At 32.2% G+C, this 72,089-nt stretch overlaps 1 protein-coding gene across 1 annotated transcript; it reads right to left on the bottom strand.

Moving 5' to 3' along the window:
* Positions 1-31,652: 31,652 nt before the first annotated feature.
* On the bottom strand, positions 31,653-47,625 carry LOC118192142 (uncharacterized). Its single transcript, XM_035363043.2, has 3 exons — positions 47,426-47,625; positions 38,552-38,632; positions 31,653-35,610 (listed from the first exon to the last, which is right to left on the bottom strand). The coding sequence occupies exons 1-3, from the start codon at positions 47,501-47,503 to the stop codon at positions 31,795-31,797; spliced, it is 3,975 nt and encodes a 1,324-aa protein (XP_035218934.1). The 5' UTR covers positions 47,504-47,625; the 3' UTR covers positions 31,653-31,794.
* Between the last annotated feature and the right edge of the window lie 24,464 nt (positions 47,626-72,089).

The raw sequence follows: 72,089 nt of genomic DNA on the forward strand, positions 1-72,089 counted from the left end.
ATGCTTGAAAAGGGCTACCACAATTATAAAAAACGAAATAGTAAAAAGGGAAACTTTTAAAGCTTTCAGATTTTATATTACGCCCAATGGGGAGTTTTTTAATGCTTTGTGTATTACCTTTATTTAATAAATATCATGCTCTTAACCACTTAAATTATAAAATCGAATTCACCAGCAAAATCATGAAATTATTCAGAAAGAGCATATCTTTAGTATTTCCGATACACAGTCTCGCGCGCTGGAGATAAAAATGTTATTTTCCATACAGTGTTCCATTGCTCGCTTTGAAATCGTTGAATATATTAATCAAAAATTCGTTAAAGTTTTGCAAAATATTAAATAGATAATAAAACAAATTCCAAATTTGGGATTAGAGATGCCCATATTCTAATGATGGCCTACGGTATTCAAAATTTGTTGTCTGTAGGTACCGTTGTTTTTTGACAATGCGAGAAGCATACATACATTTATGCAGATTCTTCATTATTTAATTTCTTTAAATATAATGCAGGGCTCTAATATTTGGTGGCTACAATTTGAAAAGGGAAACACCGTGTATAGTGAACCAACGAAAAATGCCAAAACAAAATTAACAGCCTTCCTTTGTTAATTGCCCCTTTGGACTAAAATTCACTGCGTAACTGTCAAAGAGGGGAATGACGTTCCTGCTTCAATATTGCTAGAAACTCCAAATCATTGACGCTAAAATTTCACTTTCATTCTCAAGTTTCAATTCGTTTTCAATAGAAGCCAAATCAGTTATCGCCTTCAGAAACACTCGCGTGACATTGGTAAGTCTACTTAAGTTATACATTCTCAGATACATACTATAAATGGATTAAATATGACGATTTTAAATTTGACTTATACTCAGGTTTTTAATTTAAGCTAAATTTCTGCAGGAAAATTCGACACCTTAATTTATACATCTACCGGTTTATATCCGGAAATTTAGAAACGCGCGATTAAAACTTTTACAATACCAAAAAGTATAAACTGAGAGATGAGATGTTTAAGCTACAAATAACGAATTTTAGTGACCTGCAAAGAAATGACCCGAAAGCTGATTTTGTAGAGAATCCGAGCAGATGTGTAACTCACAGAAGGATGAAATGTAATGACGTGAAGGTTATTATGGTTTTTTTGCATAATGATGTCAAGACGTCAGGTTTATAAAGGCTGTTTCAATCAATGGTCGTGGGGAAAAATTCCCTACCAATAAAGTAACCAATTTCCAATAGCTGAGTTAATGAGAAACCAAATATTCGAAGTAAAAGTTTTGAAAAACACGTTATAGAAAGAGTAAAAGGAAGCCATTTTTGTATTTAACAGAGTGATATAATTTAACATGGAAAGTTAAAGAAAACGAAAATATTAACGGTAAGTGTGACCAATTTTTTTTTTTTTCATTTCATAAGAATTATTTGTTTCCATTTTTCAGTTCAAAATCTGTCATATGTATTTATACCCCTTCTCAACAATTTTAAAATTTGGTAATATGGATACATGCAATCATTATGCACTGAATAATTTATTAGACATATCAGATAATATAAAATACAAGGATTTTATGTAAAGGTAAGCTTGTAACATTCGAAGTAAAATCAGTTAAAAGAGCATTAAACATTTCTTCAAATTTGATCTGTAAGTTAAACTTTAGTAAAAGTATTAGAAGTTTTTAAGGCCAAACTATTTTAAACCAAATCACAAAGCAAAACTAATTATAATTATTAACCCAAAGGGACGTTAGCCTAGAAGAACTATTAGTCTCAAAACAGCATTTTGTGACGTTTCACAATCACTTGTATTGTTGCCATCAGCTATTATCGCCCTGTATTATATTTAAAGAAATTAAATAATGAAGGATCTGCATGGATTTATGTATATTTCAAGGTAATGTAAAAAATACTGCGGTACATAGTCATCAAATTTTGAATACGAAATCCTCCATCCGAACATAGGCATTTGGAATTTGAATTTTGTTTTGTTTCATATTCTCTAAAATTTTAAAGAAGTTTTGGATAACAGACTCAACGATTTCAAAGCGATCAATGGCAAAACTGTACTGGGGGAAAAAAATTCATCTTCAGCTCGCAAGACTTCGAAAGAAATTCTAAAGATATGTTGTTTTTAAATATATTACTGTGTATTTCAACTTTTGTAAAACTTTAACGAATTTTTAATTAACCAACTCAACGATTTCAAAGAGTGCAATGGCAACCCTGTACGGGTAAAAAATACTTTTTAACCCCAAGCTCGCTAGATTGTCTATCTCAAATTCTAAAGGTAGGCAGTTTTAAAATATTTTTAGCCTAAAGGAACATTAGCTCAAATGCTCTTGAAACGTGTACGTGTATGTAAATGGAAAAAATGCCCCTTTGGGCGTAATATAAGATATTAAAGCTTTCAGATTTAGAAACTTTTTTTAATTTATCTTATTTTAAAATAATGTTTTGAGATTAAATTTGCATGCAGTATTGTTTCCTTTATTCTCTCCAGGCCTAAATATTATGCTTTATCATTGAACTGTATCTGCAGGTATTATGGGTTATTTACTTACATCTATAAGCCTTGTGGTATGCGTCGTTAATCACAATGAGAAGTTTTGTGTTTGGTTTCTTAATTATTATTTCTTTTAACAACTAAAATGTTGTTTCCTTTTCACGTAAGTTAATTATCAAAACTGTTTAGTATAATTTCGAAAACGGATGTGAAGTGCCGTTAATTTTAACATTAGTCTCAAAACAGCATTTTGACAGCATTGACATTTGCAAGGACACTTAAAACAGCATAGACATTTGCAAGGACACTCAAAACAGCATTGACATTTGCAAGGACACTCAAAGCAGCATTGACATTTGCAAGGACACCTTCATAAATAATTTTAGATACTTTCAGTTAAATTCGTAACATCATTTATGCATGAGCTAAGATTTGCGAAATATAACATGCATTACACTAATGGTTCGATTAAAAATTAAAGATGATTTTCGTTTCGTAACTTTTTATAAATGACGTTACTAAGAAGCTCTAAGAATTTTATATTCTACGCAAGATGAGGTCGTTGAACTAATAAAAAATTCAGTTACATCTCTCTTCTGAGAGAATTCTAGAAAGAGCTGAAATAAACAAGCAAACTAAAGAAAAGAAACTTTAGTTAGAACAAAAAGCTCTCTGAAACTCCATAAAATATTCATACTCTGAAATGGAATATTTTTTATGTTTTGTTATCGAAATGGTATTTTATGGTTTAGTTTATATTTCTTATACTTTTTGATATAGCAAACATGGTAAACGGTGAAGTACCCTTTCGAAATCAACAAGTGGACCCCTTGTTCAAAACATAAATAAGTATTATAGTAAAGTTTTATTGAAACGAAGAAAATTTATGGGAGTTGTATCGAAACATGCTTTTATGTAAGGAAAAACTACATATGCCAATTTCGCTGGAATGATTTTCATATAGCAAAGAACTAAATTGAAGAACTAATAAACAAAGAACTAAATTAAGTTTTGTTTGTTAGCACCAGAGATCCTCTTAGACTCGAAACTCACACTTTGTTCTAAACACATTTTAAATTAGTGCCAGAAGTTATTACCGCCATGTATTATTTTTAAAGAATTTAAAAAATGAAGAATTTGTATGTATGTGTTATATACGCATGTTCCTCGCACTGTAAGAAGCAATGGCATTTAGATCCATAAAATTTTGAATACGCGTAGTCTTCCACCCGAATGTGGTTACCTCTTCGAATATAGGCGCTAACTGAAACTTTGAATTTTCGATTCGGTTTTCATTTATTTCATATTTCGTACAAATTTAATACATTTTTAGCTAATTTTCTGTTATTGATTAATTTGAACAGACACAAATGGTGGTTTTGTTTGTAGCACAAGTTGTGCCCTTCGGTTCATATCAGATTAGAATAAAAAAAATATATTTAAAACCTTCGGCCTGAATTTACGAGTTTCTAAGACTAAGCAATAACTTCCTTAACTAAGAGGGTCTGTAACTCTTAACTTCAGTTTCCAGATTAATAGTAATCCTACAAAGGGATTGTATATCTAAAAATAATTATATATAAAACTATGTAAACTATTGTATATAAAACTATAACTATTGTATATAAAACTATAACTATTGTATTACTATTGTATATAAAACTATGTAAGAGGAAGTACCCCAAACTAGCCGGAATTGTTCTTAAGCAATTATATTATTCTATTTTATGTTAATCTACTTTAGTCTCCTTTAGAATGTTCTCCATCAACATCGCTACACTTTTTTCACCGTTTTTCCCTGGAAACAGTTCTGGAGTTCTTGCTGCAGAATATTATGCAAGCAACGTAATTTTTTCACCTTATACACATCACTGTATTGTTTTTTCATCCCCTAAATTGCTTTTTTGAGGATATTCTTTACGCGTGGTAACAGAAAATAAAAAGGTACATTGTGCAAGCAGGTTTAGCGTGTGGAGTGAGCAAGAGTAAGTACCAAGTTGTTTAACAGAAAGCGTTTTTTAAGAAATATGCAGAATAGTCTTATATCGCTCTTCATTAACGGCCTTTTGCATTTTTTCATTGTTTTCTTCTTTTCCTTATTTCAGTTCTTCAATAGATACTTAGATAGTAGCAGTTGTAATTTGATAAACTGTCATTTTTGAATAGGAGAAACCATTTGTAACTTTTTGATTTACACAAAACGTCAGTTTTTTTAAATACTTGTCTCAATATATCAACAGCCTAATCTACAGCTTTCCTTAACAAATAAACAAAAAAATTCACAGTTTTACGCACACTTTTTGGTCTTCTAGTCAAATATAAAAAAAAAAGGCAAAATGCCATGCACATAAATCCACACCGCTATACTACTCAGTTTCAAATAGTCGCAGAAGTTTCAAGCTAACAGATCTAACAGCACGATCCGGTTATTACGAAATATTGTTCGGCTTCAATGTTGTCTACGCGGTTATTTTTGGATATTTTCCTGGATATCTAGCTATTTTCTCTATCTATATCAATCTAAAATGATCGTTTTTATCAAACTATTTCACTGCACCAGTTTAATAAAGCTGCTCAGTCAGCTAAATTAGTGAATGATTACAAGTAATCATGTTAACCTAGATATAACTTCTAATATACGCCGAAAGTTGGAAATAGCATGTATTCTCCCTTTTTCAATTCGATACAATCAGTTTAGAAACTCTTAACCAATTTAAAACCTGAAAATAAACTATTGCAGTTTCTAAGCATATTTTAAAAAATACAATGTGCATACCACATGACTACCACGGTGCATCTATATGAAATTATGCACATTTGTTTTTCCTGCACTTCATTTAAACTTATTTTTTTAAAATTATTAAGCTGACTGATTTCTTCAAGGCAAATTGGCAATGACATAAAAAATTGCAAACTTCGAATTTAAATAATACTCCCGTTCTTGTGTTTTTATTTTTTTTTCATAACGAGTATAAAAGTATCCCAAATATAAGAAAAGGCGAAAGGAGACCATATTAAAAGTTAGATTTCGTTATTTGTCCAAAACTAATTATTTCCCCCCCCCTTAAATCTGGAATCGATAAAACATGAATATTTTCGTCATTTAAAACACTTTGATTGGAAGTATATGTTTATGACCAACGATTGCGAAAATAAAGCACTGGTAAGGACTTTAAGCAAAGTAAGGGGGAGGTGGATAAATAAAATTTCAAAGTTCTATGGGTAATCGTTTTTGAGTTATGCGAGATACGTAACAGACGTCACTAGGAATCGATTTTAAAACCTTTTTACAATCCGTCTTGTAATTATAATAATAAAAAAAAACATTCTTCTACCCGTAAGTAACCGTCACACAAAAATAGTCAAAATCGATTTGGGAACGGTCAAAATGGATATTTCCACTGAAATCTAAAACAGGAAGTTTTTCCTTTTATTCATTAATTGAATGTTTTTAATTCTAATCAGGAAAAGTTTTGAAAAAAGAAGGGAGAACAAAATATAAGGAACTAAAATAATAATTATAAATAAAAATTTATTACTTTTTAAAATTACTTTTCTGCAGATCGTTTTTTAAAAACATGGAACAGAACAAGGTTATCCAGGCATCGATTGCAGAAGCAATCGATTTTCCGAACTCGTTAAAACTTCATTCCTTAAAATTTCGGATCGATGAAGATTATGGTAAAAGTTTTAAAATAAAAATATACATTTGGCGACAAAATTCTTAGAAATCTTTCTCTTTACTTGATACTTCATAATTTAGGTCTTGGCTCTTTTAAATTATCATTTTTCAATTCACGTGCCTTACACTCTTCCCAGCTATTTTACTTTCAAACACTTTTGTTTTATAAAGTCTCCTTCAGACTTCTACCTGGTTGAAAGATATGTATTTTATAAATGGATCATTATCGATTGCATCATCAAAAACCAGAAGATTATTTGTTCAAAAAGACTTATGTAGATTCAACGGCTTGGTGAAATAGCCATGTAGATTGTAAATTTCAGTCATAATTCAGAGCTGACTCACACTTGAATAACAGTCAACAATTTTCGCATTTCCTTGCGCATTTTCCTCCTAGCTTTTTAGGGCCAGCTTTTGAAAATTTTAAAAATATTCACGTAGGTTTTCCTTTCTTGGTACGTTTAAAAGTCTAGCTTCCCTAACTTTCAAAATTGATTTTTACACTCAATGATTATATCGTCTTACTAACAGATTCAGGTCCTTGCAAATTACATGCGAAGGTCATGCCGAACCTTTCCTTTTTAACTGTTGAACATTTTGCGAGCCTAATACAAGAATCGATCAGTGTTGCGCAACATTTTTCAACTAAAGTAGCAGAAAGATAGAAAAGTCGAAAAAAGAACCACATAACGTCAGAGATCACGTGCTTTTGTGATGTCATGTTCTCATGACCTCTGATGTCATCGCAAAATCAGTCTCCATTGGTTCCGAAAAGTATGCATTGTAATTCGATTCTTACTCATTTTAATTATTTATCTTAGTTTTCACGAAATTTTTAGAACTATATTGCTAATTATCCATTGTTTAAACATTCATTTTTTCTTTTAATTACTTGAGGTAATTTAAGTTTCGAGTTTTAAATAAAATTGTTTGTATCCATTGTTATGTTCTTTTTTAATGCTTTATTATTAGCGGGTTTGTACTAATTTATTTTAATTAACAGCTCATTTTCCTAATTCATTATATTTTGCTTTATTTTAGCTGTAAATGCTTTTCAGTTAATTTTCTTTCCTGCTTAGTTGACTTTATCAGATTATGATAACTAATAAAATCCCCCTTCTTTGTGTTGTTGTTTAAGAAACTGATTTTGCTTTGAGCTTTAAATCACCTCAATTGTTTTTTGTTAATTTCTTTGCTTAAGTAACCAATGTATGGCACTCAGATTAAAAATCGTTTTGTTGTCATCAGAGGATTGGAGGAAAAACTGGCTTAAAAATAATATTTGTAAAATATAAAATCACCATTATTAGTATTAAGGTGTGTAACTCTATTTTGCACATTTTGCAATATTTCCTCTTTCGGTAATAATGGCTTTACGGAATTCTCCTATCTGTCAATAATGACTCTTCGCAGCAAAAGTTCAAAGAAAAATTTAAAACATTTTTGAATTTCCCTTTACACAAAAGGCAAACAAGTAGAATACGCATTATATATTACGTATATGCTAAATAAATATATTATATTTGTAATGATAGCACAATTTTGGAAGCACTGATCTAAGAACACTGAGATGTAGATGCGTAGAAATGCTAATTGCAAAGATACTTGATACTCAAAACGTAGAATTCGTAAAAACTAAAAGCTTGAAATTCGAGGCTGTTTTAATTCCATTTTTTATTTAAATTTACATTTGCGGCCACAATTCACTTCGCACTCTAATCATGCCGGCAAAATTAACATTCTAGATTTGGTGCTCTTACCCTAAATTCATCTGTTCTCCCAAATTCGAGATCTTTCTATGTTACGTAACGTTACTGGAAAAGGGCAATTAAAACTAATATTAACCAATCATAGCTTGCCTCTTTACATTAAACTTAGTATGAATACTCTTGGCACAATAACGACGTCATTACTCTGCTGCATTCCTTCCCTAACTTCCGCCTTGCAAACATCTCTAGTTTGCTATGTTCTTATTCTGTAGAGGTTCATTAGGTTTTTTTTTCGGAGCAGGAGAGATAAAAAATAGTATATATGTAAGAAAAAGTAAGAATATGTAAGAGATTAAATTAGCAACGTAAAATAATTTCTCTTCTTTATTCTAAAAATAGTAACCTCTATTTGCCCCTCGTCATTTCGAGACTGATCCATAGCACACGACTCTTACATAATTCTGACGATGTAAATGAAACTAAAACTCAAACAGCCAATAGGAATTCTATAGAAATATTAATTATCCAATCAAAAAACTAACTCAGTCTCACTAAGATTTCGCCCTGAATTTTATGCATTTGCTTTCTGCGCTTTTTTTGCGCTTTGGCCTAGCTGGACTGCAGTCTGTCTGCTCCTTCTGTCTTACTGTAAATTTGTCTAAAATGTAAACTTTTTTGAATAGGAACATTAAATGTGCCAAATTGTTTGTGGCCGCAACATGTTTACTGAAATAACAAATGAAGATTTAATCTGGCTTCGTCTTGAATTTCCTATTCATTATGGATCAACACTTCTACGTCATCAAAATTCCTGCTGTTCTTAACTTCTGAGTTTGTTTTTATCAAATATATATATATATATATATATAATGTTATTATATATATTATAATATATATATATAACTTGTATATATATATATATAACTTGTATTCGCACTAAATGGATTAAGTTCATTATATATATATATATATATAATGAACTTATTTCCTAAACATTCATTATATATATATATATATAATGAACTTAAATCCATTTAGTGCGAATACAAGTTATTATTATTTAGTGCGAATACAAGTTATTAATAAGATGCACACTTTTAAAATAATTCTACTTTAATTAAACTTAGGAGATAATATAATCAATTAATTAATACTGTTTAGGAAATAAATTATTATATATATATATATATATATATATATATATATTAGCATATACATAATATATATATATATATATATATATATATATATATATTATGTATATGCTAAATAAATAAATAGAAGTTGTCTTTTGTATTTAATATTGATAATATTGAATTTTTTTATAGAAATTTATTAAGGAAAATTTCAATGTTCCAATGACATCTTCGCTCGAAGTATAAAATCTAAGTATTCCAAATACAATCCATTTCGATGTTTCTTTTTGGTGGAAATACGTTTTTTACAGCTGCATTGCTTATTGGCAAACTTAAAAGATTTAAAAATTAATCAGTTTAAGCGCGTGAAAACAACAATCACTCTTTCTAAAAACTTTTACACCTGCCCTATGCCATATGCGAACTTCTATTTAAGCTTGAACAACTTTATTTATATATTTATTATAAACTTATTTTATCAGATACATTATTTAAATATATAAGCGTTTTACAATCTATTAAAATGTTTTTAAGTCTCAAAAAGTAACACATTGAAGTAAGGCAAGTGTTCTTAAACGTAACAAATTTGCTAAAAAATGCGGCAACACTGGAACCGACTCATTACAGCGAAGCAAACACGAATTGATATTCAGGCTGTGATTTCGCTAAGTCAGCTGCATATTCAACTTCTCTAATCGTTTATGGATGATTTGAGACCTAATCAGTAGCAGATTTCTGATATTCAAATTACTGGGAGGCATAAGTGAAGATATCTTATTAGATATTCTAAGGCGAATAGTTACTTGTAGTTCATAGTGATAGTTACTTGTAGTTCATCCGAGAATACTTTTCATTTTCTACGTTCTTACTGTAGTCGCGTCCTTCGGAGTTTAAATTATTCACATAATTTTCCCCTCTCGTTTACGGACGATAAAATTAGTACAGAAAGAGGAGGGAAAATAAGAGGAGGAAATACATTACAGATAATGCAATGTTTTAGTTTCGTTCCACCGGAAATCATGATTTAATAATGAAAAAATAATTAACATTTGAAACTATAAATTTATGCCTAGTTAAACTAAATCGTGTAATACTTCAGGAAGAATGATTTATTTTAAGAAATTATTTTTCAAAATATAAAAATCGGTACTATTCCATTTCGCCAGCGGAAATCTCGCCAAGCAGACTTTATTAGCGACAGCATACAGTACACCATAAAACAAAATTAATAATGCTGCAAATGTCGCGAAGCAGACTTTATTGACGACAACACACAGCATACACATAAAAAACGTTAACAAATGTTAGTTCTACAAATTTTGTACGTTGGAGTCATAAGCATTTTAATATCGTTTAAAATTTTTTGAGATGGGTCTTTTGTTTGCCTTATGCATATAAAATACGCGAGATAACTTTCCAGATGATGACGTGCCGTTCCTCTGTGTTTCTTATTTTGCCATTTGACGCTACCCCACAAACTTTCTATTTTTTGTGTGCGTTCCAGTTTCCGGATCGAAAAATCGTATTTATGGTTCACTTTGAAATGTTCGAAACTTTTCTATTCCATTTTTCAGTGCAGTATGATTTCCTCGAATCGGAATATATTATAGTTCCTTTTTGGATATTTTCCATAACTGCTTCTAATATAATGCTCATGGATCGGTTTAGTACTTTCACAAGGAAACACTCGTTTGTTTCATGGCAAACTCCACGAAAGGTCCACTCTTCGAATAGAATCTGTCCCGCATTGTTTTTGCACTTCGTGAACATACTTTCATCCACTTAGGTCATCATAGCAGGTCTTCATATTTTCCGTTGTTGGCGTTTAAGCAAAGAATCCATGCAAACGTCGCGCATGTAGTTATTCCAGTCCACAACTGTTCCGTGACTCATTTCCAACTGCTTTTAACACCATTTAACTGAAGTTAATTCGTCGCTCCAACCACAAATAAATCTCACATACTTCAAGAAACTCAATTTAGATGACTCAAGCCATGTGCCTTTCCGAATATTTCTTTTATTACAACAAGCTGAAAGAGCCATTGAATTTCGTCCCCGAAGCACAATTTCATTTCATGATTATTATCACAAGTAGCAATTTTAGGCAAAATATCTTTCGCTTGAAAAACATCTGACGGATTCTTCCTCTGTTCTGGGCAAATCCCAAATTTTCATTGGTTTTTCGTCAATTTTTGACGTATTAGGAAAAAGACGTGACTGATAAGAAATGGCTGCGACTTGTCTTGAAAATGTGGCCAGTAAAAGGTTACCGACAGGGAATATTCCGTTTAGCGAAGGTTGTATTATTTTTTGCGAATTTGTCGCCTGCACCTGCGAAACGGAAAAGTACCTAAAAATTGATTATCCGAGGAAATTCATTAACCGAAAGCGTCCTGGCTGAACGTTAGACAATCAAGTCTGTATCTTGTTTGCATCTCTATCAGATGTTGATTAAAATCTAAGAAAACGACGAAGAAAAGGAAACAGAATTCGGCGGATGATATGTGTACAGAAGATTTTCTTAAGAAGTTTTTATAAACTTTGCGCTGTGGATTTATTCGCTTGTATACGGATTCTGTATTGATTTTTAACTTCGAAAATATTTCAATCATAGTAAAAAGGTAAAAATTTAGAACTCGTTTTAACTCTAGAAAATACTTTTCTTTTCAAACAGTAGAATTCAGTAAGCAGCGTTATTTCGCAACTCTTGTTTTCGACTTTAAAGTTCCCTTTTCTGTACGTTAAAAGGTAAAAATGAGTTCACTACAAACATCTTTCGCAATCAAATGTCATAAGAAAATGGATCTAGAAAATACGAAACGTCGGTTTATAAACAGTATGATGTTCTGACATCTTCAGTTCTCTTATAATCAGTTTCAAAACTTTCTTGTGAAAACTATGGGTAACTGATGTTAATATATTTTTTTTCTGTATTTAAAAGGCATTCTTTTAGTTGGCTCGGGCATAATATATAATAATTAGACACACACGTCTAATTATCATTTCACAAAATTTAACTCAAATACGTTTAGAGTTTCCGTAACACTTATATAGTGAATCATTCTTTTGGTTACAGGATTCAGAAGAATAGGTTTATTTAAATAAGTTAGAAAAAATTGAATAGGAATTAAATAGGAATTTTAAACTTTAACAGCTTAATATTGAAATCACGTACTTCACCATTTAAGAGTGAAACTAATATATTTAAGCATTATGAAGCATGCCTGTGAAGGAGTCGGTTACAACAACTTTTGGCTATAAAAATGTAATTTAATTTTCATATAAGTTATCTTAAAAATAGCTTTGAATTTTTTTTTTGTTTTTATTAGTAACTACTCTGCAAGGCACTGAGTAACATAATCTTTACATACCTCATTTTGCAAAGTTTGGATCAGAAAGTTATTTGCCACTTCTAGATTCCAAGTAGTTGATTTTTTTCTTCTTTTCCCTTCCCTCGCAGTATTATATTAAAGGGAAGAAAAATAACTTTGTGTTTAAATCCAGGAGAAAGAAATACATTGAACATTAATAAAGAAAGCACACATATCTTTTTTTAAGGCCAAAACGATGCTGTACTCCGCCATGTTTTCCAAACAAAGCTCGCTTTTTCGAAGAAAAGAAAAATTTTCCCTGCTTTCTTACATTCATCTCATTTGCACAGCTTTTAAAACTTAGTCTGAAATGTTACCCTTGTTACAGTTAATAAAGATGTCACACTAAATGTCATAAAATAAAAAAATTATTTCCCAATATTTAACTTCATACTTTGCCTCATAAAATGTTTGGTTTAAAAAAAAGATGTGACAAACACGTTAATATTTAAAAATTAAAATTATTTCCCAATATTTAACTTCATACTTTACCTCATAAAATGTTTGGTTTAAAAAAAAGATGTGACAAACACGTTAATATTTAACTTAAGGTGAACTCTAGATTGTTTTGTAAATGTAAGGAATGTAGGACAAAAACTAAGCAACAGAAAATCATGAAATTCCTTTAAGTCAAGTGTCAATTGTTTTCATATGATCTGAACAGAAATCCAGCAAGTAAATGAATATTTTTATTTAATTTGAAATTTGAAAAGAAACTAACAAAATATAATATCATCAAAAGAAGAATAAAATAAAATTAAAAAATTACAAAAGAAGCTTTTATTTAAAATCTATATGATAAATAATGCAATTAAAGAGGAAACAATGTTACATATGTAAATAATTTTAGTGAAATTGCATTTAAAATGTAATATCTCTTGTATAATGTAGCGCGAAATGAAAAGAGGGAACCTTGGATGGAGGAGCAAATCCACTTACATTGATGTAAGTGGTTGTTTCTCCAAATCGATGAGATAGCGCTAATCTGGCGATGGTTTTGTTGACTAATTTTTGTCGCCAAATTTGTTGAGAAATCTCCAAATGTCGGCAAATTTGGTCCTTATTTGGTGACATTATTGCGGTCTGACACTTGTGTTACTATAACTGATTCTTTCATTATGTAATTCTAACCGTATCCGGCCCTATGTATCGATAACTATAGCTGCGTATGCCTTCCAGCAATTTCAAGAAATCGGAAATACTGGAAATTTTTCGACTGCCGGAGGGGAAAACTATTAAGACTGGAGAGAACATCAGTTCTCAGTTATGTCAGGTAACCAAGAAATCACAAGTCTCAACGTTTTGCATATCTAAGGCCCACATCAAACACGCATTTGTTTCACAGTTACAACTGTTTCGGAAAATGTTTCTGCCTGGTTTACTATTGAAAAAAATACGGGCGATTTTTCCCTTTTTTTCTAAAAAACTTTCAAGTTGTTCGTTCTCAACCAATCAGATATCGGCTTCTAGTACTAACAGCTTGTTTGTAATGGAGAACCAGTATCTTCTGGGTTAACCTCAAAGCGATCTGCGGTGACTGGCTGTTGTGAAAAAGCATAAAAATTGCCCCAAACAGTTGTCCTTCCGAAACAAACGGATGTGTGATACCAGCCTAAAAGTATGTATAAATTAGACACGGAATTTCAAGACTCTAAGATCGCAGTGCTCAATTCACTCGCTGATGAGAACTTTGTGAATTTACGAACTTAGCTTTGAGCTCTTGACTTTGCCAAAATAACAGCGCCGCCTCCGGTGTAAGTTGCGATTACACTATCAAAAATTAGTGTGATTGGCTTTAGGGCAATAAATCGACTGATAAAAACTCACAGTAGTTGAAACTACTAGCAAAGAAGTGATGATCCGTGATCCGTTCTCGGTTTTTAGTATTAAGACATCTTCACGCGATATTAAGACTCTTAAGTTCTCGCAATATTAAGACATCTCCACGCGAAATGCGCTTTGCGCTTTGGCATACACTTTCTTAAGTAGTTTAAGCTTAATTTCTAACTGAGGCCCTTTGATACTAAGAACAGTTATTTTGTGAAAAGTTACAGAACTTTAAAGTGTTTCATTTGGAAAAATAAAGTTTATCAAGCTATCATTGGATTGCGTGCATTCAATCCATTATAAACCGTACGCAATAACGTATCATTTAGCTTAGTGGAAGTAATTAATATTGTTACGAAATCTACAGGCGCGGTAAGATGGCTTCCCCGCAAAGCAGTTTTAGGGTTGACATGAAATGACAAGTAAAGGCATGGTTGCCACATTTGGCGAGAAATCGCCCATTTGGCGACAAAATTAGCGGTATGCCATGGACTGATGGAGAACCTTCTGGAACGAATTCTTACCGGTTTAGCCCAGAATGTTCTCGAACACAAGCCGAAAACTATATAAACCCTCACTCCGCACTGAGTAAGCTGACGAAGCGCCATTAAGCGTCATTGAGCGAGTGTCTCTAAGTCTAGCGCCGAGTTGGTTGTCGAGTGCATCGAGAGAGTCTTTTAGTGCATGGCGAATTAGTGCATCGTCGAGTTTTGTCTTAGACTGTGCTGAGTCGAGATCTGTACTCTTGTGTATCGTCGAGTGCATCGCGTGGAGAGTCTCGACAGTACGTGGAGTTCCGAGAATGACCAAGCAGAGTCGGGAGCTGTACTCCAGTGCTTTGCCGTGAAGCTGTCTCCACCGTGATAGCCTGATAACCTGAAGGCTGCGTCGCTCGTCGTATCAGCGTGTTTATCGTAGTTCATCGACGACTGTAAAACGTGTTTTGGAGCTGTCCTGACAATAATGGTAAATAAAGTGTGTTTCGATACTTCATCCAGTGTCGTCGTTATTCACTCCAAATCTACGAACCCCGTAGAACGTAACAACTAGTGACAGAAAAGGAAAAACGTAACGATATATAAAATAATCCTATTTATAGAATTCATCTACAATTTTATATCATGAATAATAAAAGCGTGGAGTGCCGATGATAAATTGGATGGAGTGCCGAGTAATAGTTTATATACATTTGACAATGCAGTTAAATTAACAAAAAGTTTAAAAAGATTATTGCTTATATATTTTACAATGAAATTCAATTTATAGATTTCAATCTTTAGTTACTTTTATTCGTGATATAAAATTGTAGATTAATTTTGAAAATGCAATTATTTAATCTATAAGTCTCATTAATCTGTGCGACATATTATTTTTGTCCTTTTAGCTCATTAATTATCGTATCCATATAAAATAACAACTTATTGTATAAAACCTATTTTTGACTGTATTTAATTATATATATATATTTGTTTGATTTTTAGTCTCAATTATGTGTTTTGAATGATGAATCAATGATTATCAGTGATGAATTACATGCTAACAGTTTTTAATCATTATCAAAACATAAGCAATAAATTATATAAAACATATGATTTAAAGACAAAGAGTTGAACATCATTCAGAAATGAAGACATCACTTTGATTATTCAGTTTCGGGAAAAGAATGTAATAACCGTGTAACTATAAACGTGTTACTTCAAGCCAAAGTGAAAAAACGAATATCATTATTTTCTCATTAAGGGCACTCAAATGGCAATCTTAAAAAACCTTTTTTCTCGAGAAACGTTTTTTCTTCCGTCTGCTTCAGACTGCAACACATTTCTTTTTGAAAACATAATAAATAGCACAATTAAAAAGTTTTATGATGCTTGTTTTAAAAAAGTTTGTTTTATAATATATGAAAATTTTAAAACTTCATTTTCGATATATTTTTAAATATTGAGATTTCTAACACGTAAACCTCAAGTAGTCTAAAAAAATTAATGAGTTTTAAAAAATTCGTTTAAAATTCAGAAATGAAGTTAATTTCTGTACAAGTTTGAAAGTTCTTTTCTTCCCGTATTTGAGGGTGTTAGTAGTAAGATTTTGATGTAAGTTCATTCGCTAAATGAAGATATATGCGAAAAGTAATTTAAACATTAAGTAAAAAAATCTAAATCGGATTTTGAAAATATCGCTTCACCGTTTTGTATAGTCACCGACAAATAGTATGTATACAAAACGTGAAAATTTAAAAATCGATGACAAAATTCCACCCACAATGAAACAGCATGTGTGAACTAAATGAAAGCTTATAATGCTGTCATATTTATTTGGCACAATTGTAAAAACTAGGAACACATCAGATCATTTTATATATATTTCTGCATTTAGTACATTTTCTTTCGATTTTTTTCGTAGAGAAAAAGATTCGATACTTATATTCTACAATACATTTAATACAATTAAAAGGGTGTATGAAGAAATAATTAGTTTCAAGTCAAGTAGAATTTTATAAGCTCTTCCTTTACACCTTTGTTGAAAATGAACACCTACGTTTTAAAATATTTCCTTTTATAATTTGAAATGAAATGAAATAAATAAATAAATAAAAACCAACGTAATATTAAAAAAATGAATTTGAGAAACGTGTGCTCTAATAATTTATATGTAAGGTGAAGTTTTATAATTCTTTTAAAAGCGTTTATTTCGTGCTGAATTTTTTTTTCCGAAACTGAGCCCATTACGCAAAGGCAGCAGGAGTATTCTGCAAAAAACTAATTTGTTTACGAAATGAATAGAATATCTTTATAGTAACATTTCAAGCATTATGAATACGTTTTTTATGACTTAATATGTTTCTAAAGAAGTAATTGCTTCCCGACTATTCTATTCCATCGACGTACAAAAACTACAAAACAATTAACAAAGATATTGCGTCATGAATTCATAGCTCGTTGTGTTGTCTGGAGGATTTATAACAATACTAACTTTCTTTTGCGTCAAAATTAATTATGTATTATTTCGTAGAAACTTTAGGGTTTTTTTTTGGGGGGGGAGGGAAGCAGGCAAGATGAAAAATGAGCATTCGCCTTCTCCGGGATTCGAAACACGGACCTCTGAAATACCGGCTCAGAGTGCAGAACCAATGCAGCACGAAGTCACGCTTCGAAGGCGGGAGAAATACTTTATATACTTCCCCTTTTAAATGGCGATTGGGGCTTTTAGGGGACCCAATTGCCAAATCATGGGTGTGGAAAAACCTCATCTAACACCCTTTTAGTTTGGGTGCCACTGTAGAGACATTAGTTTTTTTTTTTTTTCGAAGCCAGAGAGATGAAAAATTAGTAACGCCTTCGCCGGGAATCGAACCACGGACCTCTTAAATACCGGCTCAGTGTGCTGACCACTACACCTCGAAGGCACACTAGGAAGCCCGGAGAAATACCTTATAATGTAATAATAATTTTATTTGCAAATGATATAGAAGTCATCGTCAGAGATGGAGAGAAACTGCATTCCCTCCATTTAATTTCAACACGAAGCAATATATATATATAAAAAGAAAATCTGAAATGTTTCAGATTTTAAATTACGTCCAAAGGGGCGTTTTTTAACATTTTGTATGTTACCTTTCTTTATTAAATATCATGTTCCTCGCACTTAAACCATAAGATCCAGTGCAACAGCAATATCGCAAAATAGTTTTAAAACGAGCATATCTTTAGAATTTCCGATACAGAGACTCACGCGCTGGAGATAAAAATGTTTTTTCTGCACAACGTTGCCATTGCTCGCTTTGAAATCCTTGAGTTTGTTAATCAAAAATTCGTCAAAGTTTTAAAAAATAGGAAATCGATCATAAAACAAATTTCAAATTTCAAATTTGGTCTTCCACATGCTCATATTCGTTGGAGGATTACGTTATTCAAAATTCGATGACTCTATGTACCGTTGTTTTATCACAATACGAGAAATATACATACATTTACGCAGATTTTTCATTATTTAATTTCTTCAAATATAATGCAGGACTCTAACATTTTGTGGCAACAGTTTGAAAAGTGAACCGACATTTATGAGTACGACGCAAAATGCCAAAACGAAACTAATAGTCTTTCGGGATTCAAATCCCTTTGGACTAATAAAATAAAATAGCATGTTTTTGCATAGTGTTATGTTATATGAATACCTTCAGTGAGAAAACTTAAAATATTTATTTCCAACGGATATTTACATGAGAAAAGAGCTAATAATCATTGTTTGTCTTTTCATTATAATTTTGAGTTTTTTAAATTAACTGACAGAAATACTGAATAAAATTTCTTTTCAACTTTTCGTTGAGATCTATTAATCTGAATATTCTTCCAAAAGGACTTTAGTGTTGTTACAGCTAGACTTGAACGAAGAAATTACCTTATCCTCCTATGCGTGCTTTATTGGTGTAAGTGTTAACACATCCTAGATGGATAGACTAATATTACGCCACGAAAGCAGTTGCACCATCTAGAAGCTGATAATTGGAATAATAATTATCTGGCGAGAGTACAGTTGAAGTTTCACAGTTTCTGCGGCTGTTTTTTTTATCCCAAAGAGGTAATTTCCCCAGAAGAGCTATTAATTTGGTTTTGGCATTTTGCTTTGGTTTACTATAAGCGCCGTTTCACTTTTCAAATTGTTGCCACTAAATCTTAGAGCCCCGCATTTAACAAAATTAAATAACGAAGAATGCGTATGAATGTATATATGCTTCTCGCACTCTGAGAAAACAACGGTACCTAAAGACATCGGATTTTGAATAACGTAGTAGTGGAGGACTACACTCCAATACGTTTACCTGGAAGTCCAGATTTGGAATTTGGAATATGTTTTATTATCTATTTCAGATTTTGTAAAGCTTTAGGCAAATGGCAACACTGTACGGGGAAAACATTAATCTCCATTGTTTGCGAGACTGTCTATCGGAAATTATAAAGATATTCTTTTAAAATTATTTTGTGATATTGTTGTTGAATTGAGTTTTATAATTTAACTGCGAATAACATGATATTTAACAAATAAAGGTAACACACAAAACGTTAATAAAACGCCTGTTTTGGATGTATATTTAATATTTGCATTTCTTTTTTTCTTTTGCCTTATTTAATTTCTCAGTATTTAATTTTATGTTATGATTTTTACAATAATCTTGCTACTGGCAACATGCTTTATTTTACTATTGAGTTTGTGTGAATGGCAGCAGTTGTTCATGTTTTTGTTTTTAGTAGAATAAGCATTCTTAGCCACACTGTGCTGCAGGCAATCTTTCTGTTAAAGGGTTAATCTTCGGATTATGGTAACTTGGCGATTTTTTGGCGAAAATTTGGCGACCAACCCTGCTACAGCAACCTGCTAGTTTTTTTTTGGACGCCATTTTGTCTTCACAAAGTAAAAGCTCTTTTTTTTTTTTTTTTTACTCAAAATGTTTTCAAAAATTACATTGCACACACTCTTAACTTTATCCATGTACGCTGCTAAAGTCCTAGCTAGTAACCTTTATCGCCTTACCAAAATGTCGCCGAAATACCTGTTACCGTATTCCAAAGATTAGCCTGTTAATGAATTGCATGTTTTTGAATAGTTTTAAAAGTTTTTATACAAAGCTGATGCTTTTTAGTTCAAGGCAACTAACGCCCTTTTGGGGGTAATATAAAATCTGAAAACTTTCAGAATTTTTTTTTTTATTTAAATTATATTTTGTCGATAAATCCATGCATATTTCGATATTTTAAGCTTTAATTTTCTAGTCAACACTATTGTGTGCATATATAGAAAGAAAATCTAAATACCATATTAAAGAAGTAGACATAAGTAATATTTTGGTTCTCAATCTATGGAATTATCCAAGGTAAAGCTTCACATATTTTGCTTTCTTTAAACAGACCTTTGGCATAAGAATATCTTTTAATAAATGTCAAAGGTGTAGCAATTAATTAAAAGTCTTTAACAGGAAGATGCATAAACTCCGAAACTATTTGTTTTCTTCATATTAACTAATAAAATAACGTATTAATTCCAAAATGAGAGTGAGGAAATGAGATAGTTCTTGCTTTAGTTACTCCTTATTAGGCTAATGAATACTTCTCGCTAAAAAAAGAAAATTGACTTTAAGAAGTTGCTTAAATACATAAAGCATATTAAAGTTTCTTTCGGACTCAAGATAAAATATAAATGTTAGGAAGGTTTCTGCTTACAAAAGTTTAACTTTTTATTTTTCCCTTTTGATAATTTAAACTTACTCATTAATTTAGAGTTAAATATTAATCCCTTACATTAAATATTTTCTTATTTTCCTCAAAGAATTAAATTTCTATTTTCGCATTTACTCAAGCAGATATTATTCAGTCAGATATTAAAATGTAAGACTTGGAATCATGGAAGCAATTATTTCGTTTTTCTATGTTTAAAATTAAAAAAAATCCTTTTTATCACTTTTGCTTAAATAAAAAAATCTGATGTGTACACCACATGACTTCCCTGTACGGAACATTAAATTATACGCAATTTTCTTGCATTTCATTTAAACTTATTGGATTGAATTAAATATACTTCGCTGACAGCGCATAAACCAAGAATAATGCATTCTTTAAAATTCACTCTATTTATTTACAATAGCGACACTCTGGCGCTAGGCTCACTTAACAGTATTATATTTCGTTCATATTATAAATCAGAATGCACATGTCTATGTCTATGTCTTATCACGTAGTAAGAGGCAATCGACCATTAACGGCCTTTACCAATATATGATACTTGACTTTTAAATGCTTGAAGAATCAAGTAAGTTGTATCCAGTAATATGGAAGTACTTGTACACATGTTGTGCTAGAACTCAGAGATTACTAGCGACGGAGGCTCCTGTGCCGCCGTCCGTAGAATAAGTAAGCTTTGAACAAATGAAGTGCTCTTGTGACTCCATCTATCAGTAGGGATCAAAAGCATTTTAGTTGACTGGCGCTCTGGTTCCGCCATCTCTTGCAGGACGTATTGTAAGGCATTTTTAAAATTTCATAAAAAATATTCTTCTGATAAGCAATAATTGGTAAGTAAAATGATGAAAAACACAATTTGCAGTACACTGAACCGTTTCACAAGAGTAAAAACTATTTACACACAACGTCTACCTGCTTTGGCAGGAACAAAGTCCATAGCGCTTTGTAATTTGATAAGTAAATCTATGAGTAAAGAGAATGAAGTAAAATCTTGGCTAAGTAAGAAGAAAACGAATATATATATATATACTACCACCGACTATTATGATGAATAGTGCGGGGCCTCTTGTGGCGTTGTTCAATTGTGAAATCATAATTTCCTAGTTTTCTGATGATATTCTTAGGATGACTGTCACATTTCATAAAAAAGTTATGAGAAGCTTTTAGAATATCAGAATCCGTGGGTTTAATTTTCAAGTCATTGTGAAGAGTGCTGTTTCGTACGAACCAAGGCGCATTTGTAATTATTCGGATGGCTTTGTTTTGAATTCTTTTTACTTTTTCGCGTTGAGTTCTTGCAATTGCAGCCCACGCTGGGGAAGCATACAGTAAAATCGGGCGGATAGCTTGTAGATAAATAACTCTTTTTGTAGCGAGATTAAGTTTAGAATTTCCCCCTATGAGTGCATAGATACTGCCTATTGCTTGGTTGGCTTTTTTACAGACATTTTCGATGAGAATGTACAAAATTATATCATTTAAAGAATTATCTAATCTTTGCCACATGTTCTATTCAAATACTATAATAAAGCTAGAACGATGTATAAAAGAAATTAAGCAAACAAAACAAAAAAGAAAATGTTTTTCACAGATGATTGAGTAATTTGCAATAATAATTAAGAAGGCATTATCTTTGTTGTTGCGAAGCTAAGTTTCTCTAGATGAGCAACAAATGCACTATTCTGCTGTTTGAAATGTAAACAAGCAATGGCCGCCATAAAAAAAATTACTAGGCTTAGCGGCACTTAAACAACTTTAAAATTGTTGATAATTCTAAAAATATTGCATACAGATTTACTAGAGGCATAAAAATCTTAACCGGAAGATAATAACAGCATAATTCAATCATTTTTAAAGCAAAAAATGCACAATTTACAAACATATAAGAGTAAAGAGACTGAGATCACTGAGTCGGGTAACAGAGTGGATATATATATAAATATATTTATATACGTTTGGGGCGGCCGATTGCAACCAATATACGAGGTGCACATCTACATGTTATAGCAGTCCTATATACAAAATTTCAACGTTCTGAGGCTACTCGTTTTTGAGTTATGCGAACGTACGTACGTATCTCATGTACGTACGTACGACCTACATACGTTCGTACAGACGCCACGAAAAATTTTCTTCAGAATTCATTTTAAAGTAGTTTTATAATTTTTTGGAGGAAAAGAGTCTTTTATTCTGTTCTTACGTACATATATCACGCAAAAACATCGTTAAATTGCATTCGATAGCGGTCAAATTGGATATTTTCGTTGAAATATGCTGCCTGAAACCTTTCGCGATTACAGTACTTCCTTTTTACTTCGTACATAGAAGAAAAAAAGCAAAAATAAATAAATAAAATAAAATAAAATAAAAATAATAAAAAAATTATAAAAAATATAAAAAGTAAAATAAAATAAATAAATAAATAAATAAAAATAAAAATTAAAAAAATACAATGTAAGAATTTGATTAATATATTACTATGTTTTACACATTATTTAAATTAATTAGTGAAAGCACAGCGTGCTGCACTTAACAACAATGCCAAAATGAATAAAAAAATCTGATGTGGACATCACATGACTTCTTTTCCGGCCTTTAAAGTTTTACGCATATTTTGCTGCACTTCATTTAAACTTATTTCCTCGAATTTCAATATACTTCTCATTCAATTAATTCAGTTCTCACTTCCCAGCAAGGCAAAAATCCATAAAAACTCAAACCATCTTCATTAAAAATTTTAAAATACGGAAAAACATAAAACACTAAACACAGTTAAAAATAATAAAAAACCAATTTTTATAATTGAAATTAGAGTTTCTAAGCAAAAACAAACAATTTGACCAGCGTGCTAGAAGACGCAGTTTTCGGTGCACACAACTGAAAGTTTGTTTTTTATCACAGTCGCTAAAAAGACACCGAAGTTTACGCATAAAATTACTTAATTCACTATACTATTAAGAATTTTAAACGTAAGCAAATGGAGGTCTCATTAGGCTTAGTTCCACTTAAAGAAAGTTTCAGTTGCGGATAATTCTACAACCATTGCATGCGGAATAATTAAAAGCATAAAAACATTAATCGAAACATAAGAGAATCACTTTTAAAGCAAAAATGTACAATTAACCAACATATAAGAATAAAAAAATATGTGCTCACGAAGCCGGGTAACAGAGCGGGTATATAAACAGTGCCGATCCTAGAAGGGGGTTAGTTGGTGCACAGAACGTGGGCGGCCAAATTTAAGCGAGGAAAAATGATTATCAAATATATGATGTTTCTGTAAATAGGGCGGCCAGTTTTAATTTTCACGCACACACATATACATATGTATGTGTTTGGTGAGGTCGATTGCAACCAACCATTTTAAATTCATTCTACAGTCCGTTTTAAATAAGAGTCTTTTATTTTATCCATAAGTATAGATGTCGCCGAAAGCATCGTTTAAATGGATTTGAAAGTGGTCAAAATGGGTATTTTTGTACAGATATGATACCCCAAATGTTTCGCTATTACAGTACTTTCTTTACTTCGTACAAGGAAGTAAAAAATAACGTATTTTCATATCACATTACCTCATGTTGCGTGTTTCATATTACATTTTCATTTATTGCAATTATTTTCTCTCATCCCTGAATTTGAATAACATGTCTTATTTGCAATCTTATTGGAAAATTTTGAAGCTAAAAATATAGCATCAAACACAGATTCTTACGTCGAAGATAATTTATAATTCCTAGAATATCGTATTTAATTGCGTATTTTTCCGTAGCCTTTGCAAGATATGAATTGTAGAGTTTTAATTTTTTTTTTGCACAATCTCAGCGTTCACTGCAGATTTACGAAACAGAAATTTTTATTAGAATAACAATTTTTTGGAAATTTTCAAATTGTTCTTTACACATGCATGTAAAAGTCGCAGATTTAATCTTTAAAATCTCTTCTTCGTTGAGACCTTGGAAATAAAAGAAGGAAATATAGTAGTTGAAGTAGAAGTAAACTTCTTGCTGATGATTTACATCACGTGGAAGTGCTAATAAGTTCGGTCTTCACATTCTCTGAAGGCGGGTACCTGTTGTCAATCAATCAAATTATTGCCTATCGCTTCACTGTCTGCCGTTTACCATCAATAAGAATTAGTTACATTAGCTTTGCGAGGTTTTAGCGACTCACCGAAACTCGCATTGGAAAAAGAAATTGACTATTTGAAACAGCATCTAGGAGCGCACATTTGGCTTGGAAACATGTTACTCGGGTTTTAATTAACTGACCTAGTTCCTGTTCCCAATGGCCATTAACCGACTGTAAGATCACGGATACAGCCGTAGCACAACTACCATCCTAAGCATAGCTAAGCATACCTAAGTTAGGTCTCATACAAGATATTATGGATGGTAAAGTTACATTCTGTAACATTTTATGCTTTTTAATGCCTTTAGACAGTTTAGAGGTCCATATTAATATATATAAAACTGCTTTTGTACATGGATTTTATAGTCACCTTAAATATTCTAAGATTTTGCGCTCGAATAGGTCGTTAGTTTAGAACAAATACACCAAATGGTGTCCCAAAATTCAAGCAAAATTTGAATTTTGCACCATTTGTGGGATAAAGTGTTGCCAACGAAAAAAGGACAGTGTGACAGCTGATATTCAGAGATATTACAGATAGAGAGCTACATGAAGAAACAATGCGTTTCCATTGTTGAGAAATATTTAAGACGTGATGAAGATTTGTTAGCTACAGTTCGCAATTTTCGTACAAAATATGATTTAGAATAGCGATTTAGCTTCATCAATGCGAAAAAATGAGTTAAAACGTTGAGGAAGACTGGATCAATTATTGATCTTAAACATTCTAACCGTGCTTCAACGAGTCGTTCAACGCAAAAAATCGAAGCAGTTCCTGAGGGTGTTGCTGAGTACTCTGAGTCATCAATGCGACACTGTGGTCAAAAATTGGACATTTTGAAAGCCTTCTTACAGCATTTTATCATAACAAATTGGCAACTTCATGCTTGCAAAGTTCAACTAACTCAAGAACTGAAGTCTACTGACCCACGCAGCGCAGAATGTTCGTAGAAAGGATTATAGAACAACAACAAATGTTTGCTGATTTTTCGAATAAAATCATCTTCAGCGATCAGGCTCATTTTCATTTCGGTGGCTTGGTAAATGGACAAAATGATCTCAGTTGAGGTTCAGAAAATCCACGAGTGACTGTTGAGAAACAAATGCATTCAGAATGTGTTACCTTTTCGGTGCGGAACGGGGGTTGGAGGCATCATCGAACCATTTTTCTTCGAAAATGCGGCTGGCCAATTAGCAAAAGTTTATGCTGCTCCCATCCAGAAATGATAACGTAGTTTTTTGTGCCTAAATAATTACAATATATGGATATAGACAACATGTGGTTTCAACAAGACGATGCCACGTTTCATATAGTCCGAGAAACAATGCAATTACTTCATGTTCGTGCTCATTCCTGTTCATGTAATTTTCCATTTTGATGATCAATATTGGCACCCCATCCCATGCGATTTAATCCCATTGGATTTTTCGTCACGATTTGACCTCAAGTTATTGACCAATATTCAATGATCTTATGACCTCGATTAACTTTGGAGGTTGTTTAATGTGCTCCTTTTAAAATTTTTACTCAGTAGAACTAGATTTTCAGAGGAAAGAGCACACAAGCCCGATTCCTAATTAATATTCTTCCGTCCAAGGACCAATATTTGACATATTTGATTCGTAGTTAGTTTTCATACCTTTCATCCTCGTCTTTCACTTAGTTTTTATCCTTGACTGTCTAGTCAACGGAAGTTTGGCTGTAAAAGCCAGATTTAAAAGCTTCTAAAATTTAGCCAGATATTAAGTTTAGCTAAATTCCGAAGACAAATAAATAAGATAATTGAGATTTAAATGTTCCCTGCACTTGTCTTAATATGCTAGAAAAGTGTAAATGAAACATTATTATTATGATTTTCTCGGCCCTTGATTGGACCACACTGTAAGGATGTTAAGCTCCTTACGGCTCTAAGTGCTAGGTATGGGTAGGAGATGCCTTAAAAGATAAAGTATATTAGGGCTGTCAGTTTAGGAATGGGATGGAAGATATATAATTTCTCCAAGGGGGATACTTCCTTGGAGAAATTTCGAAGGAAGGCCAATTGAAATTCAAATCAAGCATGGAATAAATGGCGAAAATGCCCATGCAACGAATAAGTTCGCTAGAATTTGAGCCCGAATCGAGTAACCACTGCTGCTTTACAACTTGCCGAGTATTTAAAATTACTGAATACTCATAGTTCGACCGGCTTCGAAACAAGACGAAGAGCTGATTGTATAGCTGGCTTTTGTACTTTTTCGTATGTGTAGTATGTAAACGAGATAGTTTCCCTTAGTAAGTCCTCCCCGAAGGCACCCCTCTTCTTAGACAGATAGTCCTCACTTTTCATTGTCATATTCAAATAGCCTAACTTAATTAACCTAACAACTAGAGTTTTGTAGTTTTATCCTTTGACAATGTGAGTAAAGCAATGAAGATATAGCAACGATGATGAAATAGTAATCTATTTATAGGAAATGGTTAACGCTATTTCTGTCGAGAAAAAATTATCTATCTGAAACTGTGAAAATTGGAACTATTTTCTTTTTTGTTTGCTTTCCTGATATAAAATGCTGAGTTCTTGCCTTAGTATTTTTCAGCATATTTTAGCCTTCCTTGGGGCCAAGGGTGAAAAACCTAAAGTTTTGATAAAGTTTGGGCCAAGGGTGAAACTTGCCCCCAAAACCTAAAGTTTCTAATATGGCCAAGTAAAGTTTTTGATTACTATCACTCTTGATTATAGATCTAAAATGTATCATCGACTCTTTTTGTTTCGATATATGTACTGCTTTGATTGTCTGGATACATGTCTGTATACTTAAAGATAGCTGATATCTTTAAGTGGATATATACTCGCAAAGCACATGCCTGAAGAAGCATTTTTTACCCAAAACAACGTGCATTGGTTTGGACAGAGTTCCTCAAAGACATCCGAAATGATTTGACTCATTAGAACTACAAGTAAGTAGATTACTCTATTTCATAGCGAGGAACGCAAAGGGACAGAGCTTTTCGAGGATCCTCTATCACGAATCTTATGCCTATAACTCCCCCTCCTCCAATGCTTGCTAATTAATTCACTATTATACCAAACCTAAGCGTTATTTCTCGCAAGGAAATGAAAACAGAACAATTAGAGTAATTTAATCTTCCCTGAATCAAGATCCTTAGAATGGTTATTTCAATATGCTACATTCCTGAGGTAATCAGTACCAGCAGTAGCAGAAGAAATATACATCTGGTGTTGATATACAAATATATATTGAGGATTGTAATGTTGGGTTTAAAATTGCTAATAATTTCGCAGTATGTGAAGCTTCTTTTATTCATAGGTGTTTTTGAAGTGTTGATAAACATTTAAAGAAATTTACAGATTCTGTTCGAGTCAAAAAGTCTTCGTCGATGAAATGTTCATAAAGAATTTATTTGAGGTTATATTTTAGGAATAATTGCACGTCTCATTTATTTAGGATAAAGCTAAAGCGTGTCACATTCCAGTCAGAAAAATATGAAAAAGGAATTTTGTTATTAAAAATAAAATTTAACTGAGTCATTAATCGCTCATTATTTATTGGAAGTTTGCTATTGTGCTATTGTGCTTAAGGAATCTCTAAGTGATTATGAAAAAGTTTTGCTTAAGTCATCCAAGGAAATAGAAGGAAATTAATTAACTGGTTCGGTAAAGCTCACAAAGCAGTTTGCCTCGAGAGATTTCTCAGCAGAGGATTTTGGGAGGAAAATTAATTCACGTTTATGTTACACTGGGGAAAATAGCAAAACTATAGTGTAGTCTGCCGTTATAGCAACACAAAAAATCTATAAATGATTTCCTCCCTTAGAGGCTCCTAAAATGATCTTAAAGATGGAATAATATTTGGTTATAAAATCAGCTATTAAGTAAGCCATTAGATTTATGACTTTACCTCAAAGCTACAAAAATTTCCTTAATTGTGGTTATGAATTTTATTGCTACAAAAATAAGTTCTAGGCTTAATAATATAGACATGTAAAACATTTGGAAATAAAGAAATTTAGAAACCTTACTCTACCTATGTCGTTGTCTAAAACGGGATGACTGAATAACTGAGAATATTTGGGGAAAGGAACGCCTCCATCTCCCTGGTAACAAACTTAACAGTATATGCAGGAACACAGGCGAATCTGTTTCTCCAAATTTAAGTCCGGTGACAATTTATCGTGCCCTCTTTACATTTTGGACACCCAAAGAAAATAGAACAACCGCCATTTATAATATGTTGCTTTAAAATAGACATTTCAAGCCCATTGCCAGACCCAAATTTCGATCGTAATTCGTATCGTTTTTACCGCACAGCATTTATTTTTTGCATGTGATTTGAGGTTGTAGTTCAGGTCCGTCTTCATTCGTCTGCTTTTTAAGAACCGAAACATGCGAAAAGGAAATGAAATGGTGAAAGAAAATTAAGATAGATTATAGTTATAATTAAGATGAAAATTTTATTGTTAATATTTATTTATGAATTCTTTCCTTGATCTGATATGTAATTAATTTATGAAAAATTTAAAAATAAATACATAAAATCATGTTTACATAGATTGCTCTTCTACACTGAAAAGAACGTTACTATAAATATTTTCAAGTCATAATTTTATCAACTTAACAAACAGAATAGTAAATATAAATAAATGGTTTCTGAAAATCGTAATAGTCATATTTCCGGAGCTCTGTAAATGCAGTTGGCCCTTAAATCATGTAAGGATAACGATGCCAATGTTCTGCGCAGTTCAAAATTAATATGTAATTTTATACAACTTAAAATTTAATTTTTAGTCACTGACTGTTATCCTATCGATAGTATAATGTGCAAATTAACACAGTTTGTATACTATAATATAAATGTCAAAAAGAAAAATATAGAAATTTGTGCAACTATGTTCACCGCAGAACTAGCTGTGAAACTAATAATTATTCATAATACATTTTTCTTCATTTGATAATAAGAAATAATAAAAAGTACTATCAGTATACATTTTAAATATTCAAAAAACAAATTTGAAGTTATTTTTAATCTTGTAAGTTACATAATTTGTGTGCAGAATTTTTAATTTTAAAATCATGTAGCTCAAAAAGATTTTCAAGTGTATTTATTGAAAAGATCTACCATAGAAAATAGACTAGAGTAATTCTAAGCATATGCAAGAAACATATTATCTCAAACTATGAACTGACACAACCACTGATTTTCAAGGACTAAATATACACGCTTATTTAATATTTAAACTAAAGAACTCAGCAATCTCCCTTGAAAATTTAGAATTAAGTATAAATTATTTTAATATAAAAGTATGTTTTAATATAAAAGGATGAATATGCTTCAGTATTACTGATGCTTCTAATATTACAGCTGTTGGTACCTTAATTTCTACAATGGAAGGTATTAAAAAAATTAACATTCCGATATTTATGTGTATTCATTAAAAATCAATTACAACAACTAAAATATTAAAACAAAATTTTAACGGCATAAAATGTTCTATGACGCTAATTAATATTAATGAGAGAGAATTGGCTTTGTATTTATGTTCTTGCAGATAAACAGATGTTTACCGAATTCGGCTATTTCAGTAATTTAGAACAACTATTCATGAACTATGAATATACTATTATTACACTTACATTTAAAAGTTTGGAAAACGTTATTCAAGGTCTTGGGAATAGTTTTCAATTAACTGATATACACTTAATATTCTTAATAAAAACATTATTAGTACTGGTAAGCATCACGCATAAGGACAATTTATAAATCTTATCTCGTTTTCTGCAGAAATGTCTCATATTTAATTGATTTCTTCATTTCGGCCGAATATTGTTCACATGTTTTTCCTTGAATAGCAAAAGACCCTACTTGTTGACATCAAGAAAAGAGAAATCATTTCCAAGCATATTTTTTAATTTCTCGCAATAGCTATAAATTTCTAAATTCAAAAAATCAATTAATTTCAGCGGAATATCTGCTATCGACTCCATTGTAAACATAGCACATGTGGATGTTGTTATTCTTAAACACGTGACCACATTTTTCCTCTTCTTCTCTTGCGGAATGTATCTCATTGCAAAAATTTTTATTGCACGCTTTCTTTTACCTATTTTATTAGCATATGAGAATTCATTCTTTCAATGTGTTACTTCAGATTGTACTGGTTAAAGTGGAAGTTAAATTAGTTAGAATTTTTAGGGAAATAGAATATGCATATAACAATGCTTATGATTATGTAATCATGTATCGTTACTTAGATAAAAATTAAAGATCAGCAGAATATTATTATAATCGTCCTAGGTGTTGTTTTAGGATTGTAATAAAGTTTAATGAGAAAGCGTTAAATCTATGCATGCGAGCATTTTTGTTCATTTATACGTAGCTTTAAATTTCTTGTTGAATTTTAGCTCATTCTTGCGAGTAAAAATTTAATTAATCATAAGTAATAGCAGACTTTGTAAACAAAAATACTCTTTTCTATCTCTAGTGAATATATTTTTTACCTCCAAGTGAATATATTTTTTACCTCTAAGTGAATATACTTTCTACCTCTAAGTGAATGAAAATAAAGTTTATGGGATACCACATTAAAACGATTCACGAAATTTTCTCAGAATTTAAGTTATAGTTTAAAAATATAAAAATCTATTGAAATAGGAATTATTTTAAATTGCTATTTTTTATTGACTTTTATCTGATTTTATGATTATTTTAAACTTGCTATTTTATGATCGAAACATTTCTGTAAAACATCTCGTTTTTGGAAAAACAAAATTCAAAATTTTTTAGTGTCAGATTTTATGAACTTTTATTATGATCCGCATCAATCTCATGAAGAAGATAAATTGAAGAAAGCAATATAATATTTGCCTTCATATTTCTTACAAGAAAATTATCAAAGCAGCACTAAATCGTCTATATGATCATACTCCATTAGTATTATCAAAATCTCATATGTTATGAAATTACTAGTATCATAATCCATTATGTAAGCAATCTATAATTATTTCTGTTAAACTAAAGGAAATTTTTACCAGAGTTATATTTCTGAAATAAAAGAAAAACACTACTTACAAACTTTAATACGTTTAATACGATTTTACACAAGTACAAAATGTTAGTCATTACAAAATCAAATATATGTAAAATACATAAAATTACAAAATATTTTATAAATGTATTATTCAACAAGGTACATAGAAATATACACTGTTAACGATTTGGAAGCCACGGAGCTCTACTAAGACTAGAACCTTCTTCAGTCTGAATATTTGACCCAATGTTAAGCTTTTCTTGCGACACTAGGAACCCAGGATTCGTTTGTACAAGAGTATTCCCAAACAAACGACTTCCATATTCCGGTACATCATTGTTAACTGGAATATTTGAATTCTTGTTAAAATCTGTTACATCTGTTTGAATCTTTGTTAAAGGAGTTTCTTTTTCCTGTCTACCACTTTCTGTAAAATAAAGGCCTTGTTGGTCATTATGTAAACCTGGTAGGCCTTGTTGGTCATTAGCTAAACCTGATAGGCCTTGTTGGTCATTAAATAAATCTGGTAAACCTTCATAGTCTTGAATCAAAATGTATGAATCTTGGGCCATGTTATCTGCAACATTTGCGTGATTTTCTTCTGTACGGGGTATACGTTGCAAATCTTCAAATGGGATGATATCCAAAATTTCTATGACTGGATCCAAATCATATTCCTCATCATTTTTTAAAAACTTTTCGGATCCTGAAGTTAGATTACCTAAGTGTTTTGATTTTATTATGCCATCTGAAACAGCCTGCTCTACGTAGCCAGGTATATTGCTGATAAAATTGTTCCTTAAGCTTTTGTATTCCTCAGGTATTTGGCTTCCTTTTGATATTCCAAATTGCTCAGGTTCATAAATGAAAGGTAATGACTCTGTCTCTTCTTCTGCTTTTGAAACTGCATATATTGGTGTGTCAGGTGCTATTTCGAATATTGGCGAAGAAGAAAGATATCCATTTTGGCCATCTATATTTTGGTCAACATAGGACAGTTCCTTTGAATAAACCAATTCAGACGCATCATGAACATCTAACTTCTTATAAAAGTCTATATCAGTGGGAGAATACTGAATTTCTTTCGAAATTTTTGTATTTCCAATAATTTTATTTCCTTGGTGCAGAAAATCACTCTTTCTAAGCAAATTAGAAAGTGTTGAAAATGATTCAGGTTCGTTTCTAGAATCTTGATTTGGCAGTGAATCCCCAAACAAATCTACAAATATTACTTGTTTAGGATTCGAAGATCTTTCCCACTGAACGGCTTCTGGTCTGATGTAAGGAACGTTTTCGTAAGATGGAAAGTACCCAGGAGGAACTCGGTGATCAAATCTATCCGTTTCGTGTGCAGGCAAATTTACTTGTCTAACATTTGGAGATGACAGAATTTGTGTGGCAGTTTTAACATGATTCGTTGCAGTTGGCTCACTGAAAAGGTATTGAGCCTGTGAATAAAATCCGTTTTCAGTTTTAGTAATCTGAGGAGATGTATTTCTAGATTTCTCTCGTTTATTTTGAGAGGCTGGGTTGTCTGGAGATAAATAGGGCACATGTTGAGGAATGACACTTGATTCATCTGTTCGTCTTTCAATCTGAGAAAAACCTACAGCTTCACTATTATTGTTTCTTGTATTATTGCCTTCATGTTTTTGGTGGGGTGTGTATATGTTTCCCATAATAGGTATTTCTTTTAATTGCAGAGTTTTGTTAGTGTCAGTGTACTTACTCAGATTTAGCGAAATCTGTTCGACTGTCGTTACAGTATCTTCGGTAGTATATGCATTTGTTGTTGTTTCTGAAGAGATCGAATTATTTAAGAAGACACCTCTGTTAGAAACATTTTCAATAAATTCATCTTTGTGATGATTTGTTGATGTCTCCACTGTGTTGTTATGAGGCGTTTTTGTTTCAGAGATGTTAATAAAAGATTCAGTTACACTCTTTTCCAGATTTGGATTCATCATAGTGGACAAAAGAGTATCAGCTGTTGATTCAATAGAAATCTCTGTCGTTGTTGAGAAAATATTCGTTCTGTCTTCCAGATTTTGAACTCTGGTTTGGGCATGGGTTTCATTGCCAGTTTTATCAAATGTAGTTTCATTCGGGACAGTATTTTGCGTAGTTGTGGTAATGAATACTGTGTCTTGATGTGTACTACTTTCATTAACTCCCATCAATGTTGTCAGAGATTCAGTTACAGTAACAGTAGGAGCGGTAGTTGTGGTTAGCTCATGTTCTTCATTCTCATTTGCTTTTTCAACATATGTGTTAGGCAACTGGAACTGCTTGCTTGGATTAGACATAGAGAATGGAATTAATAACATACTTAGAGGCACAAAAACAGTTCTCATCTCAGTTTCTGGCATAGTTAGAAATAAAGGATTAATTTCTGTTCTTGAATCTAGTGATGAGTTATTTATCACCTCAGCAGCATTTTCATTACTTTGCAAGTTTTCATCTTGACCGAAAGATACTGTGGTTGCTTTCTTTTCTTTATTTAACGGAGAATAAGTAGTATTTAATAAAACATCAGAATAGATTTCCAGTAAAGCAGGTTTTAGTGCCTCAGAATCAGTGACATTAATTATTTCTGATATTGCTTCTTCGGTTAAATTATTTATTTCTTCCTTCTGGAAGATTTTCTCAATAAAATTTTCAGTAGTGGATATATACTGTTCTGTAACTGTTTCGGAATTTAAAGAGTTCATATTCGACTGAATTGTACCCACCTCGTTATTCTGTGGTGTGTCAGTTTTAAAAATACGTGGCACGTTTGTAGTTGTGAAAGACCAAGGTGGCAAAGTGTCAGTTTTATGTCCTTTGAATGCTTTTGCTTGATCAATTAATAAGGCAAAACCTGTTTCGTTCAAAATTTTAAAAAGTCCATTTCCAGTGGAATAAAATTTAGATCTTTTCAAAGAGTCTTTATCGATGTTTTTTCCTAAATTCATAACGTAATGATAATATTGACCGTTTTCCGAAGAAGTGTCAAATATTGTTGACATTGGGGACTTTAATAAGGAATGAGAATTAAACTCAGTATAGTTTAAAGGAAATGTATTTTCTTCTTTCTTCATTTCTGGTTTTAAAATTAATTTTGGATCACTGACATCTTGTTCCGATGTACCGAATTCTGCTTCATTAAAATTTGGAATCAATACCGTTGGCCTTATTCTTTCTATGTAAGGTTTGGGCTTTACAAGGGATCCCTGATTTTCATGAATGGGTTCCATTTGTTCTGAAAGGTTCGTTTGCAATAAATCAAGAAGTTCCTGAACATTCATTGTAGATGATGAATTGAAGATTGATTTTACATCAGAATCAAGTACTGTTGCCGTACGTTGAGGCTGAGTGCCATTATTTGCAATATCCTTTTGTTTCTGGCTTTTTTCTGAAGCAGTAGTTTCTTTGGCGTTTAAGATACCTGGTTCCTGATTTAAACTATTTCCAAATTCACCCTTGAAAGAAAGCGCAGAAAGAAGAGACTTCAGTTCTCGATGGAACTGATCAGGTATGAATTTCACCGCTTTTTGCTGCAGCTCAGGTGCAATAATATTCAGTGAAGGTGTCTTAACAGATCCTTGTGATTGAACAGAGCCAAGTACAAGACGGTTTGGTATATTCTTTGAATGTTCAATGTTTTTATCATTACCTATGACGGAATTTGTTTCTACTTTTCCGACAACTGGCGTTTGTTGAATATTCTGGGAAGACGACTGTTTTGGCGTGTTGAATTTTTCTGTCCATTCGTAAGATGTAGGATTATAAAGTATTGGCCCATTTGGTGATTTCTGGAAAGGGTATACAGCATTAGAATGTATATTAGCGCGTACACCTCGAGCATCTACAGCATAATGAATCCTTTGCACTTCGCCATCTGATCCTTTGAATGCAAATATCTCATGATATGGCTCTTTTATGTAATCTGGAGCTCTGTTATTTGAATTACTTCCATCAAATAAATCGTAGCGGAAAGTGTATACGTTTTCATCCTGAAAAGAAAATATATATGCATACATATACATATATATATATATATGCATTTATACATGAACTGAAAGCGTTTGCATGAAATTTTATTATCTGTAGAAAAAAATTAGTGCAGCGAAAATAAGTACTTTTGAAGAAATAAAAGTCTTGAAGTTTCCCAAAGCAATTTTCCTAAACTAAATATGTGACTGCACTTTCCTGTGCTGATCGTAAATTTAAAAATACGATTTGAGGTTAAATCATGAAATATTTCGCAATAATTGTTATCAATGAATAGTAATGATTGAATTTGAGCTGATATTTATGGTAGGAAATATTTTAATCTATAAACATATTACAGTTTTAAAAAATTTAGAGTTTGCTTATATCTTTCATGTTTTTTTTTTCTTTCCTGAAAATAATACGACTTTCAATTCTAGAAAATTGTCATGTACCAGTTGCTATTCTTGAACAGTTTATTAAATTTTTGAAAGATTTTTTTTTAATTTCCTTTAGTTCATACTTTTGAATATGCATCTCAAATGCTACCTCATTTTCCTGGTTGGGTTTTGTAAAATTACATTTGCGTTTGATGGCAGATTGATAAATCGTTTTGGACTTTCAAACAATAGATTAAGTTGCTTTATATTTCAGCTAAACAAAATCTGGTCTTACTAAGTATCTGATGGAAAATGAACAATATGTTTTAAATTTTATTGTTTTATGATTACGTTTCATTTATATCTTTTTCTACTAAATAAATATTCATTTGTCTACGGAAAATCTATTTTACTTAAAATGGGCTACAACACATAATTAAAGTATTGTATTTATTTCTAATAAAGGAACAAAATGTATCTATTTTTAACTTGCACAAACATTAATATTTAATAGAATAGTTTCAATAATATTACAAAAAATAAAAAAAAAGAATCTCATTTAAGAAATAAATCTTACTATATAGGGTCATTATTATTTTAACAGACCACTTAAGTGCAGTTTAAGCCTTTATTGTAACTTACCCTTTCCGTTTCTGCATCAGAAATGCAAATCAGTAAAGAGTATTTAAGAAGAGGTTTTCGGACTGTAAGACAGAGTGTGTTTTTGCCTCTCGAGGCTTTATTTCTTGGTTTCGGCAGTTCTGATTAGATCATAATTCTTCGGCTTTGCGTTATTGTTGCCAATATTTGATTGTTACGCCGGTGGGATGAGCCACTTTAGAACTTAAAATCAGTTTCGTAGTCTTTGATTGTTAGGCTTAGTTTTAAATTTGAATTTCAGTGTTTCTTTAAATTACATCACCACAAGTGGTGGTTGACACTGTCAAGCATAAGAAGTGTGCTTGTGTTTAAGTTCTGTTTTGATATGGATAAGTGGGGTGGACACCCATTGTTTAACCATTGGCAATGTGGGTGTTTTCCAGCCACACTATAGATATATTATAGATATAGTTCTGTTTTGATAAAAAGGTTGTATGAAACCTTTTCAAGACTGCTGTTGCTTTAGACCGAGCGATAATGCGCTCCAAGTCCGTTAAGGTTTGAGTTGGCCCACCAGCGGCCGAGCGATAACATCCCTTAACACTTGTTGTTTGGTCCGAGGTTCAAATCCAGCAAAATGGTGGGCGGCATGGGCGTTTTCATGGTTTCCCCATGTGTGAGGTGTATAAGAGCCAGTTCCTTAGAAAGTCCTCCACGAAGGCACCCCATCCCCTTAGTCCGATAGCCCTCGAGTGCTTTGTCGTAATCAAATAAAGTGAACCAAACTGTTAGGGTTTGACCTAGTTTATGATACCAATGCTAAACTCTCTGAGTTTCATGTATAAGCTTTTGCTTCAATAGACTGTGTTTACATATATGCATATATAGTCTATACCTATTCTGTATATAAGTTTGTTTTACTTGTATAAGATTTGTTATATCTTCTAAATTTTATCAAATTAAAATATTTGAATAGCAATTTGACCCTAATAATCGTTGAATTTATCTAATATACTATTTACTTTTTGCAATCATGACGTTAAATTCGAATTTTAATATTACTTCTTATCTTCCTCTTTCCACTACTTCTTGAAAACTTCATTGCAGTTCTTGAGTTTGTATAATTCTTGTTGAAAACAAGATCGGTTGATAGTAAGCAACTGCATATTTTTCTAGCAAAATTTATATTTTTGTTTCATGACATTTATTTCCAAAATTTCACTCAGGAATGAAATATAGAATAATTTTTTGAGAATTTTTAAAATACTACATGAACTGAGTTTACATTTTTTTGATAGCTTCGTAAATATTGAAATGGAGATTATTACTTGTACGTAATTCTGTTATAAAAATAACAATGAGAAAGAACTATTTTCGGGTAATATTAAATTAAAAATTAAAAACTTTTGAGTTCACACATAACTAATTTTTAGTTACTGCTATTTTAGTTAAAACTGTAAATAAAATACTTTAAAATGCAAGATAAGAGAGAATTTCGTTCGCGAAATTCGCTTTGTTCCTGAATGTTGATGGATAGATTTCAGTCATAAACATTTTCAAAATTATCATTCACGCTTTTGTTGGAGATAATGAAAATGTATTTTTAAAATTTTTGTAATATAAAAACGTTATATTATATCAACATTTAAATTTATGGCACATAGTCTGCATGGCAACTGTTTTCGTTTCAATGGGGTAACGAAGAGCATCAGATACAGTTCGAAATATTCAGCAAACGTTTGTATACTCTTTCATAAAGCCTTGATTATTTGAACAAAATTATTTACGAACTTGTCTTCATCCTTTTCATTTTGGATAATCAAACGTTCACTAGATTCATATCACATTATTAAAATAAAATTTGTCAACATTTAACTAGCTTTGTAGTAATCAAACATTCAAAAATATGATATCTATATAAAATTAAATCAAAATAATGGACGAGAAGTATAGCGTCAAATATAAAATCAAAAAACTGCCTTACGTTTCTGTTACTTAACTTGAGACTGCTCTCCGCCACATTGTCTTTCTGTGCCGCAATAAGGAAAAACCACGAGAACCATAACTGGGAAGGAAACAAGAATTTATTAGTGTAACTATTCTATGAAACATTACCAAGCACAGCATAAGTTAAAATTTAACAGTTTACACGTGTTTCCTGAAATGATTTTACATAAGACATAGAAAGGAGTTATTCTAAAATTCTGATCCATATCCCAAATTGATATATTTAGTAAATTATTATGGCTCTTTGATGTATGTAATAAAATTCAGATATAATTTACTCTTTTGTTTTCGGTGTAAGTACCTTAAAGCAATTTGTGAATCGGTAAATTACTCACCGCGTGCAATCTGCCAATTTTATCAATATTTTAAAATAGATTGTCAAATTATATTGTAAGTCGGCAATAAACACATCAAAAGAAAAAAAAGAATAAAAAAAATCTGAAATGTTTCAGATTTTAAATTACGTCCAAAGGGGCGTTTTTTAACATTTTGTGTGTTACCTTTCTTTATTAAATATCATGTTCCTCGCACTTAAACCATAAGATCCAGTGCAACAGCAATATCGCAAAATAGTTTTAAAACGAGCATATCTTTAGAATTTCCGATACAGAGACTCACGCGCTGGAGATAAAAATGTTTTTTCTGCACAACGTTGCCATTGCTCGCTTTGAAATCCTTGAGTTTGTTAATCAAAAATTCGTCAAAGTTTTAAAAAATAGGAAATGGATCATAAAACAAATTTCAAATTTCAAATTTGGTCTTCCACATGCTCATATTCGTTGGAGGATTACGTTATTCAAAATTCGATGACTCTATGTACCGTTATTTTATGACAATGTGAGAAATATACATACATTTACGCAGATTTTCATTATTTAATTTCTTCAAATATAATGCAGGACTCTAACATTTTATGGCAACAGTTTGAAAAGTGAACCGACATTTATGAGTCCGACGCAAAATGCCAAAACGAAACTAATAGTCCTTCGGGATTCAAATCCCTTTGGACTAAAAAGTATTTTAGCAATTTAAAATAAAAATTTTAGTTCATAAGGATGATATGGTACATTCAATAAGGATTATATGATATATTAAAAAATAAAACACATATTTTTCGCAAAATTCTTCTGTAATATTTCTTTTTTACTTCCTTCAACGTATACAAAGATCTGCTTTCATTAAAAAAAATCAGAAAATGGAGCAAACTCTGCACTACTCCTTGGCTATACACTAAACGTTTCTCATTATTGTACACAAACCATACAGTTTTATTAGCAATTAAATCCATTCCCATGCAATACTGTAATACAATTTTTTTTCCTTTTTGCTTCAAATACGCAGTTTTAAAAATAATAAATAGCATCCGTAAACAGACAGCACGAGACGGAGAGAGAAATATCTCGCAGTCCTTTTGTTAAGGACCACAAGAAAAAGGCATTTGTTGATTATTAAATCTGCGGTATTGTAATGTGCGTGGTTATCTGAAAAATTGTTATGCGCGCAGTTACAACAGTCTGGTGCATTCTGAAAATTTGGTGATGCCTACTAAGGTTTTGTTTTAATCGAACAGCGGACCCCTTTCTTCAGCATTACTCCTAAAGCCGGAACTGGTAACCATTTTATTGTGGAGACACCTAATAGGCGGCCGCCGTTACTTCCTGTGACGGGAGAGACAATTTACATCCATGCTTTCTCCGGGATTCGAACCCGGGCCCTTCGGTATCGCAGCCGGCTCCCCTAACCACTAGACCGTCTGGGCGGCATGCCTACTATAGTGGTAGCGATAATACCTAAGTATCCAGTTCATTACATGCAATTCTAAATGTTGAAGTGGAAATACATTTAAACGTTAACTCGAACTAAAAACTTGGGAAACGTTGGTACAGGCCAAAAACTAGGCATCTCTTGTCAGATAATTATTCCAGTCATGAACGCAAACGAAATGTTTTTAAAGACACATGAAAGTGCTTCTGAAACAAACGCATAAATTTTCAGAATGGGAAAAGCCATTGATCCCTTACAGACTACAACATGGATAACGTAAGTTCAGTTTTCAATATGCAGTGGTGAGAGAAAAAGAAATTCTTTAAGATACGCTGCTTTTCTTCCTATCACAATAATATCAAAATTGCAAATGTTCTTGAATAGGCACGACTAGAGTGGCAACTAAATTGTGGCCGCAAATATCAATTGAAATAAACAAGAATATTTAATCCACTTTCAACTGCGGAGTTTGCTGTTCATTACGGATTCAACTTCCTACTACGCAATCAATATTGCAAAATCTTTTTCATTGCATTTATACATTCAACAAAAAGTAAGGAAGAAAATTTAAAGGCACAAATGGACTAAATATTTTTTGCGGATTTTTTAGGGAAAGTTAATTTCTCTTGATAAATAAATCAACCCTCTGTCGCCCAGACGGTGCAGTGGTTAGGGGAGCTACTGCGGTACCAAAGCACAAGGGTTCGAATCCCGGAGAAGATATGGTGTCCGTACGAGCTGGGGACACTCTAATATGCTGCGAACCCAAGTTCTTCTCTTGTGGTTTGGTGGAGGCAAAGAGCGATTGGAGACCGCCCCCGGAGTACTCTCCCTCAAAATTGGGGTGGAAAATAGAAGTCCAACCTCTCTTTGAAGTGGGCCCTGGTAACATTCTTCCATGTAATCTGAACACGAGAACAACAACAAAAAATTAACCCTCTTCCGGGAAATCGGCAATAATTTAATTTTACTTTAAATATATGTAATGTTCTACCTTATTTTTAGGTATATACTGTTCATTTCTAAGTTATAAAATTTTAAAGCATTCCATTACAAATTTTAGGTTTCTCTTAAGTTCATTTAACATAGTCCTCTTAATACTGATATTTCCTAATTTCAGTTTGCAATAGTTTTAAGTTTCATCTCATAGGAGATAATCATTAATAGAAAATATAATTATAACCGAAATCCAGTAACTGAAATCTGAGAAATAGAAATGATAAATACTATGTTTCCTTTAAGGTGATTAATTAAAATATAAATAAATAAGAATGCTTTATACAGGTAAATATTTGCAATAACCTCAATTAACTTAACAGCAAAATTAAAACGAAATATAATTAATAAAATGCATTAAGACAGTATTGTTTAAAATAACTTCCTATTAAAAAAACCTATTAAAATAACTTAAGTTACCATACATATATTTCTTATTAAAATACTTAAGCTATCATATATACTTAGGAAATTATACGCTTTTTGTTTAATTTCTTTTAATTTAATTTGTCAACACCGAAAAGATTAAACTGAAAATTTGGCTAATTTTATACACATAATTTGTACTATTTCATTCATTATCTTTCAAACGTTAAAGTCGGGAAATGCTAATTGTTTTAAAAACATTTTATGCCTTTGTTTTTACACAGTTAACAAATGAACGTTTCAGTTTTTTTACGTGAGTAGTAGCTTAAGTATAATTAAAGTATTGCATAAAATGGAAACAAGGAATTACAAAATTAAGACAAAAAAGAATATAATTGGAAGGAAATGTCTGTTTGTTACTTTTACCAAACATTAAACCTAATTGGCAATTAGGCTGTGTGTTTGCAAACAATTGGAACCTAAAAATAAATTAATCTCTTTTAAATGGCGTCGAATCGCTGATGATGTTTTGGGGAAAAATATTTTTCTTTTCTGAGAATTTTTTTGTTTCAAATATAATTCTGTATACAGAATAAAAGACATCAAAGAGATTTATAGAACCTCGAGTGAAGACATTTTGGATCTGAATTATTAAATGTTATCGTCTGCTCATTGCTTCTTTCTGTTTGAATATATGCAGAGTTTCTGTAAAACTTCAGGAATTAAATATCAGCATACTCGTAAATTCGTACGCAATGGAAAGCTAAAGAAAACATTTTTATGTTTCCGCCTTCGATATGCTATCCTCATCAACTCTTGGCATATACAAAGTATATAAAATATAATATAATATCGTGCATTTGCTTGTCATATATATGTAATAGCTTGGTCTCTTCGTAGAATGTCATCTGTCTGAATACTGTTTACTCCTCTCGTTACGATTTCGTGGATCTCTTCAGGAATCTTTTCCTGGATCTTTCCCTTTATTAAAATAATGGTAATATTTCTTTACACCACTTGGGCCATCTGTATTGATAAACTCTGCTGATAAAACGTATTAAATTTTAAAAGAGCCCTTTTTGGTTTTTAGTAAGTTTTTTCAGCAATACATAATATCTAAACGTTACTTGAAAACATTTTATTTTAATAGCTGATATACTACGCGCATAAAAGTAATAGTTAATTATAAAGTCTTTACGTCATCGCTAATTAGTTTTTGCTCAGTTATAATTATAATTTCGAATTGCTTTCGCGAATAAATTAGGAATTTGAATTTATTACTGAAATATACCTGAAAATAGTTTTTTTAAAAAATTTTATATGATTTTCTTTTGCTTTTCTATAAAGGATTTTTTTAGAAGTACATTTCGTACAAGTTCTCTTACCATTTTGTTTCTTTACGTTATATGAGAAAAGAAAGGTATATCATTTTATTATAATTTGAAAACGAAACTCACTGATATTGTGTAACACTGAAAAAAACTTTATTAATTAAATTTTACCATTAATGCTTTTAAAATTATTTATTGATATCTCATACAACTCAAGAATGATCTTAATAAAAATAGCGCAGTAAAACCTTAGAAACGGTTCATTGATTGTTATGGCTTTTTGACATGCATGAAGCATCCTCAGTATCCCAGAACGGCTATCATAGTAGAGAAATATTCCGTATAACTCTATTTTGATTTATATAAAATATTTTAGTTATTATTTTGAAGAATTAGTGAAATAATATTGCTTTGTTGAATTAGGGGGAAAATGAAAACCAAAAAATAAGAAAGTTATTTTTAATCATATTAAGTCTAGTTAATTTTTATGATTACTTACATTAAGCTTATGATACTTTGCATTCATTTTACGTTCTTAATTTTACCACTTTTATCTTAAAGTAGTTTCCAATAGCATACCTATATGTTCCCCCTTTTTCAGTTTTTTTTTTTTTTTTTTTCAAAATAGTTTCTAACATTTGGGGTTAAAAAGTATTCTTTTTTACTTTTGATTCTTTTTTGAAATTAATAGTCATTTTATTTACAATAAATTACATTTAATTAGAGCTTTAATATATTAGAAAGAAAAAATTAAAATTAGTTTTATTAAAATTCTTAGAAAAATAACATGTTAGAAAACCTAACTCGAAATAAACAATTTTCAAATATTCATTCGTAATTTTACTCCGCAGTGGAGAGCAAACTTGACCGAGGCGGTTTAAATATGCATGCTTATTTCAAATGATTTTTCCGGCCACAATTCACTTTGCAATCTAATCGTGCCTATTCAAGAGCATTTACATTTTTGAAACTACTGCGAAAGGAAGAGAGCTGCGAGGCAACGTCTTAAAGAAAACAGAGGTAGGAGCAAAAGCGCGCAGTTACACAATATGGCAGCTTATTAAAAGAAAATTCCGGTTTAAACTCCAAATTAGCTACTTCATGAGCGTTAGGTAAGTCGTATGCTATGGATTGATCTAGAAATGACGCAGTCCAGAAATAGTCGTTACTCTTTTTAGAATGCAGAGGGGAAGTACCTGAATTAAAAATGAGGAATTAAGGGGATATAGCTAATTAAAAAAATTCCGTGTATAAAGTTTTTAATTTTTAGATACTATTGCATCGATTTCAAAAATATTGCTTCATAAATGAAATTATTTTCTCTACCATATGACGTTGGATTTGATTTATTTCCTTATGGCAAAGCAATCGAGGGCCTTTGTGGAGGACTTTCTAAGGTAAACTGGCTTGTATACATGTTGCACATTGGGAAATTCACGGAAACGCCTATGCAGCCAACCCGTTCGCCGGATTCGAACCTCGGACAGAAGGACAGAACTACCAGTGTTGAGCGACTTAACCGCTCGGCCGCTCGTGGGTGTATTGCTGAACGCCGTACTTTTCTTTCAAACAGCATATAATATTATAACAAAAATTTACTCAGCTAAAAATTTCGTATCATGGTTTAGTATCATGATTCTAGATTAATCCATATCATATGACTTACCTTACATGAATAAAATTACCGTCCTTGTAATTTTATTCATGAAGTATAAAATACAGAAAATCATAATCTAGCTACCCGACCGGTATCGTGTTTAGTGACGCTGAATGCCGTACCGAATGGCAGGGGTTCAAATCCCGGAAAAGGCATGGATGTTTGTAAATGTGTAGTGTCTGTGCGGCATGGGTAGTCTAAATATGCTGCGAGCCGAAGTTCTCTTAAGAGACTGATGGTAGGGAGAGAGGAGTGGTAGACCCTTGGATGCTCATTATCAAAACTTGGGGGGGATGAGCTAAGTCGTATTGTCACCTGTATGGTGCTCAAGGCTTTTGCCAACGGCATTCCCAGTCTTGCACTCCTTACCACGATCAGTTTTTTGATGTTAAGACAAGTGAGATAAGTCACAACATCAAAAAATTATAATCTTAAATTATTTAATATGATAGCTTCAGTTTTACAAGTGATAAAAATACAATAACCTACAAATATTCATATCAGTAAACAAGTAATTAATACAAGATTTAAGAAATAATTAATAAATTCGTGTAGCTCCAAATAATAACTTTCTCCTTATTAATTTCGAGAGAAAGAGTTTTCTTTATAGCGAGACAGGATTGAACGCAAATTTTATTTTAATTTCCGCTTAAAAAATTGTCTCGCTTAATATATTTATGGGAATACCGTTCTGAGAAAGTTAATTAAATTGAGTAAACAAATTTATTTTTACTAAATTTTTAATTAGGAGGTAAGCATATTTATTATTACTAAACATTTAATTAGTAATAAGTATATTTATTATTACTAAATATTTAATGTGAGAATATTTTGACTGACAAAAGTATTTTTTTGTTTGAGAAATAAGTCTATTAATTGTAGTAAAACGTTTCCAATTAAATTTCAGGGAGTCATTCATTAAATTTCTTAATTACCTTTAAGTATAAAAAAGATATTTTTGTATAAGGATATCGTAGTCATTAAATACGTAAGTCACATGAGAGTATGAGAAAATGTAGTTAAAAAATGCCCAGGTCTCTCAATATTCTTTCATGGACTAGCATATCAAAATTAATTTGTTGCGTAATATTTGAATGAAATTTATTACTCATTAGATTGCATACTTCTCATAATTCGCCTAAGCAGTGGTTTGAAAAATTGGCATCTAATTCGAGGAAGTTATACCTTTTCCGATGAATACAGTTTTAGATTTTTCGATACTGACAATAATATTTATACTTGTTCACTTTCTTAAATGCGTTTAATTTAATATATTTTATATGCATTTGCGAAAAAACATATTGAAATTACTATGTAGGATGTTGTAATGCACTACCTCTTAATCAAAAACATTTTGCATTATTAACGCTTAAGTCTTTATCAGCAATTTGGTCAAGGATATGTTGTTAATGTATAATAATTATCATTAAATTTCATGCAAAGTTTATAATATTCTGATATATAAATGAATTAACTAAATTAAAAATCAGTCATTATAATTTATCATTAATATAAATCTAAAAATATGCTAAATAGCAAACAAAACGAAAGAAGGAACCATATTACTTCTATTTAGAGTTCAAACTGAAACTCGTCAGAAACATTTTGCTCCCAAAGGGCGTTAGCCCAGAAGGGCATTTAATTTCGTTTTGGCATTTTGCGTCGAATCATTATAAATGGGATATCACTTTTCAAATTGTTGTCACCAAATACGAGTATTAGAGCCCTGTATTATCTTTCTTTAAAGAAATTAAATAATGAAGAATCTGCATAAATATACGTACGTTTCTCGCATCGTTATAATAAAAAAAAAAACGGTAACTAGGCCATCCAATTTTGAATAACGTAATCCACCACCCGAAAAACGCAGGTGAAGATTAAAAAATAGTAACTTAAAGGTGTTTTATATATTATAGTATGCTAAGAAAGACAAAATTTACAGTCAATTTTCAGTTGAAAATGACGGAAATTTTCGAAAAAAGCTTGAAAAATGCAAAACATTTTCAGCTCAAGTTATGCACAAACTTCGTGATATCCGATTTTTATACATCTGAAAAATCGCTATAACAGCATAAAATAAAAGTAAATCTATAGGAACTGGACAGGACCGAAAGGTTCCTTCGTTATATTCGAGGATTCGTTAAAAGACAGGTGAATTGTAGGGATGTTTGATTATATAATAAATGAAACAATAAACTATCAACACAACATACCAGCAGGCTTAATCAATACTGCAGGGATGCAAATATCCCTTGTCAAATATTTTTCTCTAATTTGGATTCTCTCTCGTTATTTAAACTTAAATTACATTTCTGGCGGAGTAGACGGAAACATAGAAGTGCAGGAAAGATTCTAGACGTTGTATTAATTAAAAAAAACTTATATAATTTACACTGGTTTGCTTATATAATAAATACTCACACTAGCAACCACCGCATTATATGCTGAGGTTATGTACTGTCAAGTACAGGCAATTTTTTTTGCTACAGTTTAGTGCTACAACTTTTAGCACCAAGTTTAATTTTCTAGGAGACGTGAAAACAGACGTAAGATTTTATAGCAAATACGAAGAGATAACTATGATTTTTTAAACGACGAATTCCAATTTATTGCATGCACTCGCATGTAATTCGTTCTGCCTTAAACAGCTTGTAAAAGTGTTAAATAAACATCCTGTTTCTTCAGTAGCATAATCACCATAAGTTTTCAATGTTTAGTGTTAAACGTGATTACTTACCAATAGTCTAAACGTCTTAAAACTGGTGCCGAGATAATCCATTACTGCCGGTAGCAGCGAAGCGAATGTTGCCACCATAATTCTGAAAGTAGTTTATATACGAGGTGACAGATATTGCTTTTTCTCTTTCATTCATCACCAAGATCCCGATGTCCTTCTTGTGGTTATTTGAGCTATTCGGGCCGTCAGAGACGCGCAGGTCCGATCTTTACAATTTTATTCAGATTTATGGAAATGAAGGGCGTGCGTGAGACCATCTTCCACTACAGATCGCATAACTTGACGCCAGACGCGCCGCGCCGACTTAATGGCTTAGTTGTTTTCTAAATTTTTAACCGAAATTCTCGCTTCGGTGCTTTCTACTACGCTGTAACTTCGTTTGTGTTAATCAAATACTAAGTTATGAAGTATCTGGCAAAGGCATAGTTAAGATTCGATGCTTTTCTGCGAGATGTATTACTTCGCTTTTTTTATTGTTTTACGATAAAATAAATTAAGTTGTTAAAAATTTGAATTATGAAAGGTTTAAAATTACAGGTTTCAAAAACCTGTAGAGACATCGGATTATTTCGAAAGCAGGAAAGATGAAAAATGAACAATGCCCTCGCCGGGAATCGAACCACGAACCTCTGAAATAAGAGCCCGGCGTCCAGACCACGACGCCACGAAGGCATGCTAAGAAAGCGGGAGAAATACCTTATAAACTAGTCAAGGAATATAGTCAAAATGTCTATGATTATTTTTGAATGAATCAGTAATGTATAATTCCATGTTCGCCTGATGTAGGTTTTGAGGTATACAGTATGTCTGCAATATCTCTGGACAACCTTACCCTACTATTGTAGGGCTGTAAACTTTTGTAGTTGCTATTACACGTACATCAAAGCTTTTTCCTAACAGTTTGTTTTAATTTATACATCATGCGATGATTTGGAGATCCGAAAATCTTCAAGACACAAAAGAGCTGAGGTGGGACAGTCCGAGAGAGAATACCTGCTATAGGATGCTGTATAACAAAATTTTTAGGACCTTTGTCCTTCCATGAATAAACAATGACAGCCATTTATGATTTCCATGAATAAACAATGACAATATTTAGCTGCATTGATTAATTATCTTTTCTCACAGTTGGAGGACCATCATTTTGAGTCTTGCACTTATTTCTTTTTAGAAGGATAGCACGCCACACTGAGCTTAGTGGGTTCGCAGTTTTCTCAACAGAATCTTCCCAGACAGATGTATTGGCAGAGATGGACCCATTCCACGCTCACCACGTTCGTCCGACATAACCCCTTTGTAGTTCTTTCTGTAGGTTCATGTTTCTGTGGGTTTGGTAAGACATTACTTATCATTCGAAAGTGTCAAAATTTGAAGATCTGAAGACCAGAATGAGCAACGTCACTACATATATTGATTAAGCAGTATAACGCCGGACAGGAACACAGTTGGAATACCGTTTTCATAATTTGTGCATCATTAGTTGTGAGCATGCGCAGGTTGTGTAACTTGTGTCATTTATCACAAAGACTTTGAACGCTACTTTTAGTAAGTGTGAGAGTACCAAAAGAATAAGTTGTTCCATTCCCAAACAACAAGCTGTTAAATTTGATAAGGAAGTTTGTGGACACCCTATTTGCATTTCATAAGATAGAGACAAATTCATTTCTTAATATTACTATACTTTCACGGAATATGGATTTCTCTGAATACAGATACATGTAGAGTTGGATGGGACACCAGTATTTCCCTTCTGGTCTTGCTGTTATATTACTACCTCAATAAATATGCAGCTCCGTCTTGGAAGAAATCTGATGGTTTCCCACTCCTTTCCTTCTACCTTTATACCACTCGAAAGGACTTTCTCCTCTCCAGTGTTTTAAGCGCCATACGCACAGCAAACTATACAGTCAACGACACAGCAGCTAGCATCGCTATCTACTATATCAAGCAGGGTAGCTCTTATCGAATACAATGTACCGTTTAGTATTGGTGTTGATGTAAAACATTATTACTTTATGCCGTGCGTGATGTAGTGGTTTAGGAGGTTAACATGTTCATCGAGCAGTTGGAATACACATAGTTTAAATCTCGGAAAGGTCATAAATGATTTATCCCGTTCTATAGTCCGACATTCTCTGATAGTTCTTACGGTGGGCATTCGGAAGAAAAGTATAATGGCCGATAAATTATCGTTACCTGGATTATTTTACTGTGTCGCAGACCTCTCCCCTTTCTTTAAATTCCACCTTTCTTTAAATTCACGTTTCTTAAAATAGATATGTTATATTAATTGTGTTACTAATACAATAACACTTTCAGTAAATATCAAGAAGTACCAAAAAACATCAGTTTAATATTTAGTTTATCCTCAGCTGAAAAGAATCTGCTTTGTTTTAAGGAATCTGCAATAGGTTTAAGTAGTTAATTATTCTACTAATTTCATTGATTACACTAATTACAATTTTAATTATTTGCTGTTTTCATTGAGCTCTTAAAGGGTGAGCTGCTTTTAATATACTCCAGCACTTATATTTTGCTATATTGGACCTATTAATGTAATCGTATACCGAGATGCTTATTCAAAAACAAATATATTCCAAACATATACTACACTACAAACTGTCTAGGCATTCTCAATTTTAGCATGCATGTAAGATAAAGACTGAAGATGGCTGAATTTAATTTTTGTTAAAAAGAAAAATATGAATCAGCTTCTGTAAAATGAACTTCATTAGAGTAGTGATGCACAAATGGTTCATTTTTAATGCATATCAAGAAACGATGCAAGGTTAAGCAGAAAATGCAAGTGAAAAGCATGCTGAAAAGCCTTGAAAGCTGCTGGTTAAAGTTATCGAGTTGATACGCCATTTTAACCAGCGCATTTTTTCTCTATTTTCAAATGCTGTTCATATGGCTGCTCAGGCGTAGATGTCCTCGATGCATGTTTTATACTCTGTGATAGATGACATTAAATTCAAAAATGCATTTCTGTCAACCTTTGCTCCTTCAGTAGTCATATAATATAATTTCTTCAAAAATCTCTTGAATCATTACATTTTTTTCATATTTTAGAATGAAAATTATGATTCTACACATAATCCACGCAAATTTTCAATCTTAAACGAGATTTGCACATGTGCTCAGGTAAAATATATTTTCTATACTACTTTTGATAGCATTTGATTCTGTAAGCAATTCAAAGTATTCGTTGTATTTTTTCTTCATATTGAAAAATTATAATGCAGAAAATGAAAAAATATTTAAAAAAATCTGAAAGTTTTCAAATTTTATATTTCTTTCAAAGGGGCTTTTTTAACCTTTCGTGAGTTACCTTTATTTATTAAATATCATATTCTTCGCATTTAAAATTCGATTCAACAGCAACATCGCAAAATAATTTAAAAAGAGCATATCTTTAGAATTTCCGATACATAGTCTCACGCGCTAAAGATAAAAATGTTTTTTTTTTTTTTTTTTTCCGTACAGTGTTGCCATTCCTCTCTTTGAAATTGTTGAGTTAGTCTATTAAAAATTCATTAAGGTTTTATAAAATATGAAATACATAATAAAACAAATTTCAAATTTGGGCTTCCAGATGGCCCACATTCGGGCGGAAGATCCGAATTGGATGGCTCTGGGTACCGTTGTTTTATCACAGTACGAGAAACATACATACATTTATGCAGATTCTTCATTATTTAATTTCTTTAAATATAATACAGAGCTCTAACATTTGGTGGCAATAATTTGAAAAGTGATATGCCTTTTATAGCTATTCGACGCAAAATCAAATAACAAAATTAATAGCCCTTCTGGGCTAACGCCCTTTGGGCTAATAAATACAAGCAAAACTGGTCACAATTTGCTTATTATGCTGTTCACAGTGATTATTTTAATTGCAAATATAATACATCTTTCAAATGTGCACTTTTGTAATAATCCGAGTTAAATGATTCAGGAAAAAAAACTCCTGCAAAAATATGGCTGCATTGAAAGAAATTAATTGTACTCCATTTCATAAATCAATAATAAACATCATGTCAAATAGTCAGAGCAATCTTTAAAATACTCTAATTAATTTTTCTGTAGAGAACACTTTTCAATTTGTAATTTATGGAAGAAAATCTCAGTGTTTAAGCTGAATGCTAACTCATGGCTGATGAAACTGATCCTGATCACAAAATGAGATTCTATTCGTAAAGAGGTAACTTTGTAGCATTGACTGCCAATTTACCAAATTTATCAGTTATCGGTAATTCAGTAAAGTGCAAATTAATAACGTTTAAGAGTAATTTACCAACATTGTTTCTATCCAATTTTTTTTTCAAAATATAAGAATAATTAATATAAAAATAGAAATCTTCTTCAAAATTTATCAGGCGCTCGCTATAAAAAAATGAACGAAAATAAACAATATATTTAACATAAAATATAAAATTTTGTAATATATATATATATATATATATATATATATATATATGTGTAGGAAGCAAAATATGAAGAAAAGTTTGTTATCAAATTAAACTTTACTCGTCCTTTAAATTATTAATTTAACTGCATGCATCCCCTTTTCAAGACTCCATTACATCGAATACGCTCCGAGTGTGCTACCGTTACACTACGAAGGCATGCAGAAAGGAGGGAGAAAATACCTTATATACTCCCCCTTTTAAGGAGGGACTGGGGATTAGGGGACCCAGTTGCCATCATCTACCACTTTAATTCGAACGCTAATGTATAATCATTTTAGAGTTCTTCGAAACAAGGAAATCGAAGAAATCCACAGTACTCTCCCCGGGACTTGACACTGGATCTCTCGAATACACGTTGAGTGTGCTACCGTTACACTAAGAAGGCATGCAGAAAGGCAGGAGGAAGTACTTATAATAAAAAAAAAATTAGGACTCTCAAAACTAAAATCCTGTTCATTTTTCAGTCTCTAAAATCCTGAATATTGTGTCTCCTACATAATCTACATTTGCAATATATTTTCAATTTTTTTTATTTCCATTTGTAATTAATAGAATTTATGCTTTTGTCTCTAAGTTCAAAAATTGTTTGTGAGATTTACCGTAATTCCATGTTTTTTTTCTTTTACAAATTATTCGTTTTTACTAAAGCAAATTTTTGTTATATTAAAAGTTATTTTTGCAATACTGTTTATTAGAATCAGTAAAAAATTTGTTCTTAATCTTAATTCATTACTTATCAACAACAGTCATTTGCTACTGGGCAAGTCGAATTAATATTTTTCTTAATATCAATTTTTTTGTTACAGATAATATGTTACAATAATGTTACAGATTTTAAGAACGAATGTATCTAGTTTTTTGTTTTAAGCATAAGGGTTTGTTCCAAATTGAGTATGAGAGGACTTTTAAATGTACTTTTACATTAATTTGCATTATATATATATCACATTATCAGTATATTGTAATTATTAAACAAAGACATCCTGGAAAATATTAATTTATTTTGTTTAATTTTATGTATAATATACAAACACATATAAGGAAATCATAAAATTTTTATGCATCAAGTTCTAAAGTAAATTTTTTATTTGCACAATAAAGCAAAATTAATTCAACGACTAAAATTTTATAAACTATTATGACATCCTCGTGAAACAAAAATAAAAATAAAAATCTAAAAGAAATTTTAAAAATGATGTACATTAATAAATTCTACTAATTACTTAATTGAAACTTTGAACTATTTTGAAGTTAATTAATTTTAATATTTTTTTATGGTACTGAAATACGAATACAATCCAAAATAATGCCAAAAGAATGAATAAGATTCATTTAACCAAGATCTTGAGATTGACTGAGACTTGAGATTGACTAAATAATCTGTAGCTATATATTTTTTTAATTTGTAGTGCAATTAGGATGCATATGAAGTTCATATGTTTATCTTTCTGGTTAAATATTCTAAAAAAACTCTGAAAAATTGTATGAAATACATACTGACAAGAAAGTGGTATTCAACTAATGAGAAATGGCCAGTTATAATAATATATTCAGAATGTCCATAAAGTTTCTGAATAGTTTTAACGGCTTGTTGTTTTAGAATGGTATTCTTGACAGTGACTCATATTCCTGATCTCATATTCTTGGTAGTAGATCCACCTCCTCTGATATTCTTGGTAGTGATCTCACTTTCACAAGCAATGCTCAAAGTTTGAAATGTCATTCCAACAAAAGTCAGCAATTTTATCCTGTTCAAAAATAACTTTTAGCTGAATTGTGGAAACTATGGAAAATGTAATAATCAATACATCAAGGTAAACTCTGGTTATTACGGTGTGTTCATGGAAATAAAAATGATGCTAAAATCCTGTCACTCAGCCAATCAACCTCAAACATTCGCTTTCGAGCTGTTTCGTTTCAGCTGGCTTCTGACATAAGAACTTCTAGATTCCCAAATCCTCACATAATGTGTAAATTAAACCAAAACGAACTATTAGGAAAAATTTTGATATACGTGGAATAAAGCCACAAAAATTTGCAGCACTCCCTCTTCCAGAGTGCTCACTAATAATAGGGGTATAGGATACCATATAAGGTATTTCTCCTACCTTCTTAGCGTGCCTTCTTGGTGTAGTGGTTCTGCACGCTGGGGCGGTATTCCAGAGGTCGGTGATTCGATTCCCGGCAAAGGCGTTTGCTAATTTTTCAATTCTCCTACTTAAAAAAATACCTAATGTCTCTACAGCCATGCCTTTCTGATGTAATTGGAAGCATAATACTCGACTCGTATTTGACAGATCTAGAGCTCGACTTCTGTCGAGGACACTGCCCATTTTCCATGTCTTTCCATGTCTTCGAAAAACTTAACGACTCTACAGGATAAAGTTGTCCACGGACTTCGGGGATACTTTATATTTATTGAAATATTTACAATGCATGATACCATGCGTGGATGAATTATGCCTGTACATCCAAATACCTGAAGGGCATATGTAAAAAGCATCTAGATTTTAAGACTAAAAGAAACATATCGGTATTACTTACACATGAAGAAGTATTTACCATCTTTATATTATAAAAGTAATGAAAAGTAGAAAACTTTACATACCACGCTTATATGTGGGCTTTATTAATTAAGATTAAAATTATTCAATTACACACGTTAAGAATCAAACGAAAATTAGTGGGAGAATGGTAACTACAATGCTATAATTGTCTCCCCCATACAGAAACGTTCTCTCAAAACGAATATTAGTTTGCTTTCTACCCACAAAATCCATTAACTTGTTTCACAAATCTCTTTTGTATAAAATTAATTCTACCGTGAAAAATATTTGCACCTAACTTATTATCCAGTATTTTTACACATTGCATTTTCCTTCTTTGTTATTCAAGAAATTTCCCATAGGACCACAGTAAAAATAAAAAAAGTATTTTCTCTCAGAGTAATTTAATTATGTTAATGATTTTTTAACTCGCGAAATGTTATTGAATGCACGAGTTAAAAAAGGCTTCTCTTTGAAAAGAACTAAAAAAATTAATTTCATTTTTAAATGCTTAAGTGATTTTAAAGAATTCGTGGAATTAATTTCATTTTAGATATATAATTAATTCTAACTTTTTAATTACGTGCTGTAGAAAAATATGTGTTGAGTTATACCGTATTATTAAATAGAATGTCTCATTATGAGGGAGAATAGTAAGATGTTCATAAAAACATGAATGTTCTATTTTAAAATAAATCACATTTTACATTTTTGTAGGTCTATTCTTAAGAATGAATTTAACTGAATATTTACTGACAATGCCTAACCGAGCAAGGTAGTATGCTAAGACGCATCTGATTCGGTTTTCACCGCAGATAAATGGAGATTAAATAAGAATCATCATTTAAAGTGAATTCTAAATCATCGTGACAATCCACAACCTTCCAGAATGCAATTGTATCTGATAGTTGAGAACCACGAATCGAATTCGGCATTTATTAAATGAATGAGATATTCTACATTAGCGAAAGCGGCTTGGTGAGATTAGGGATAATTGGAGAATTTTGCATTCATATATCCTTTTTTCACATGAATACAAATAATTTGTATGAGCTATATAATGTAAAATGTGAATATTTACGAATATATTTTACTCATACAAGAGAAAAATACGTAAGTAATTATTTGGAAAGAAAGCCCGATTTACTTTTTGAATCCTTTGTGAGAGAAAAAATAAATGGTCTCTTCGCATTCATCGCTGAAGAAATGTAAGAGCAAAAAATTAATTAATTACATAAGTTCTTCTAACAAAGGCGTCGGATTTTATATGCACAGCCTTTTAAAAATTCAATAAGAAATTTTAGAAATAGAATGATTTTAGAAACTCAAGCCTTTCTAATATATTTTTATGTACTTATTACATGTAGATATTCCAACTTAAGAAAGAAAATTATATCTGTTTTATGCCTTCCACGATTTGTGCTGCAGTCTTTGGGTGAAATTCCTAATTACGTTTTCATATACGAGTATCTGCCTATCTAGATGGCTAATGACATGTTGATTTAATGCCTGTAGTCAAACCTGTATCCTCAGATTTATTTTATCGCTCTGGGAACTGTTGTTTCATTAACTGCACTTTCACTTCCAAAGATTGTACGAAACTTCTCAGTTTTTGGTTAACATTCGCCATTCTTCCAATGAGTTTTTATAATCAAAACTCGCTGTTCCTTTGCGTAGAGCTCCATGTCTCTCAGCTGCAACTAAAAGGGGTTATCACATCTAGCGGTGGTCCTTGCTAGACGGGACTTTTCTGAGAAACGAGATTCTGATAGCAATGGTTTAAACGAGAGTATTCCTAGAAAAAACAGCCCCGTTTGAAACGAAGTCGTGCCTAGCTACGGAAACGATGTACCGGCTACGCGGGATTTTTTGAAACCTCACCGAAAATGTTTCGGCTGCAGCTCTGTCCCAGGTAGAGATCAATCAATCAGAGGAATGTTCTGCTTTTGAAGGATCACATGATCCCAGTCTGAAGCTATAATCGATTACTGGTTACCGTTCAAGTCTTTGTCGTAAGTGAAAGTGGTAACCTAACTACGTAGGGTTCGTAGAAATGCGCGGGATCTGAGAATTGTTACTTTCGACGTTCAATCCCTCGTAGCGGAAACATATGTGATTGTAGTGTAGAGATGCGAGATGAACCGACAAGAGTAAAAACCAGTGTTTCCAGGTCAAATGAAATTCGACATTCTTAAACGAATCTTCTACCATTTTTATGTCAAGACATGGAATTAATGGAATGGCAAGGAGCTTAATATCTCTTCCAGTTAAATATCTCTTCCAGTTGAACGTTTGTAAATAAAATCTTATTCTCTTATAAACTTTATGGCTAGTTGTTAATTCTAAATAGTACTCATTTTTTAGAAGTCCATTTTCCCATACAATGCGCAATGGTAAATATACGTACTTATGCACAAATTCGTAAAGCTTTGATTGAAAATATGCTTTGATTTGAAAATATGGCATCGATCGTAATATATCCCTTGGTCAAATAGTATTCTTGACAGTCACAAAATTTTTAAAAACAGCATTATCTTTAAAATTTCCTATACAGTATTCAGTGTTGCCATGTATTTCTTTTTATACCGTTGCATATTATTTATATTTGCCGTATTATTTCTTTAAAAATTATACATTTAGTGGCAACATCATTTTTCGTTTTCAAAGTACTTCGACAAAAAGTGAAATGAACGCAAAAGTCAGTATACGGGCTAAATATATTTAATTTGTTGATAACGAGAACTCGTATTTATATTCATAATGAACTTATTTTCGTTGCATTTAACGTAATTCCAAGAAGTCATTTAATACTTATAAGTGGAATATATTGTTCTTAATTATATACCTATTTTAAACACCAAGTTTCAGAAATTTCGGATTATTTAGTAATATACCTATTTTTAAGAAAATCTGCTCTGGTAGTTCGGTTCTAGGTTTGAGTGACGCAAACGGGCTGGTTGCACGGATGTTTTCGTAGTTTCCCGATGTGTAACATGTATACGAGGCAGTTTTTATTAGAAAGTCCTCCATGAAGACACCTTTCCCCTTAGGCAGATAGCGCTCGGGTGCTTTGCGGTAATCGAATAAGCCAAAGCAAACTTGCATCAAAACATTTACCTGTTGTATGTTAAAATATTTTCCATTTTCTGAAAATAAAGTACTTTATTGGACATATTAAATAGGGCACAGTTTTGGGATATCCTGTATTTAAAGCAGATATAGGTTCACCTAAATTTCTAAATATATAGGGTCTGCCATAAAATTGTATACATACTTTAGAAAAGAGTATTTTCATACTGGATTTAAAGTTCAATAAGTTATCCTTACAATACATTGTATGGCAGCTTACATGACTTATATTTAAGGGTGATTTATCATATAAATGTGCGTGAGTGAATCAAAATGGCCTTGAAGGACCAGAAAAATCATCGGATAGAGCAGGAAGTCAGTTATCGTTGAGCTTTTTCGTCAAGAAATTACAGCGGCATGTGAAGCCTTCCCAACGAACGTGTTATTCAAGCAAACGCTCGCATTTGCATTATGTGTCTGGCTACTAATAGGCCACTAATGTGCACCCTTTCGACACTGCGATAACTTTAAATAACTGTATAAGTGCAGGTATAGGAAGACTGTAAACCTAACCTAACCAATAATATGGATATTTATATTAACCAATAATTAAGTTCGATAATACCACCTATAATAAATATACACCTTAATACCTAGAATAAGTAATTTTTTTTTACTCAAGTGTGTAGATATGTTTTGACGAACACCGTATATATAAATATCAATGAAAATTAAAATTACTTCTATAAAGATGAAAGCATTTATGTGTGAGATGAAGTATCTGAAATCTATCGCTTTAAGGTATTATAAGACAGGCTTTTAAAGATCATTACTAAGAATAAAAATTAAATTTTTAGTCCAAAGGGGCTTTGTCCCTGAGTGACTATTGTTTCCATTTTGCGATTTTGCGTCGAATCATTCTGAATGTCCGTTTCACTTTTCAAACTGCTGCCACCAAATATTATCGCCCTGTACTATATTTGAAGAAATTAAGTAATGAAGAATCTGCATAAATGTATGTATGTTCCTCGCATTGTGATAAAATAACGGTACCTAGAGCCACCAAATTTTGAATAACGAAATCTTCCACCGAATATGGGCATCTGGAAGACTAAATTTGGAATTTGAAATTTGTTTTATTATCGATTTCATATTTTGTAAAACGTTAGCGAATTTTTGATTAACAAACTCAAAAATTTCAAAGCGAGCAATGGCAACGTTGTACAGAAAGAACACACAAGTCAGTATTCGGACTTAATAATGAACGCAAAGCGCGTGAGACTGTGTATCGGAAATTCTAAAGATATGCTCAGTTTAAAATTATTTTGCGATATTGCTGTTGAACTTAATTTTATGCTATGAATTTTTATGAATTTTTATGAATTTTATGAAATGCGATGAACGTGATATTTAATAAATAAAACATGCAAAAATAAACATGCAAAATAAAGGCAACATGCAAAACGTAAAAAAAAAAAAAAAAAAAAAAAAAAAAAAAAAAAAAAAAAAACACGCCCCATTGGACGTAATTTAAGATCTAAAACCTTTCAGATTTTGAATTTTACTCCTTTACTATAAAAAGTTATAATGTATACGTTTATAAATAAAATATTATAATAATACAACATAAAATATTATAATAATAAGTTTGGAAAGTTTTAGGGCTATTTAAAGTATGATTTCCATGTTCTTCGCTCTCGAAACTGTCTTATTCTTCTTAGCAGTCTAAGACGCGAATGAAATGCTAAGAAAACAACTGAAATGTGGAACCGCAGACTATACAGAAAAGCAGTCGTCTTTAACGAAGGTCATTTACGAAATTTTGTTCCAAGAGAACTGCTTTGTATTGTGAAAGCAGCATCTACGTGATTTATTGCCTTCAGTCTGTCGTATGTCTGCATTTGTTAATGATATTATTTGTTTTCTGAATTTTTTTGAACTAAAGAAAGGCATTTTTTACTCCGTTCATACGTCCTGATATTCATTTACTCGGAAATCAGAATGATTTAATTACATTAGATATATTTACTATAACAAGACATTATGTTAATTATGATTAATGCATTGTGTGGGTCAGTAAGCGTTACATAAAATCTCTTATAGAATTATTTTCATATCATGCATTGGGGCATTTTTACTAAAAAAATTGTTTTATGATGTATTTGATGATTTCTAAGTTGGTGCATAATTAAAAGATAAGGTGCCGTCCATCCAAACGTAAAATCAAAATTTTTAAGAGCCGTTTCGATGCGTCGGTAAGTGATAGGTTATGAGTTATTTATTCCGATTGCTTAGTATACCTTTGTAGTGTAGTGGTCAGCACGCTCGGCGCTTATTCGAGAGGCCCTTGGTTCGAGTCCCGGCGAAAGCGTTGTTCATTTTTCATCTCGCCTGCTTCCAAATAACCTAATGTCTCCACAAGGTTAAGTGTCGAAAAGTTACCTAAATAAATATTACACTTAAATTTGATCAATCGTTTCGCTGAATTTAATACAGTGAAATACGTTTAACGCTAAAATGCTTAAGACGAAATATCGGTTAACACGAAATAATACAACGGTTCCAACAAACTACGTATATTTTTATGCATTTTGTTTCTTTTAACACGAAACAAAAATCTAACACGTAAAGATACCCTTTCTGGGAATGAACAAAATGCGGAAAACACCGGCTCGCAACCGATATTTAAGACGGGTGTGAAATAAAAGAGATGTGGTTTCACATATTTCGTAGAAAGAAGGCTAACTTGGAGTTTACCTTCCACTCCCTACACCTGTTTGTAGCTGAAATAAACCATCATTCCTATTTTATAACGAACACAATTTTTCATAGTTCTACTGCTGAGATGAATGTATTACGATTTTAATCCAAAATTTAAAACATGATAAAGAGGCACTAATAACTTAATTCTTTCTGAGATCAAAGTTATTTTCATTTGATCTTAATTAAAGACGAATTTTATTATTTTTAGCCCAAAGGGCTATTAATTTAGTTTTGGGATTTTGCGTTTGTTCACTATAAACGGAGTTTCACTTTTCAAATTGTTGCCACCAAATATTAGAGCCCTGCGTTAGATTTAAAGAAATTAAATAATGAAGAATCTGAATGAATTTAAGTATGTTTCTCGCTCAGTGAAAAAAACAACGGTACCTAAAGACATCAAATTTTGAATAACATAATCCTCCACTTGAGTATGGGCATATGGAAGCCCAAATTTAGAATTTGTTTTATTATCTTTTTCATATTTTGTAAAACTTTAAAGAATTTTTGATTAACAAACTCAACGATTTCAAAGCGAGCAATGGAAATACTATATGCAAAATAAAGCGCGCGAGATTATGTATCGGAAATTCTAAAGATATGCTCTTTAAATTATTTCATGATTTTGATGTTGAGTTTTATGGTTTAAGTGCGAAGAGCATTACATTTAATAAATAAAGGTAACATACAAAACTTAATAAAAAAAAGCCCTCTGGGCGTAATTATCAAATCTAAAAGCTTGCAGATTTCTTTATTTTCATTTTCTTAATTGTATGACTTCAGAGCTATCAGTATTGTTCATTCTAATGAAATTATGTGGTACTTAAATAACTTAGGACCAACATCAAAGTTATTCCATTTAAAAAATAGACAGAATTTGCCTTTCCGTACGCACTGGCAAACTTTTAAATATTTGCTTGCTTAGGTCGTGCTGAAAAACAAGCAGTTATTTCTTAAAGTAAGTTTGAAGCCTAAGTGTTCTGAAATGCTGTTGAGCCTGACATTTAACAAGACGTAACTTAATTTCTGGTTTATTCCCAACTGTCTTCAAAAACTGCAGTCGTAAATTCGCATTTTTTCATTTTTAAGAGATATAACGCTTGAAGAAATTAGTCTTGAGCCAATTGCGATTTTTTCAGAACTCTATCTTCTGAACACTATCTTCCAACAGACAAACATCTAGTCTTGATATTCAACTAATAATTTGGCAATTTTCGAATTTTATTCTTTAATTGGCAAACCAGACAAACCAAGTATTTTATAACATACCTTCTGGAAACAAAAAGCATTTTTTAAGTTTATTTTAACCATACATTCTTAGAATTCCATACTTTCCATATCATTCATATACTGTAAGAACTGGTTTCGAAAATAAAAATTAAAGTATACATACAGAATAAAGTATACATACTAAATGTATTCCTGTTTCACGATCGCACTGGTTGAAAAAAAAAAGTTACTTTAGCCGAAATCGCAAACATTTAACCATTTTATATTTCTAGATAAATCCAGAACGATAGCATAAACCAAGAATCGAGATTGCTAGGATAAACGCGAAAAAAATGTGCTCCATCGGAGTAGGAATTGATTATCTTCCGATTTCTTTAATCTCATTATTTATTAAGATGCCGTTTAAGACTTCAGATGCTATTTAAAATAAATAAAATTTACACAGAAGGCACCTTAAAAAGGCATAACGTCAGTTTTATGGGTTTTAAAGACTTTTAGTCATTTTTAAGGCTTAATTTGCATTAAATAATCAGAATCAAAAGGCAGATTTTAAATATTTTGTTTCATGGCACTTTAAGTCAAACTTTTTTTTCCCTTCAGATTTTTATGAGCTGGCAGGTTACAAATAAATTATTAGAAAAATCGATGATTTCCTAATATTTAAACAACTAGAGTACTCATGTAAGCAAAACTTACAGTCTGTCTACCGGTCTAGAAACTTGTTTTAACTTATTGTTTTCTTCATATTATATCCACTGTAGTTAATAATATTTTTTATTGATAATTTTGATTTCGATTTTCTGGTGTCTGGGCTGTAGTCATACTACTTGCATGAGAAAACTCCAAAGTTTCGAAAATAAATACCTAAGACTAATTACGGGCGTCCGACTATCATCGCGATTAGCCCTGGGTCATCTGCCAGGATATTTAAGACTTACCCTCGCTGAACTGCCTTGACTTCAGTCAACAAAACAGCATATTGTCTGCAATGCAGAGCTGCAGCGCAATCCGTGCGCAATCTGAACACTAAGCGCAACATACTATGATCATGCATATCACAATGTACGGCAAACCACGAACGTAATCATACTCAGTACATTCGTACTTGTCTAAACTCTCGAAGGGTGCTCCTATGAGTTCCAGAGAGTTGTTGCTTCCACAGGATGACGTGGAACGTATGCTTGCTTACTTTGTTAGAGGCCAGGTGTCCCAGCCGCCATCCAGAAATAACTAAACTAACTAAACTCGGTAACTAAATTAAGCTAAACTTGGCGGCACAAACAGCTCTTAGAGAGCCATAGCCAGCAGTGCCCTGATCTGCTTTCTAGACCGTGTTCCCCCGGCGTGCTTGTGCATTTTGTCTGAACAAGTAGTCAGCTTGTCGCAGGACCCACAGTGTTTAGCCCCAAGCAAACTTGGTACTCATTTTATTGACCCTCTCAAGGATGAAAGACTGAGGCAACCTTGCCCAGCCCGGAAATCGAACCCCGGACCTGTGGTGCTACTGTGCGACGCGCTAGCCACTGTGCCATCGGATCTCTCCATCACCTGTGTACTAAATGTATTTTTATATTGTCTTATTTTTTCATATCCCAAATCAGTAGCCATTCTACAGCCACCTAGCCACTGTGAGGCCATGTTTCTCATCTAAATCTTTAAATTCTTCAACAAGAGCTGGGTAGTGGAGGATGATGGGCAAGCATAGGCTTACTTATGGTAGACGCCAGGTGCTCCCATTCTCCTTCACCCAACACTTATCAGGAACTGTACAATGCAATACATCAGGTTTTAGAAGTAGAGGGATACGATATTCTTATTCTTTCAACATCTTCAAAATTGCTTCCTGATATAACGAGCTCAGTCTTTAGTAAATTCCAGGCTATGTGTCGGTTAACCTTTCCAATCGTTCAAAGACCATTTTTCACTTTTCTGCCTTCTCAGTGCCTTACAATTTAGCTCCAATGTCTTTCGTTTTAGCTGTCATTCTTGTTAAGTGCCTAAAAGTGTTCATAACCTTTTACTTGCTAACAGTTTTGTGCATGTTTTATACAACAGGAAAAGAAAATTCCGCTGCCGAATCTTCTATTATACTCTCGATCTGCGGTCGATTTCATGCAAACTGGGCTCAATAATCGTGTTTTTTTTTAACACTTCACCTTAATACAAAACACTTTATCATCTAGATTGTGTTCCAGCTAACTTTTGATGTATATTACCATAAAAATAAACTGTTACATCTGATCTATGCAGTAAATTATCACCACTAGAATTGTTAACAATCAAACAAACACACCCGCACAATCAAAACACTTTACGTTTATTTTACCTCACCATTCATAAGTCATGAAATTAAAATACATATCGTAAAATTACCAGCCAACCTGGACCTGGTTTCAGCACAAAACTTCCTTATACTCTTCGTAACAGTTTAAATATAACCTATGCAGAGATTACAAGATTACATATCCACAGCAGAATTTCAAGCACACAAATTATTACAAAGCAGGATCTAACTTGGGCCTAAAGTAACCCCAGCAAGAATAGTTTTTTAACTTACAGGCAGGGGAGTTAAAGCAGGTCAAATCTTTCACATCTCTATTTGTAAATTTCTACAATTTTATATTAAAATTGATTGCCATTCTAAATCTACATAAATTCTGGAATTAATGAAACTTATCGCGAAAGAAGTAGAAAGGAAAAAATTAAATTAAAATAACAGTTCGTTAATACAACTTTATCATTTTAAGTGCAATCAGGAAAAGTTACTTCCCTTTATAAATTAATTTATACAAGCACAGACTAAACTTCAACAAACTTCATTCGAATTACGCCTCGCAGGTTCAACTAAAATTATAATTCGACTAACTACACTCATGTCCATAAATTAAGGATAATGCAAAATCAGGCAAAGGAAGAGTTAGAAGCAAACCAAATTTCACTTATTTGTAAAGCTTATTTATTAAACAAAAGGTAAAAAGCAAAAAAAGATGCTATATGTTTGATATTATCAAAAAAATTAGCGATTTTTTCCCACTGGAGAAAATTACAAAAAAAAAAACCTATTTACAAAAAAACAATATTACATGGTTGGTATGATTGTTAATACATTGTATGTCTCCCAGACGATGCAATACAGTCCGTACAACGCCTAGGCATGCTGAGTATCAAATTATCGATCTGATCTTGGGGGATATTACACCACTCAAAAAGCAATGCTCTCCGAAGTTCCGGTAGACATGTAGGAGGAGGTTGACGGGCTGCAATCCGTCGGCCAAGCATGTCCCACACGTGCTCTACTGGATTCAAGTCCGCTGAGAATGCTGGCTAGTCCATACGGGTGATATCCTCCGACTGAAGGCATTCGCTTGCGATGTTTGCACGGTGAGGACGGGCGTTGTCATCCATAAACACAAATTGTGCGCCCATGGCGCCCCGAAACAAATGTACATGTTGTTCCAGAATGACGTCTCGATAGATATAGCTTGTCATGGTTCCAATTTGAGCATGCAGGTCAGTTCAGGAACCCAGAACAATTCCACCCCAAACGAGCACTCCTGCCCCACCGTAACGGTGTCGTTCAATGATGTTTTCTTGGTGTTAACGGATACCTGGAGCTCTCCATATGAAATTTCGGCGAGAATCAGACTGCAGGCTAAACCTGGACTCGTCGGAAAACATCACACAAGGCCACTGTTGCGGTGTCCACAATGCATGCTCTCTACTCCAGGCTAACCGCAGGCGACAGTGAATTGCAGAAAGTGGAACGCTTCTACGAGCATATAGACCAATCTGCCCTAAGCGTTTGTACAGGGTCTGCTTTGAAATTGTCGTACCAGTGGCTGAAAAGAGCTGACGAGACAGGTCTGAGGCTGTGCTCCGCCTGTTTCTTTTGGCAGTAACTGACAAATACCGGTCCTCATTTGGCGTTGTAACTCTGGGGCGACCTGTTAACTCACATTAGAATCGTTGCCAAAGCCTAGAGATGACACTCTGGGCAATTCCAAGTCCGTCTGATACTTCCAGTTGGGTACGCCCACATTCCAGACGGCCGATAATTCTACCACGTAAAAAATCATTAAAATGCGTCCTTTGTGTCATAACTATTCGGTTATTGCACTGAAATGCTTATAAAGCGCCTGCGAACAATTTTACTTCTTTGCCTGTATTCCTTATATATCACTCTCTTACACTCTCGTCATTGTGACGTACCATCGATGTCATCTGGTTACTTCCTGAAATTTGCATATGATTCTTGAAGATGTGTGTAGTGATTTTACAGGTGATATATTTATTTTAGAGTTCGATTTCCGCGTGACTCCGAATTATTCTTAATTTATGGACATGAGTGTATATAGTTGATTTTTTATTTATTGCAACTGACAACAGTTAGGAACTTGTCTTGAAATGTACTGACAGCAAATTTGTCTTAAGCAAGCAGGGTTTCTTAAACGTTTTTCAGTCGCGATCCCTTTTTATCACTGAGATATTTTCGCGACCCCGAGGACCCCATAGTATTCACAAAATGTTTGTGGGACCCCATAAGTATTGCGCAAATCCTACACATGCGTGAATGAAACTGTCAATTTTGTTCACTTGTACTGTACTATTGCTGTTTTAGGGCAATAATTTCAATTTCTAATTTTAAGAGATATAACAATGTGAAAATTTTAAATAAGTAACAGACGAAATGATAGCGTCACGTGCAAAGCAAGGAAAATGGCCATTTACTATTATAAAAAGAATGCGTCAAAACGTTTTCGTTTTCTCCTTTGTCTGTATTGTCTTATCTTTATCTATTTTCAGTTACATTGTGTAAAAATACTTGGTAATTGAAAAATTGTTATAATAAGTTAAAGAAATATCAAAACTGCTAAAATTTTTGGCGACCTCCTGCTGCAGGTCCTCTTGGGGGTTGCGACCCACAGCTTAAGAAACCCTGGTCTAAAGCAAAAGGCCTGTTTTATTCTTAGCTAACCGCTAGAGAAGACTTTACTTATCAGAATAATGGCAACGGGACACGATGTAGCCTCAGTCCAACATAGATAGGTCTAGCTGCATTTACAGTTACGGATATACTTCATTTCATTATTTATTAAAGGTCATTTACCTTACCACTGACGTACTATGCAGTGGCATAAGAGATGCATTTAATCATTTCAAACTTTTAAACATTCTGTTCTTGTTGCTCTTATGACTAATCGCCTTTGACTGACAGCAGAGAAAGACATGCGCAATTCGTCGCGGCAAAAGATTTCGTCTGTCGCTGGCGAAAGGCTTGGGAGGGGGAGGCATTATACAGGTAACAGTACAACTTTACTCAGTTCCACCCCCCATTTTGAAGAAGAGCACCCCGGAGGGACGGATCCGGGGATCTCCCACCCCTCTTCTCCTACTAACAACCTCTAGACAGGACTTTCAGCTCGCCGCATATTTTGAATGTCCCCATGCCTCACAGACACTATACATTTACAAACATCTATGCCTTCTGAGCAATTCAAACCCGTGCCCTTCGGCAAAATAGTCAGCAAAGCTAACCACTATTCGGATTGGGTGGCTTTAAACTTTCTTGCGCATGCGTTTATGAAATCTTCTGGTTAAATGTAAACGAAAGGAATTAGCTCGTTTAACTGTCGGTAAAATTTAACGAAGTTTATAATTAGTATTGATTACAGTAGTGTTGTTATCAGGAAAGTTTCGAGGGTGAAAATATACAGAAATTATTGAAATGTATTCCGACTATTCACCATAAAATTTATAATGGCGTGATTATGAGAAAAAGTTTGAAGTTATCATGCATATCAGGAAAAGGACACGTAAATAATCAGAAAGAAGACATAGAGGAAAAATGAGTCTACTGTAAACTTAATTAACTGCATTTTTTTCTATAACAGTATTACGAAATTTATTAATATCGCAGGTAAAAGGATTTTACGCATTTATTAAAAATTTCTTTTTGTAAGACCAAGTTGGTTTCAGCTACATTTCCCCTTTTTTTATATCCTTGACATATTTTATATTTTTAACGTTCCTTATGTATTGTTTGTCGTTTATTATAATAATAAAGTTGCCTGCTTTATTAAAATTCAGTCATTTTATATTGCCATTTAAGTTTGCAGTTTTGTAAATGCTTGGTAATGAAGATATGTGACTTAAATTATGCTACTTTCCTTTGTGATATTACAGTGGGCCTTGAGCACTATTATTATACCGAAGAAAATCATTAATTTACGAAAGGAAAATAGAAATAAGAACTCGTATAATACATTTATGTATAGAAAGATTATACATAGAGCTGAGTGTAAAACTGATATAACACGCATCAAATGTTGAGCTTTAGATTCTTTTTAAAAATATGCCGATTGTATTGTTCATCCGATGTTTAATTTGTAAGGGGAAGTTTAAATCAAATTCCCAATTGCAAAATATTCTTAATAAAAAATAAGAACAAAAGAAAACGTAAATTTTTACTTCAGCTTCAAGTCAGATTCAGATCGAAAAATCAATTTCCATGATCATTCAGAGCGAGCATAAGGATAAGGGTAATTTATGATAACCAATATTTATTATATAAGTAGGATAAATTGTATGCTCTTTTTGCAAATTCACTTAAAATAATCTTTTTGAAAATTAACGTGATGGTTTTGAAATACTCGCACATTTAACTGCACATGCGTTTTAATACTTATTTACTTTAGGAAATAATCCTATATTGGAACAGGAAAAGAGCTTTTTAACATCTCAAGAAAATCTGGTCAAAATAAACTTGACAAAAATTTAAATTTTTTCATGGAAACCTATTGCAAAGCTAACCGGATGCATTTAAAAACACCTAATAGACTAAAATAAGAAACCATCCAATTTTAAAACCACATTCAAGATCATTCAAAGTTAGATGGTTACATGTGTTGAGATCATAAGGCGGATTTGTTTAAAAAATAATATCTTAACTAGGTAGAGATTTTAATTTCTTTAAAGTTAGATGAATATTTACTAGTGAAACGTCGAAGATTTCTCACAGTATTTTCAAGCAACGTAATAAATGCATCAAGGCAATATTTGCAGTTCAGAGAGCTTAATTCCATTGATATTATAGTAAATTTAAAAATAAAAAGTATGAAAAATGTACGGTTGGGGAAATATCAAAATTACCCAGCATGTTTCTTCGAATATCTGCTATATTTAACGCACAAGTACCAGTTTTTTTTTTTTTTTTTTCTTTTTCATTTCAAGTGATGAGAACAAGGCAAGATATTTTGCATTCCTTAATTATCGTAGGTAAAGTTAAAAGTGTATGTTTACTTGAACAAAACAAAATCTGATTCAGACACCACATGACCTTCTTGTACGGAGTATTAAATTATATGTAGTTTTTCTGCATTTCATTTAAATTTTTTTTCCTAGAATTTAATTAGAGATAGATTTTTCATTCAGTTACTTCAGTTCTCACTTCGTGATAAGGCAAAAATGCATAAAATCTCAAAATATCTTCATTAAAAGTTGAAAAATATAGAAAAAATAAAACACAAAATACAGTAAAATCAATAAAAAACAGTTTTTGTAATTCAAATTAGAGTTTACACGCAGAAACAAGCAATTCGGCCAGCAGTAAAAAGGCAGATTTTGTTATGCACAAACTTGAAAGTTTACGTTTCGTCCCACTAGGTAAAAAAATATTAAGGTGCAGAAACTGACTTAATTCACTATTCTACTAAGTTTCAAATTACAACAAATGTGGCTGCTATGGTAACCGAAAATTAGGCTTAGCTTCACTTAAGCAACTTTTAAATTGTCAGAATTTTATAACTATTGTATGTACGTTTATAAGGTACATCTCCCGCTTTCATAGCGTATCTTCGTGGTGTAGTGGTCAGCATAATAAGCCGGTATTTCAGAGATCCGTGGTTCGATTCCCGGCGAAGGCGATTGCTAATTTTTCATCTCTCTTGCTTCCAAAACATCCTAATGCCTCTACAGTGGCGCCCGAACTAAAAGGATGTTGAATGATGATTCTCCTCACCCAAGATTTGGCGACTAGGTCCCCCTAAAACCGTAGCCTCCCTTTAAAAAGAGGAGTATATAAGGTATTTCTCCTGCTTTCCTAGCGTGCCTTCATGGTGTAGTGGTCAGCACACTGAGCCGGTATTTCAGAGGTCCTTGTTTCGAATGCCCGGCGAAGGTGGTTGCTAATTTTTCATCTCTCTGACTTCCAGAAAATACTAATGTCTCTACAGGTTAACTAAATGCATAGAAATCCTAACAAAAAGATAAGAATAATGTTACTCCATAATTTTTAAAGCAATAAATGGATAATTTACCAACATATAAGAACAAAAAGAACTGAGCTCACCAAGCCGACTAGCAGAGTGGGTATATGTACACTTTTGGAGCGGCCGATTGCAACCAAAAAAAGAGGTGCACAACTACATGTTATAGCAGTCCTATATACAAAATTTCAACGTTCTGAGGCTACTTGTTTTTGAGCTATACGAGATGCATACAATGTAAGCATAGACGTCACGGAAAAATTTGTTCTGAATACATTTTAATTCCTTTTTTCAACCCGTTTTGTGAAAAATAGTCCTTTATTCTGTCTTTACAAAGAGATGTCAGAAAAAAATAGCTAAATTGAGCAGTCAAAATGGATATTTTTGTTGAAATATGACACTTAAAAATTTTTGCGATTACAATACCTCCTATACTTCGTACAAGGAAGTAAAAAAGCATATAATTTTAATAATGATTTCAGCTGTAACTCAGTTCTGATTGATAAGTTCAGAAAATATGCTTTTAGTACCGCAGGTATTTTGCAAAAAAGGGACTGCATCCTTTCATAAGCATTTTATATATGGAATTATATCACCAGCTTGGGTGCCGACTGTACTGCACAGCGAATGAATGCTAGACAAGAAAATGCTCTCCACAATAGTGCAAAGAAGATATTTTTATCTTGAACTTATGGAGCTCTGATCCAATTACAAAGAGGAAAGCTGCCTATAATAAAATTCTAAAATATGTTGAAAAAAGCTTTAGATTTATTGATATGTCCATCTCTAGAAGGAAAAACCAGGAATGCAGTGACAATAGTGTTGAATATAACACGAGGAAATTTTTTCCGGGTAAACGACTATTTTGCGCTAAGCATAAACTAAGGAAAAAAATAGTTTATATTATTTTTGCTATGTATGTATGTTTAAATTTTTAGTTCTTTGATAATGAATGTGTTAAGGACTCCCCCCCCAATACATACTAACGTTTGCACTCTATAAAATATTTGATGTGTACACCACAAAATTTCCTTGCACGGAATATTAAATTATACGCAATTTTTCTTGCATTTCACTTAAACTTATTGGATTGAATTAAATCTACTTCGCCGATACAGCATAAACCACAGTAGAATAAATGCAATCCTTAAAATTCACTATATTTGTTTATGATAGCGACACTCTGGCGGGATAGGTTAACTTAACAGCGTTACATCTCTTTCATTTTATAACTCAGAATGCACAATCAATTATATTATCTGAATAATTATCTAATCGTTGCCGTATGTTCTATTCAAATACTATAATAAATCTAAAACGATGTATAAAAAAATTAAACAAACAAAAAAGAAACAGTTTTTCACAGACGATTGAGTATTTCTCATTCAGGTCTCACTTCGCGACTAGAAAAAAATACATAAAAACTCAAAATATCTATATTAAGAATTACGAAGTAAATCTGGAATACTTATTTCCTCAATAAATTCCAGAAGGAATTAAGCATTATTTAATTCGCACTCATAAAGCAAGGCGTTATCTTTGTTGTAGCGAGGCTTAGGTTCTACAGATTGGCAACAAATCGATTATTCTGCAAGTTTCAAACGTACACAAATATGGCTGCTATGTAAAAATAATTAGGCTTAGCCGCACTTAAACAGCTTTTAAATTCTTGATAATTCTACAAATATTGCATGAAGATTTACTAAAGGCATAAAAACCTTAACCGGAAGATAAAAACAACATAATTCAATCATTTTTAAATCAAAAAATGCACAATTTACCAACATAGAGGAATAAAAAATCTGAGCTCACTGAGCCGAGTAACAGTGTGGGTATATATATATATATATATATATATATATATCGAAAACGCATACTCGTTTCCGGGTTATGCGAGATACATACATACATAGGTACGTACATACAGACACCATGAAAAAAAAATCTCTTCTAAATCCATCTTAAATCAGTTTTATTATTCATTTTGAGAAATAGAGCTCTTTATTCTGTCCTTACGTACAGATGTCACGCAAAAACATCGATAAATTGCTTCGATAGCGGTCAAAATGGATATTTCCGTTGAAATGTGGTACCCGGAATTTTTCGCGATTACAGTTCTTCCTTACAAGGAAGTAGAAATGTATCTATGTTATAAAGAAGCACATGAAAATGCTTTAAATGTTTTGTTTGTTGGTAAATTATGATTTAAAACAATTTTAACTCCTTTAAATAAATTTTAATGTCCTCTAGGAATTCAAAGCCTGTTTTAAGGTCTTTTTTTAATTTTTCATGGGTGCCGTTTTTATGCAGATACCCTAAAAAT

This window comes from Stegodyphus dumicola, chromosome 7, assembly GCF_044657685.1.
Source record: "Stegodyphus dumicola isolate Sdum_Otavi_A_Nest chromosome 7, ASM4465768v1".
NCBI classification, from domain to species: domain Eukaryota; kingdom Metazoa; phylum Arthropoda; class Arachnida; order Araneae; family Eresidae; genus Stegodyphus; species Stegodyphus dumicola.

What these genes read in the sequence shown, in the direction of transcription:
- LOC118192142 (XM_035363043.2), bottom strand. Translation starts at nt 47,503, where the DNA reads ATGGTGGCAACATTCGCTTCGCTGCTACCGGCAGTAATGGATTATCTC. An exon ending in TTAAGACGTTTAGACTATTG is followed by an intron (nt 38,633 to 47,425) that starts GTAAGTAATCAC and finishes TTTCCTTCCCAG; the next exon opens with TTATGGTTCTCGTGGTTTTT. An exon ending in TCAAGTTAAGTAACAGAAAC is followed by an intron (nt 35,611 to 38,551) that starts GTAAGGCAGTTT and finishes TTTTCTTTTCAG; the next exon opens with GATGAAAACGTATACACTTT.